Raw genomic sequence first — 72,089 nt, forward strand, 5'->3', positions numbered from 1 at the left:
ACAGAAATAAAACATGATAAATGAATGAGACCAAAACCAAGATGTAATTCAAGATGTATAAAGTCACTCCACAAAATTTCACATCCAACCAATTAATAACCAAAATTTCACAAATCAAATACAAACATGTCTCACAAAAAAGTCAACAAGTGACTAAACAGCAAATAAAATCCCAATCATATAGGAAATTGATCAACAAATCCTACAAAATATCATGGTGAAACTAGACATACACAAGTAATCACATGCAAAAATTGAGAGCAAATGGCAAAGCATAAGCATGGAGACAAAATTCAAGAACATGGCATAATATAGTGTGACACACATTGTCACACTCAACTTGAGCACATCATATCTCTCTAACTAGGAACTCAAAATTAGCAAACTATATACCAAAATCACCAGGAAAGAGTCAAGAACATGCATGTAAAATTTCACACATTTTGGATAAGGCATCATTATTTCATGAAGGAAATGGTAAAACATACACATGAAGCATACATGATCAAAGGCATTAGGCAAAGTCAAAAAATCAGCCAGGCACAACTTTGACTATCATACCTAAAAAAAACTAGAGAAAATTTAGAGATGAACACAAAAATCCTCACTCAAATTGGATCATCCATGAATATTCTATGAATTTTTGAAGATTAGTGATGAAATGAAATATTTATTTAACAATTTAAATGAAATAAATGGCGCCAGTGGCATTTTGGTAATTAAGCGAAGCCAGGGGCGAAACGCCCCGTTTCATTAACGGATGTGGCGTCGCGTGAGTGGTCAGCGGAGGCGGGAAACAGGAATTCGAAAATGAAACGAAAAAACACAGATCAAACAGCATTCTGGAGCTGTTCTTGAACATTCATCCACATTCATAATTTCCAGAAATCAACATGAACAAAATCTCAACCAAATTCAACAATCCTTATACCGTTGGAAAGATCTCACAAAGAACAACACGAATCCAGCCTTAACTAAACCTAATTCATGCTAACCAACTCGAATCGATCAAAAGAACATTTACACGTCAAACTTCAATTCCAGATTTCTCAACCAAAACCTAATGAAATTCAAAACCACAAGTTGCAGTGCATTCTAGGTTGCAAGATCTACCTAAACCACATGCCAATTTCAAGAATCGAAGGAGTCGAAATCTGACCTTATGAATGTGTAATCCTTGATGCAGCTAGTTTCGAGCCTCCAATTGCAAAAACAGATGATGATTGATGCAAGGGAAGATAAAAGGAATCAATGCTTTAGCTCAGAACCTCCTGGATCAGCTTGAATCTTCAAACGCCATGTGAGAACTCAAAATGCAACAACCACGATTTTCCAGTTTTTTCCAAGTTTTGGCTTCAACAGATCTTCTATAGCATCTGCAAATGATGATTAGTACGAAAGAAAGCAAAAAGAATGATGAATTCGAAGGAAAAAGTGAGAAAAAGTTTGAAGAATTTTGGATGAAAAGTTTGTTAGATCTGAGAAATGAAATGTGTTTTTGCAGTTTCTGTTATGATTAATGCTTTATACCATGTGTTAATCCATGTGTTAATCCAAATTAGCAAAATCCAAGTGAATTAGCAAAGTGCAATTTTCATGTGTTTTGGCCAAAATGTCCTTTTCACAATGTAGCCAATGCAACAGTACAAAACGAGTTCAAGCAAGTCATATTTGATGTTTATAATGTGTTGGAAAAGGTTTTGTATGCAAATGCCTTGTATTTTGAAAATTCACTATTTTTCCCACCAATTTTTAAAATGAACACTTGAAAAATGACCTTTTGCCATGATGATTTTTGATGAAATGTGATGATGCATCATGATAGTACACATCAAATGTGGTTTGCTCAAAGAAAAATCACCCAATTTGGCCTTTCCATTCAAAAGTTATGCCACTTTGAATTTCAACATTTTCTGAAAATGATTTGATCACAACTTGCCAACCACACATGAGAAATGAGTGTTATTGGACTTTTTGGAAAGGTGAGAGCAAGATCTACAACTTTCATGTTGAACAAAATTTCATTTGAAGCATTTTTGGACACGTAATTTTGAGGTGAAAAACTTTCCATTTTTGGCAGTTTCCAATTACAAGTCACTTTCTATTTTTGGAAAGTTTCCATCTGACTTTATTTTCTTCATTCTTGATCTTTGAAATGTCAAATGAAACTTGTTTAGACATGAATGAAGTGTATCTACCCTCTCCCACCTCCAAATCCATCAATTCAGGCACAATTGACTTTTCTGACTGATAGATGAATCTGGCTATGCACTGATCAAATTGAGCTTCAAACTCCTGATGCCATGGCTCAATGATGAAACCCTAGCTTCCATAAGCTCAAAATAATCATATGATGACCCCCATATCCATTGAAAACCCCATCTCCTTTCCAAGCCCTGATTGACACAATGCATATGATTCAACTGATTAGGATTGACCAGAGGTCAAAACCCTAATCTCAAGGTATCTGATCAATCTCTTGGTGATGACAAGACCATGATGATGATGATGTATCATTTCAACCAAGATGAAGCTCAAACTCCTTGACAACCAAGAAACCCTAATTTGAATCACACATCCTCAGATGATTAATGATCAATTTAATCAATGAAACCCTCACGCTTGCATACATCAACCTTTTATCTTCTGACCAAGACTTAGGAGGATGACCTGCTCAATGTAGCCACATGATATGCAAAGATGCAATGACTAATGACCTAAAAAATGATATGCAATATGTTAAGCTAATCCCAAGAGAGGAGGGCAAATTTTGAGGTGTTACAATAGAAAGTTATGCAAAGTGTCATAAGTTATTCTCATGGTGATAATGGTGTATACCACTCTTCGACCTGAAACCACTATGGACCCTAGATGTAGAGTCGAGTGCTTTATTGCTGATCCAACGTTGTCCGTAACTGGATAACCATAAAGACAGTTGATGGGTACTCCACGAAGCATGCTGAGGGACATGAGTGACCTAGATGGAATTTGCCCATCCTGCATAACAGGATAAATGTCTATGGGCCCAATATTGAACTGGACAAGGATGACACGGTCTATGCCTTGTGTTCAATATAGACATAAGGGCAAAAGGGTAATTATACACATAAGTATTATCACAGAAGGTTTTGTCAGATCACATGACATTTTCGTGTCTTGGGTAGCAGTGATGTGTTGCTAGATACCGCTCACTGTTTATTATGTTAAATGCGTGATTTAATATAATTGCCAACGTCACGAAAACCTACAGGGTCACACACAAAGGACGGATTGATGAGAGATAGAGTAACTAAGGAATACCGTAAGGTACGGTGCCCTTAAGTGAATTATAGAACATCGTAAGGTACGGTGTACTTGAGTAGAATACGAAATATGGTAAGGTACCATGGGCTTAAGTGATTTTGGGCATATTATAAGATATGGGCCAAAATACACTTAAGTGGGCCTTTTAGCTTGAAGCCCATACAAGTGGCTCTATAAATAGAACCCTTGTGCAGAAGCATTCATTGCGGTTGCATTATTTTCGTTTTCTCTCACTCTCTCTCTCTCTCTCTCTCTCACTCAAAGCCTTCATTCGTACCAGCTAGCACTGAGATTGAAGGAACCCGTTCGTGTGGACTGAGTAGAGACGTTGTCATCGTTCAACGTTCGTGATCGCTTCGTGGATCTGCATCAAAGTTTTGATCGTCACAAGAGATCTGCACCAAAGGTTTCAATCGTCATAAGAGGTAAATATTCTATCACTGATCATGACCATTCGTAAGGATCTCTAAAGGAGAAAATTTTAATTTCCGCTGCGTTTTGGACCGCAAATTCTCCTTCATCCCCAACCAGAGTTGAACGTTGCTTTGGATTATCATATCCCCAGTCTTCCTTGAGTGCATGATTGTGAGTTGTTCCCAGGGAATAGAATATTTGAAGTTAGGATTTATATCCTCAATGATTTATTTTCATCCCTAGCAGGTTCTCTAGTTGGTGTTCCCATCTTGTTGAGATTAACAAAGTATCTAGCTGTGATGATTGAATCTTCAGTTGCCTGTATCGTTTGTGCTCGTTTGTCAGCATAATCATCTACATACTCATTCATATATATATGCATAAACCTAACATCAGATATTTCATTGTGCATTTTACATATTGACCTTTTTTCTGATCCCCTGCTTTGAGGATATCATCTCCCCATGCAAATTTTGTGTGTTTGTCCTCCTTCAATGTAGAGTGTCACCCCCTTAAGCAGAAATAACTTATCCTTTCTTATTCCCCACTAAGTTATTTCCTCGTGGATGATTATTATTTTTGTTTCCTCACTAGTTCATTATCTGGATGGAACCACTCCCCTTGAGTTATATCCTCATTGAGCTGAGTCTTGTTTGACTGTTTCTTTCTAGTTCTTACCTAGATAGATCTTTTGGTCCCCAAGAATTTATTATCAAGTAACTGATAATATTCTTCTTGATGTTGAGTACTTTGCCTGGTTAATTTACCCTAACCGATAAAAGGTAATTTACTTCTTTAAATTTCTCCAGCAGATTCGTTTTCGCTTCCCTAACAAGTTTATCCTTTATATGTTCACCTTAACCAGTGACAAATATTCTTCCTTATGAGTCTATCCTTGATATGTTCACCTTAACCGGTGACAAATATTCTCTCTTTTGGTATTCTACCTAGTAACTGGTAGTTGTAAATCCTATTTCTTTTGGTAGTTTATTCTTGATATGTTCATCTTAATCGGTGACATATATTCGTCCATCTGAGTTTATCCTTGATATGTTTACCTTAACCGGTGACAGATACTCTTTTTTTGGTCTTCTTCCCAGTAATAGGTAGTTGCAAATCCTATTTTTTGGTGGTTTATCCTTGATATGTTCATCTTAACCGGTGACGAATATTCTTCCTTTTGAGGTTATCCTTGATATGTTCATCTTAACCGGTGACAGATACTCACTTTTTGGTCTTCTACCTAGTAACCAGTAGTTGTAAATCCCATTTCCCCTGGTAAGTTTATCCTTGATATGTTCATCTTAATCGGTGACGAATATTCTCTTTCTTTAGTCGTCTGCCCAATAACCGGAAGATGTAAACCCTATTTCTTTCCGAGTCTATCCTTGATATGTTTACCTTAATCAGTAACGAATATTCTCCCAACAGTCAATCCTTGATATGTTTACCTTAACCGGTAACAGATATTCTCCCCGACAGTCTATCCTTGATATGTTTACCTTAAACGGTAATAGATATTCTCCCTTCGGTCTTCTATCCCCGCAGATAGTCATAAATCCTATTTCTTCATTTTTTTCCTAGTAGGCTATTCTTACCGAGTAATCGGTATTGAATATTCCTCATTTTTCTCAGTGAGTCATCCTTGATATGTTTACCTTAACTTGTAATGGATGTTCGCCTGCCCGAGTGTATTATTTTCCTACCCAGTAACAGGTGGTAGATAATATATCTCTTTTACTCATGTGTTGAAGATCTTTCTTCCCCAATTGAGTTTGGATTCGTGTTTCTTTGTGAAATCGAATTTCCTTTTGTGTTTGGGTATTTCAGTTTTGTTCTGATTTACACTTTTCCCCGGTGGTTGTTTCTTATTGTGTTGGTTTTATTCCGATACATGCAGATTCTTTTCCCCAGTCCGAGTCTTTCTATTGATTTATTTTCATGGAATCCCCCGTGTCTCTAGTAGTTTTTAAGTCGTAGCCTGGACTACGCATAGCTTTTATCCCCCAGAGTCTTTGTCTCCTTCAGCGAGCTTTCCTTATGGAATGCATTCTGCTCCTGTTGGATTTTCAGTCTCTCTGGATTCTTTTCCTTTATGGCATATATCCCCCATAAAGATTTTTTTGCATTCATATGATATGCACCATGAGGTCTCTTAGGGACCAAAATTTGTTTCTTGATGTTGTTATTTAAGTCCATTTTATCGCGTTGATATGGAGATTTTAACCTTCACATCCCCAGATAGAATGACCTTAAATAGGGGCAGCTGTAAGACCCCAATTTTGACCCTAAGATTCCTCATGCCATCTCATCAATTTGGCATTAGCATTGGGATCACATCTTGGTATCCTCCTCACCCATCTTTCATTGGGTTTGCATGGGAGAGATTAATAAGCACATTTGGTTGTATCATACTTTATTTTCTTTGTTTACTAACTAAAATACCAAAAAATGTGTCTAGTGAAGCTTTGTTTCCTTTGTAGGTAGTGTCTATGTCCACTTGTGCCTCATCAAGCTCACAACTAGGGTTTGAGACCCTCAGTGCAAGGTACCAAGCAAGAAATGGTCCAACTGAGTTCTAAGCATCATATATGAATCTCCATTTTCTTTACTTGTCATTTTGATCAAGAATTCATCAAGAGTTTGAAGTTTGTTTGTCAAAGAAGCCCTAATTCATCTGAGTATCTTGTGTGAGTTCCACAACAGGTTTATTCAATAATTGTTCAAAAATATTATGGGAAACTTCATTGAACATCATATTAAGCATATATGATCCTCCATGATCCCCAAAGAGCAAAATAACTTCAAGTTTTCAAGTCGGTTCAAGGAGGTTGACCAGAAAAGTCAACTAGTCAAATCTAGGGTTCCCTAGATCCTATCTCCTACAATTTTTGTCATATGAAAATGATTCCAAGAGAAAAGTTACTCTTTATGACATTACAAACAACTTTCATGTTGGCATAAAGAGTTAAGTTTTCTTGGAAAGTCATTTGTTATGGTGATAGAATATATGTCATTTTGTCTGTGCCCTAGATGGAAGGTCAACTTCTAAGAACCATAACTTGCTCAATTTTTATGATATGAATATGATCACAGTTTCATTATAAATTTCAAGATGTTGTATCCAAATTTTCTTATTTTAGAAATGTCTAATTCTACTTGCAAGGGCATGTGCCATGAGGAAACATTATAGGTCCATTTTGACCATTATCATTGAATAAGAAATTTTCCTCAACTTCTAAAATCCATAACTCCATCATGAAATATCTAAATGGTGTAAAATTTGTGATCAAATTTAATATAATTGAAAGATCTACAACTTTGTAGTAGGAACCAAAGTCATTTGAAACTCATAGCAAACGTTATTCAAGGTGGAAAAAGGGTTCATTTGACTTTTAACTAAATTTTTTTTCAAGTATGTTTGATTCCTCCAACTTCAACACCAAAATTCATCATGATAAAAACTTCAAATGGAAAAAGTTCCAACATCAAAGTTGTTCCCTTCATGCTATTTTCCCAAAGAGTTCAAGATCATTGCATTTGGACAAATATCGAGGGACTTGCGCATGGTTCCTTTGTTTGATTTGTTCTGACAACTTTTGCACTCAAATGTTAATTCCTTTTGCATGCTTCCATGTTATGACTTCAACATCAATTGTACACGAATTGGAAGTGGATCACATCATTATTTGGGCCTAAATGCATGCCCATACACCCATGCACACAAGTTGTTATATTTGACTAATTTTTCAAATGGTATGGAAATGAATTCAAGAGCATATAAATACATTGTCATTGCCTCAGCATTAAAGGACCCTTGCCCAAGCTTTGCCCTGCAATTCCCATAACCTCCATAGAAAGAATAACCTTGGACATTTCTTTGAAATTGAGTTTTAGCTTAAATTATGTTTGTGAGCTAAAACTCCAAGGGTTTACTTCCATTTGTGTTCTAATCATCTTTTGCAAGCAAGAGGAAGCCAAGTCAAAAAGAACTGCATCGAGATCAAGCCAAATCACAGCAACCCGAAGGTGATTTTTCCAATTTTCAAGTCTTCGATTCTCTCTCATTTCACCATAATTTTGCTTAATTTGTGGTTAGATGAAGTCCTACGAATGTAGGCAACAAAATTGAGTTGCTTTGAGGTTGAATCGAAGCAACTCAGTTTGCATGCCTCATTTTTCAATTCCATATATCTTTCTATATAGCGAGAATTGGGGAAAACAGAGGTTAGATTCGAGATCCTGACATTTCTCTCTTCAAAATAGTGTATGGTTCTTTCATTTTCATGAACATTTAGGTTGGACCAGTCCGGTGAGGGTGACCATAGAAGATGACCGGAGCTACGACTCTAGTGGTGCACTAGCAGTGTCCAGGCCATCTGATCCTTGGTCCATGTTCTAATCGTGTCCCTTCATTTTGATTACCACATGTGTATGTGCGCTAACTTTGGAATACGATGGATAACGTGTGTTGGCCATCAGATATGTCACCTCAATTAATGAGGGAGATCAAATGGCTCTTGTTTTTTTGATTTAATTAGTTTTCTGTTTTAATATTTTAAATGCCATTTTTTTATTAAATTCATTATAAATCCAATTTTAATCCAAAAAATATGGGACTTTCACCAAAAAAATTCAAATAATTCCCTCTTCTATTTTCTGAATTAAAATCATTTTTTGGATTAGGTTTGATATTTTTAGTGAATTTAATGATTTTTGACTTGTTTTTAATTGATTTTAAATACTTCTGACTTTCAAAAAATGCTAAAAAAAATAGTCTAAGGTCTTTTGACCTTGTTTGACCTATGATAAACCCCTTGACCATTTATTTGGTGATTTGAAGGGATTTGAGGTTTTTCATCTTTTAATATGCATTTTTATCCATTTAAAAATTGAAATTAATTTGTTTAACTGTTTAAATATTTTGTTGAGCTATTTAATTGACTTTATGTTTACTCATCTTCTGTTTGGCCTTGATCTTGGTTGAATTAGTCAGTAGTTTGATCAAAACTATTGGATTTAGGGGGTTGATGAAGTTTGAAGTTCATCCCCAAAATGAATGATATTGATGAAATGAAGTTCATCCCTTGATCAATTTGGAATTTCTTTCACTTCATATTCTCATCTTCATCTCCTTCTTCCCCAATCCTTCATTGACCAATGACTTCTCAAATATCAAATGCTAGTTGATTGATTAATGACCTTGTGTCAGATGAATCAACATGAGCCTGATTTAGATAGGTCCATCCCATTTTATTTTTGTGTGTGGTATGCTTTAGGAGCTTGGTTCATTATACCTTGTCTCTAGCATGCATTAACACCAATATTATCATTGTCCGACCTCAGATAGTGGTGACTTCTATATAAGTCCAATTACAATTGCTTAACATAAAGCTAAATTTGCCCCCAAAGGCATAACATTTTTATAAGTGAGATTGTAAGTCTCTCATTCCTCAAGGTATTGTATGAAGATTTAACATTTATTTCATTTGTGATAGCTAGTGACATACTTGTGATTTATCCAAGTTGGAGCCCTTCTCATGATTGATGTTTAGGTTCATATCTTCATGCTTGTGAGTGGATGGTTGAGTGTTCTCCATAAAATGACTTAAATCATTCTCTTCTTCCACTAACATTAACTAACATATTTTGTATTAACTTTATTTTAATGTAGTTTATTTTAATGCAATTTAAATTTATGCACTTTATCATCCATTTGTCATTTACATTTCATTCAACTTATTTATGTTTCAGTCATTTTCACTTTGCTCACTTGAGCCATATCTTGTGTTTTGTATTATATTGTGCTTGTGATTTTGGCTTGTTTGTGGTCTTAGGACCTTAAAATACTTAATAAAAACAAAAACCCTAAAAAATAAATTAGTGGAGTGTTGAGTCTCTGTTTGTGACTTGATCTGAACTTTTGGACTTAGAGTAGACAACACTCTTATGCTTTGATGGAAACTTGGCCAGTGTCATTCATCTGATACAAGCCTAGAGCAACTCCTTTGGTTCATCTATTACACTTTGTCTCTGTGCTTAAGCTGTTGATTTGATCTTATTATTTATACCTGATGCTTGTCTTTGTGAGTTTGTGTCAAAGAATACTCATTTGATACATTGGAAGAACATTAAAGATTGCTTGCTTGGAGACTTGGATATCTTTATTTGATACCATTGGTCGCTTGGATGATTATGCTTGTTGCTGGCTTAAAGGTCCAAATAAAATGAGTTTCTATTTGACATTCTTGTCTTGTGGATTGCTTCCTATTGGTCAGATCTTTTCAACTCTAAACTTTTAAATCTTGTTTAGGACAGTCCCTTCATCTCCTCTCACTTCTTTAATTTCAAATCTCTCCCTCATTTTCAAAACCTTCTTTGTTTGTTGTTTTCAACTTAGACTTGTTTTAATGAGTAGAAACTTTGGCCTTATGCCATTGATTTTCAAGACATTTTCTTAAATCAAACTTGTAAATAAACTTAATCATATTGACTTTAATTTCAAAAGGACAAAGAGAACTAACCACCTCATCTAAACCTTTTGGCCATTTTTGTGCCTTTTTCTTTGAAACTTTTCAGAAAAAGAAGCATTTAGATTTGAGTTATCTTTGGTTGAGATATAATTCTCCCATTTCCATGATATTTTTTATTATAAGTCTTTCCATTTATTAGGGGTTGGTGACATACTTGTTGATTAAATCCAAGTTGGAACCCTCCCTCTTAAATGTTGTAAAACCTTCATTATCAGTGGATGTTAGGTTGAGTATTCTCCCTCTCGTAATAAAAGATCTTTAAGCTTTTGTTTAAACCAATCCACCCATTTTTAAATTTTTTAACACGAATTAATCCCTCATTTTTATGTTGATACGTAGGCATAAGACCGAAGGTCTTGTCAAACACAAAATTGTAAATAATAAATTATTTTTCTCATCCCCTCATTCCTTTTTTTTATCAAATATATTTTCAATTAAAATACTTACCCACAAAAAGGATTTCCCTAGGAGTACCTAGGACACACTGAGTGTTAATACATTCCGTCTGTGTAACCAATCCCCTTATCTATAATCTCTGACATTTTATTAGTTTTGATTTAAAAACTTCTTATCTTTGGATTTTATTCGTACTTTTTTCTTTTTATTTGAAAACAATAAAAATGCGATGACGATTCTAATATTATTGGCATCGAATTAATAAATAATTCGATGGTCATGAATTTACCATTACAAATATAGAACAAAACTTTCTACAATATCAAATCATTTATTATAAAATACTAAATAAACATAGTTAACATCAAATACTTTTAATTTTTTAACCGCTTAATCAACAATCAATGCATATTATGTTATGATTACTCAACATCGTAAGTTGGGTTGAGACATTAAATAAGTACAAAGACTTTTCCACAGATATTTCTAACTCCTGTAACGAATTTAATCACCGACATTTATGAATAAAATAATTTTAAAAAATAAACATAATAAGAATTTTTTTCTGTTCAAAGACAGTGATCATGCAACCCAAGAACAAATTTTCAACCACAGAATTCAATACTTTCTCTCTCTCTCTCAAATTAGGTACATAATATTCCATTTTGTTTGATCAGAATATGCATTTCTTGCTCTACTATCTTTCCTTTTTCATCCCATTTTCAATTTCTGAATTTCTCTCTCCCTGTTTCAATGAGGAGTAGTAGTGGTAGTAAGAAAATTCCCATTAATTTGGAAGAAGCTTCAGTGAACTTGTTAAAGTTGAAGGATAATAATTCAAGGATTTCATACTTTCTTATTCTCATTTTGATTGCTTGGTTTGTTCACAAATGGATCTTCTCTTTCTCCAATTGGTTTCCACTTGCACTTGCTCTTTGGGCTTCTTCACAAGTAAGCAATCTTTCTTTTTGTGGTAGTGTTTGGGAGACTTTATCATAACAGCTTATGACATTTTTTGAATTTAATTTTATAAATTCTTCATGATAGCTAGTGAAAGCAACTTATAATTTATATGAGAACAATTTAAATGTATTTTATCTTTTGCTATAAAAACAACTTATGTGAGCTTATTATAAGCGCTTATGTTGTTAAGCACTTCTAGTATAAGCTACAAATAAGTTGTTTATCCAAACATATCCATAGTCTTTGGCTCCTAACAGAACGCTTCCTCCTAAAAATTTCTATATTGTATATTGGGACTTTGTTGAAGAGTAATTGAGCAACAAGCAATTAGTCCTGGTTTTGTAGTTTTCATGAGAAAGAACATTGCTTGCACACCACGACCTATGTTGATCTTTGTTTTGCAGTATGGGAGTTACCAGAGGAAACTACTTGAGGAAGACTTGAACAAGAAATGGAATCGTATAATAGTCAATTCCTCGGTATCTTTTTCACTCCAATGCTCCCTTTGTCATTCTCGTGTGTGCGCTCTATGATGCTGATTTCATCTTCTTTTCTTTGCACATTATAGCCTGTCACAACATTGGAACAATGTGAGTGGTTGAATCAACTGTTGATGCAAATTTGGTCCAACTATTTTAATCCTAAGCTCTCAAATAGGTTATCAGCCATAGTAGAGGTGAAGTTTCCCTCTCTTTTCTTAATCACCGCATCAATTTATTTTTCAATTTTATTGCACATTTGAAGTTATGGCATCCATGAGAAAATTGCTTCAATGTGTATCGGAGTTTTACACGCCGAGTCAACGAGTGGGGAATTAACTCATCAGTTTTGTCTTTCTTGTGTCTCAGAAACGTTTAAAGCTGCGGAAACCAAGATTTATAGTAAGTAACAAAACACTCATTTTCATATGTGGAAGAGTTACACATTTGTTTAGCAAAAAAAGTTTGAACATTTATTTCAATATTTGCTGAACTGCACTAAAGAAATAATTTTTGCAGGAAAGAGTTGAAGTGCAGGAATTTTCACTTGGATCACGCCCTCCCAGTTTGGGCCTTCAAGGGGTTAGATGGTCAACCTCTGGTGATCAGGTTTTACTTTGCATCACATTTCAGATGTCATTCCTATACAACTTTATAGATACTTTGTTTATTCAAGGTCTATGACTAATATGTTTTTTTAATATAGAATTCTATTGGTATTAACAGCGAGTCCTGAAAATGGGTTTTGATTGGGACACAAGTGAGATGAGCATTTTGATGGTTGCTAAACTTTCTGTTGGTGCTGCCAGAATTGTGATTAACAGTCTTCATATTAAGGGTGATGTATGTGAAATAACACCCTTTGCTTTTATGAATCACTGACATGCATTAAAGCTATCTATATTATATGAAGTAGCAAAAATATGAACAAATTACAAGGTTAGGTTGAGTTTTAATATACATCTATAAGTGTGACTACCAGTACACTGCAGATTTTAAGGAAATTATTATTATGTTGATACATTCCTTATGTTCTGAGACACTGCTTGTCCTTTTTCATAATCTATCTGTTACCATTACATTTGCAGCTTCTTGTCACACCAATTTTAGATGGAAAAGCACTTTTGTACTCATTTGTATCAACACCTGAGGTTAGAATAGGAATTGCCTTTGGAAGCGGAGGCAGCCAATCAGCCACTGAGTTGCCTGGTGTTTCTCCTTGGCTGGTATGTTTGACGGAATCTAATTTTTCAAAATTGAGAAAAATTTGATGTCTATAAGTTTTGGTACCATATGAAAAAAGTGAATATGGAACTGTTGACTATAAAAATTGTGTCCATTTCATAGGCTCATTTATTCTGTGAACATTCCCTGGTGTTTCAAGTGTCTTTTGCTAGATTTCTCTCTGAAATTTCCCATGTTGTATCATATGATGTTTCATGCTAACAGTAGTTACCTTTCATTCAGGTTAAACTTTTTACCGACACTTTGGTAAAGACCATGGTGGAGCCTAGGCGCCGCTGTTTCAGTTTGCCTGTAGTTGATTTAAGGAAACATGTCGTTGGTGGCATGATATATGTTTCAGTGATTTCCGCAAACAGACTTTCTAGGAGTTCCTTTAAGGGGAGGCAACAAAATGGCACAAGCAATGGCTGTTTAGAAGACAACTTGAGTGACAAGGACTTACAAACATTTATAGAGGTAGAAGCAGAGGAGCTGACAAGGAGAACGGGTGTGAGCCCGGGTTCAACTCCAAGATGGGATACAACATTTAATATGGTTTTACATGATAATACAGGAATAGTTCGCTTCAATCTTTACGAGTGCCCTCCCAACAGTGTCAAATATGACTACCTAGCATGTTGCGAAGTTAAGGTACTGTCACCTCATCGATGTTTGTTTTTGTGTGCTACCAATAAGATTATTAATCGGCTGTCAGTAAGCATATGTTTTGTGAACAATAAATTTTGTTTTTAATGCCGTTGTGGTAAAGGTTGTCATATATAGTTATATACCATTTGAAACTAACTTATTTATTTATGTCTCTGTGAAGATGAGGCACGTGGAGGATGATTCAACAATAGTGTGGGCAATAGGGCCTGATTCTGGTGTAATAGCAAAACATGCAAAACTTTGTGGAGAGGAAGTTGAAATGGTTGTCCCATTTGAGGGGACCAACTCAGCAGAGGTACAATATTTGCCCAGCTGTCAAGCTTTCTTTGCTTTTAGGGTTGATACAAATACAACGTTGTTATCTTACATTAGTGTTTGATTTTCATCTAGCCAAAGCTTACAAGGTCGTTATTCTTTTCTGATTAGAACACATTGGCTCTTGAAGTATTATGAAACAAGAATTTGGCTACATGAATTAAGTATTCTATGTCTCTCTTGTATGGCCACAAAGGCTCTGATTTCATGCCTAGGACAAATTCTCCTAGAAGCTTAATTTGTTAGATGTAAAATCATATGGTTTTTTATATATTTAAAATGGAGTGGTAGAGCTTCATATTGATAGTTTTTCTGGAGTAATGCTTAAAACTGAAATAGCATTTTGATATCATATGCTTGTAAGTTGTATCAAATTGTCTGTATTCTGTGATTTCTAAGTCAAGCACTATTTTAATTTTCCAGATACTTGCGCGGCATAGTTTTCTATTCTTCTCTTAAGAATGTGTGGTTGGGCCTAATTCAACCCTACAAAATCGGCTAAAACCGGCTAATAGGGTGAAGATTGCCCCCACTTATAAACACATGTTCAGGTCATAGATTGCTCGATGTGGGGTTCTTAACACCCTTTCTAAGGCCCAGGATTTGTGTCTGAGGCGTGAAACTAAATGGTGGGTAGCCCAATGGATCTTGAACGAGACTCTGATACCGTCTTAAAAATGTGTGGTTGGGCATAACTCAACCCTAAAAACCCGGCTAAAACCGGCTAGTAGTGTGAGGATTGCCCCCACTTATAAACACAAGTTGAGGCCATAGATTGTCCGATGTGAGATTCTTAACACTTTCTGTTCTAAATTCTAACGCACTTTTCATGATCGAGTCACTGTGAAATTGTCCTCATAGAGCATTTTCCCTCTTGAAAATGAAAGTAGTTGTATCTTTTTCTAACGAAAATAAAATCGTTAGTAAATGGAATGTTCATCCTTCTTAACTCTTTTTATTCACTTTTTTAGTTAAAGGTGAGAATTGTAGTAAAAGAGTGGCAATTCTCTGATGGTTCTCATAGTTTGACCAACCTCGACGCCAATCCTCAGAAATCACTAAAGGGATCATCAAATCTTCTTTCAAAAACTGGAAGGAAACTTAAGATAATTGTCATGGAAGCAAAGGATCTAGCGGCGAGTGACAAATTTGGAAAGTTTGATCCTTACGTTAGGTTGCAGTATGGAAAGGTGAGAGGTACTGGTTGTCTGTTAATACTTTGCCATATATTTATATTGCAATGTACTTTGATGCAGTGTAAGTTCATAATAACACTTTACCTGATTCTATCATGATAATCTGTATAGGTTGTTATGAAAACAAATATTGCTCCTCCTCCTCCTACTTCAACTCCTGTCTGGAATGAAACTTTTGAAGTAGATGAGAAGAATGGCGATGAATACCTAATTGTGAAATGCTTTAGTGAAGAAATTTTTGGAGACGAAAACATTGGTAGTGCACATGTAAATTTGGAAGGACTCGTGGAAGGGTCAATCAGGGATGTATGGATCCCACTTGAAGGAGTGAGTTCTGGTGAATTAAGACTTAAAATTGAAGCAATTAGGGTGGACAGCAAAGAGGGATCAAAGGTATGTTTATTTAACAGGAAAACAATTATTCTTTTAATAATGTGAAAAGCTGAATTTTCAACTCTTGCATATTGATGTTAAGTCTTCTAAAAACCCCCACTCCCTTGAAATGAACACAGGGTCCAGCTTCGGGCATGGCCAATGGTTGGATTGAGCTTGTTCTTATTGAAGCAAGAGATCTTATTGCTGCTGATCTTAGAGGGACAAGTGATCCTTATGTGAGGGTAACCTATGGAAACTTGAAGAAAAGAACAAAGGTTAGAAAACTTCATCCGAAGTTCCTCTTGGATGAATCGTTGTCCTCAAGATTTTCAAGTTTTATTACTATGACATTGTATCTGCTTATTGTGTTATACTGGCACGACTCATTTGATTGATCACATAGCTGTTATCATTCATTTCGCACATGTAACATTATTATCTGGTAGGTTGTACACAAAACTCTCAACCCTCGTTGGGACCAGACCTTAGAGTTCCAAGACGATGGAAGTCCCCTGATACTGCATGTGAAAGACCATAATGATTTCCTACCCACATCAAGTATAGGTGAATGTGTTGTAGAATATCAAGGGCTTCCTCCGAACCAAATGTCTGACAAGTGGATACCTCTCCAAGGAGTGAAAAGCGGTGAAATCCACATCCGAATCACAAGAAAAGTTCCAGAGATGCAAACCAGACAATCTCTAGACTCTGAACATTCTTTGACTAAATTACACAAGATTCCTAGCCAGGTGAGATTTTCTTGAATTCAGAATTTTGAACTAGACTAACAAGTTTTATTGGTTGTTCCATATGCCATCCATCCACTGTGTTCTTTTATTGTGTGAATTATTAGAATTTAGAATTCTCATTTTCATTACACGGTTTTATCTTTATTCTCACGTATACAGTTGAAATTGAACAATATATATATCAGATAAAGGAGATGACGAAAAAGATCCGGTCTTTCATAGAGGAAGGGAATCTGGAAGAACTGTCTACAAGTTTGAGTGAGTTACAAACTCTAGAGGATACACAAGAAGGATATATAGCCCAGTTGGAGACTGAACAAATGCTTCTTATCAGCAAAATAAATGAACTGGGCCAAGAAATCATCAATTCTTCTTCTCTCAAAAGAAGTTGAAATTGATCCTTATCAGCATTGTACCACTATTTAACATTGTTATAATCTGACTCATTATGTTTTAAATGTAAAATACAGCTTGTAAGAATAGTGACGGACAGATTTTATACATGTTTACCCAAATCCTCTCGTGGCCACCCTCCACAATCCACAAAATGATAGTAGTAGTATATAAGAACTTGTATAATTGAAGCATTTATGATTGTAATAATTGCAAAGTTAATCATTTCAACGCAAAAGTCATTGAAGTAAGAGAGGATGAACTTGCAACTGTATAATGACCCTACATATGGCCCTCGTGTAGGTCAAGGTTTTGTTGCTTCCGCCTCGTTCCATGGCCCTCGTGTAGGTCAAGGTTTTGTTGCTTCCGCCTCGTTCCATGGCCCTCGTGTAGGTCAAGGTATTGTTGCTTCCGCCTGTTCCATGGCCCTCGTGTAGGTCAAGGTTTTGTTGCTTCCGCCTCGTTCCATGGCCCTCGTGTAGGTCAAGATTTTGTTGCCTCCGCCTCGTGCCGTAATATCTTGACATTGTTATTTTTCGGACGCTCGCAACAAATTCGCAAGTTACTAGTAATATTTAACATCTCTTATGTATTTGAACAAGTGTGATTGTGTTATCAAAATTATAAATGAAGATATCGACTATACTGAATCTGAAGCCACTCACTTTCCCATCCAAATTCAAATTCACACTTTTCATTCTCAAATCTTTCTCTTCTCTCTCAACTATATCCAATCACAACAACGATAAACCATCCAATGCAATCGATCGAATCCTTCTCCGCTTTCGCAATCTCTCTCATCATCACGATGTTGATGAACCGACCCAAACCCTACCGCCACATCAATTTTTGCACCGCCAATGGCTTCGCTCCGATGACGCGGTTTTTCCATCGGAGAACCAGGTTGATCAACACCAACAAGAGAAAGTATTCAAGAAGAAAAAGAAGAAGAACGAAGCAATGACACCTTGTTTGTCGGAAGAAGAACTGACTCGATTGCGAACAATCGGAATGCATCTCAAGGAGAAAATCAGTATCCCTAAATCCGGTCTCACGCGTCCTGTGCTCCACAAAATTCATCATCGGTGGAACAATAATGAGTTGGTGAAGCTCAAGTTTCATGAGTTTCTTTCTCAGAATATGAACCTTGCTCATAACATCGTTCTGGTACCTCACTTTCTCCCTTCCTTTTCATCATCATCATCATCACATATACTTGTTTAAACTAATATTCATGCTGTGCTGCACACCATGGTTTTAAATTGCGGTCGCCAATATCGATAGGGTTGCGATGTTGCGGTTGCTGTTATTGTGGTTGATGCAATGCACATGTGGCATGAATTTTAATATGGAGGTGTTGGAAATACATTGTTAAAAACACTTGATGTTAAGATTTTTCATTACATAGGAAGTAAATTAAGTTTTGGAGTTTTGAGATTTTGAGTTTTGATGTAAATATTGGAGTGAAGATCGGCGAAATTGTCTAATGCAGTTTCTAATGGCGGTCAGACACGTGATTTTAAAATCATGCTGCACACATAAACATTTATTATTGTATTGAATTACAGTGTTGGTACTACTAGTAAGATTATAGTTTTTTTTTGTGTTGAAGAATTTGTCAACTCAAATCTTGTAGATTTGTACAGCGTCGAACTGGAGGATTAGTTATATGGAGATCAGGAAGTGTTATGTGGGTGTACCGTGGCGACAACTATCAAGGGCCAACAACCAATGCCAAACATAATTCAAAGAGTGAGTCAGTTGTGTGTAAGCAACAACAGCATGATAACATGACGCCCAAGGAGATGGAGTTTGACCGGATGCTTGATGGATTTGGTCCTCGTTTTGCTGATTGGTGGGGTATGGGGATACTTCCTGTTGATGCTGATTTGCTTTCCCCTATAGTTCCTGGTTACAGAACACCTCTTAGGCTTCTTCCCACCAAAATGCATCCGCGACTCACCAACGATGAGCACGCAAAAATGCTGAAACTGGCCAAAGCTCTTCCTTGTCATTTTGCCTTGGGTAAGCAAGACTCAACTGCCAAACTATTTTATTAAATTTAACTTTTCTTTTGCTGATATGAATCATGTCTTGATTTTTATGAAGGGAGAAATAGAAATCTTCAAGGTCTGGCATGTGCTATTCTTAAGCTTTGGGAGAAAAGTTTGGTTGCAAAGATTGCCGTCAAGCTTGGTGTCCAGAATACAAACAATGAACTGATGGCTTTGGAGTTGAAGGTTTGTTATCCGTAATAACCTGTTTGGTGCCGATTGCTTGTGAAACTTTGAGTGTGTAAAGCTGAATGCATCAAATTATGGACAAGTACCGACTGTTGAATAAAAACTGTATAATAGACTGCAGAGCTTCATTTAAAAAATTGTGAAAGGGATTTTTAGAATGAATAGTACAATGACTATGTCTAAGGCCCCCGAGTATTCAATCAAATCATGGTGCATGCAAAATTTTGTATTGGTTACAATTAAGAGTCCTTCAAAGGTGTTGACTATGCTTTTATTTGGTAGTTAATACTTATGACATAAAAAACCAAAGAGATGATATTTACAAAACTAAACATAAACATGTTTTAACAATTAAAAAACCTAAAATAAAATAAAACTCAGCAGCTTTTCTGTTGTATCATATAAACAAGTTGGATTTGAGTCACCCTGGACTCAACTAACGGAAAATGCAGACAGAGCTAGCGCATTGGGCATCAGAAACAGCGAGATAGTCGTCCAGGTTTTCCCTATTTATTTGGATTTTCCTCCCCCCTCCTCTATCGCTTGCTAGGATTCGATTCTTGGAATACTTTTTTAATAAAGATGCATAGCTAGTTTTTGAAGTATGAAATGTTCATGTTTAGTGGCTGATCTGATTTTTAAATTACAGTGTTTTTTTAAGATTAAACAAATAAGTCCATATTTAGAGATGTTTAGAATTTTGTTTTAATGGGAATTGTGCGCCCTTCCAAACACTTACATAATCACTTATGACATAAGATAAGCCTAAATAAGTTCTTCCAATCACCCCCATGGTCCAATGGTGCATTCTTTTGCTCCCTTGTCATGATCTCACTATATTCTAAGAAAAGAAAATAATACAGCAGTTTTATTGAATTGAAAAGTTTTTTTCTTTGGTCCAGTAATTAACAGGAGAATCCGCCAAGGAATAAGTATCACATTGTAATATATCATGGGAAGGAGTGTAAACCTCACATAAGCTGAAAAACAACTTGCGGTCATATTGTGAGCTATTTATACAAGCCCTTCCAAACATTTGCCTAAGCATTTGTGACATAAGATAGGATAAGCCTAAATAAGTTCTTCCAAGCACCCCCTCAGTAACATGGTGCATTCTTTTGTTCCCAAGTCAATATTCTAAGAAAAAAGAATAATACAGTAATTCTATTAATTGATTTGAAAAGTATTTTCTCTGGTCCAGAAATTAACAGGAGGTACCTTACTGCTAAGGAATAAATATTACATCGTAATATATCGAGGGAAGGATTTCGTTCCAGCCAATGTGGCTGCCATTTTATCTGAAAGACAGCAATTGACGAAACAGGTGCAGGATGTTCAGAAGAAGGTGCGATGCAGAGCTGTTGATGTAACTGGCGAAGATGAAACAAATGCACAAACAGAACTGTTGTCTGAGTTCAATGAGGCTCAAGTATTCCGGGGAAGGGAAATATCTACTGTAGAATGTGAGAAGATGATGAAAGAGGCTCCTGAAGTGAGTAATGTTAGGATTATGAAAAAAATGGAAGGCAAACTAGTTGTTGTAAGTATCTATCTATTTGTCTTATGAAGTTTATCATGGTTGAGAAATAAGTTATGTTTTATTGAGAATAATAGTTGGAATATAAATCACAAATAGCTTTCTTTGGAGGCGAAAAAGTTTTTTTTATGTTCATATAATTAGTCTGCAAACTACCATCAGATTTTGTGTCATGCCAAGAAGAACTGTTGCGAAGTCATTATTGTCTTAAATTTCTATTTATATATCTGAACCTTGAAATTTAGGTTTCCAAATCAATTAGGATATCAAGGGTTTTTAAGTCTCACAAATATGGTAACTTCATTTTGCAAATGTAGCCTTAGAAGTTCACTTTGTGCAAAAAGCCTTATTAACACTTATCATCTTATACATCATTGGAGCATTAGTTTAAACCAATAGGGACTAATTTCACTGACCTTAAATGTCTAATAAGTGGAAAAATTAAGAAAAAAATAAAAACAAGCACTGGTAGGAATGTGGTACATGTGTGATTGTTTGCTGTTATCAACTTGCTGTATTTTATTTCAGCTCTATATACTTGTGTAAATTTATAATACGGCACATTCAAAGTATAGAAAGAAATATCTAAAGGTGTGTGATTTCTGTTTTCTTTTGATCATTTAATTTAATTTGTTTTATTCATATTTACACCACTAGATACATGAAGAGGCTGATGCCAAAAAGTCAAGAGCAGAAAAGCTATTAACTAAAATAGATGCATCTCCTGATAATAGGAGGGAAACAATCACAGATGAAGAACGCGTAATGTTCCGTATGATTGGTTTAAAAATGAAGGTGTACTTACAACTTGGTGGGTAATCTTCAGATGTACCAGAGTTGCTAGACTGCAATGATGCAAAACTGACTGCTGCTTATGATACTCTGTAGGTACACGCGGTGTTTTTGACGGCGTCATTGAGAATATGCATTTGCATTGGAGGCATCGAGAAGTTGTTAAATTAATAACAAGAGAAAAAACCGTTGCTATTGTTGAAGAAATAGCTGGTTTACTGGAATACAAAAGTGGTGGAATACTAGTAGCAATAGATAGAGTTCCCAAAGGATTTTCTCTTATTTACTATCGTGGAAAGAGTTATAGGTGGCCAATTGCTCTCCGACTTTGCGTTCAGCATCCATGCAACAACATGTGGAAAGAGTAATGAAATTGTTTTTGTTTGATGTTTCTAAGTAGTGTTATTTTGAGGCATAAATTAGCTTTTTCTGGTAAGGTTGATAACTTGTATTCATTTTTAGCTACTGTATTCACGATTAGGATGATAGGCTGTTTTCCTAGAGCAAGGTGTATTTATTAGAAGTTAAAAAAAATGCATTGTCTTTGTTTTGTTCACCTTTGATTTTTCTTCCAAGCAAATTATTGCTTCTGTTCTTAAAAGTCTAAACGTATGGCTTAATTTGTTTGATTATAAAAAATATATATAATTGATTCTGAATAAATTGGTTTTAAAATTTTGATTTTGGCTTAAAAAATATTAAAGATAAAGTGATTATGTTTGGATAAATTCTAATTAAAATAAATTAATTTTATAAACTTTAACCAAAATAAATTAAAGATTAAAAATTCTAAACTTTACCTTCAAGTAAAATTAATTTTAAAAAATAAAGTCAATTTTATTTGAGAGGAATCAAACTGTCAAAATCAATTATATATTTATAGAATCAATTCTAAATGCTCTAACCAAAAGAATTGATTCCAAAAGGTATTAGTGAATGAATTGAAATCCAACCTTTCTCTAATTTGTATTATTTCTACCTATCTATCCAACAAAAGTTGATGTGTTTGTTTTAGCAAAAGAAGAAAAACGAATCAATACCCTTTCTCAATCAATGATGGTGCAGATTGTAGGGTGAGTCATAGATCAGAGTGGTCCTATACAAAAGGTAGTAAGTCTCAGCTACATTATTTATTCAAATTCTACCAACTTTTCTTATTTAACTCCTTTGCTCAAAAAATAAAATAAAAGGCTTCATCTTCAAGTGATGCAGTGTTAAGAAGAATGGTGATTTTTATTTGAACAACCACAACTGTGATTTTCTTGATTAAGGTATAGCCTTTTGTTATTACCACTACTCTCATAACTCAACAATATTATTCATTTTCTTCTATGGTTATTACAAATGCAATTGCTATGGTTATATATAAATTAACCTTACTTATCTAGAAGTGAAACTTAATTGTAATAATCAAACTTCCTTCTATTTTGTAATATTCTTGCATTTGATTTTGTAATTTACATTGTGCAGGAACTCGGCAAATAATCCAAGAGAGAATCATGTGGTAGTATATAACTCACATGTCTCTCTTAAATATGTTCAAACGAATTGTATGATATATTTGTAAGATTTTACAAATTGATCTACGAATCAATTTAATATTTATCATATAAATATGATTTTCATTAGAATGTAGATTTACAACTTAGTGTGTTCATGGTTTCTGAGTATGTTTTAGTTGCCATGTATGCTCTGTATGTTGTTTTAGTCAGGTGTATTTCTTTCACTGTTTATTAGCACGACCAAGCACAACAAAACAAAAGAAAATTGATATTTTAGAAAAATGAAAATTGATTAATATATTTTGTAATTAATCCAATATAATCAAATCTTATTTTACTAAGTGGGGTTGACCACATAAATCAACTACTTCCATAATTAGCAAAATATTTATGATTATGCACATACATTTCTTTTCAAAATGCAATAAAAATAAAATAAAGATAAAATTGTTTAATCAAAAAGTTTATTACAATAAATCGGTGGTATGTTAACAGATTCTCCTTCCTTGTCTATAGTATTAGAAAATATCTTTTCTGGAGCTCACCCAAAACAGAATAGGGTGAGAATAAGGTGATGTCAATTGAAATCCTGATAGGCAGATAATAGATGTTGTATACAATGTCACAACACCAGGATCAAGACATTTTCACAACACAAATAATTACAGTGTTAAAGTAAATAGCAGGGAGTAAATAACACAAATCAATTGTTAATCCAGTTCGGTGCAACATCACCTATATCTGGGGGCATCCAAGCCTGGAAGGAAATCCACTATAATAGTATTAGTTTGAAGTTCTAAACGACATCTGATTTTACAAACTTCTCACTTAATCACTACTCTTGGAATTTTTATCTAAGACTCTACTAGATATGGGACTCTTCTCACTTCTCTTCAATCATACAACAATGATAAAATTTCTAACAATAAATAGAAGACACACTTTCTATGAAAGAGAATCCACTCTTGCTTAAAAGTTCATGAGTGATTGACAATTACTACTCAAAAATTCAGTCTAATTCAAGCATCTAAGTGATACGAGAACAACTCACAAATAACAATTAACAAACTAAACCCTAACAAAGACTATCACATACGCAACTTAGTTGTTTTCTTAAGTTTAGAATCATCCTTTAAATAGCCCCAAAATAGTATGGGTTTCGGGCTAAATAATCAGCAAATCCAAATCAGATTGCTGCACAATCTTCTGCACAATCAAATCAAATCAAATATGATGTCTCCTTAAACGTTTTGACATCCTTTTTTAGGAAATAAGGCAAAGCTTAAACCGACATTTGCTTCTAAAACAAACACTTCTTTAACCACAAAATACGTGAATCTAATCTTCAAAGAATCTTCACTAATATCATGTTAAAAAACAAATCTTCCAAGAAAGTAAAACCACATCATGCCACGATGTCGTACAAGCATGTCAAGGCATCTTGTTCAACATCTTACTATTTCACTTGTTTTAATAAAATATTGTCAATCACAATACAAACAATCTAACAGGATCACTTCGATACCTTTGTCACACAAGATCTGATCTAGCATACAATGTAGGTATGGTAAGCAGATTCATGCAGAAGTCAAAGGTATCACATCTAGCAGCGACAAAGAGAAATACTAAGATATTTGAAAGGAACTCTCAACTATGGAATTTGTTTCTTGCAACTGATGAAGGAAAAGAATGCAAGTTAGTGAGCTACACCAACTCAAGTTGGTGTAGTGATGTTGAAGATAGAAAATCCACAACTAGTTATGTATTTATATTAGGTGGTGCACCAGTTTCTTGGAGTTCAAGAAATGAACCCGTAGTGGCACTATCATCATGTGAAGTAGAATACATAGTTGTTTCTCTTTGTGCATGTCAAGCAACGTGGATGGTGATTCTGGTCAAAGAGATTACAGGGAAGAATTATAGAGCAATTACCATGAAGATCGACAACATGTCTGCTATCAATCTGGTGAAGAATCCGATATCACATGGACGAAGCAATCACATCAAAATGAGGTTCCATTATTTTCAAGAGCAAGTGGAAAAAGTGAAACTGAACTTGGAACACTGCAGAAATGAGAATCGGATTGCAAATATCATGATGAAAGGAGTGCAGGTCGAAGTGTTCAAGAAGTTAAGGTTTATGATGAATATAGATAGCTTAGACACAATGAATTATGTGGTGTATTGAATTGTAATTCTTTGTGTCAAAGTAGTATTTTCGGCAGAGTCTGTTGTCGTTGGAATATTGTGTGTAAAAATTATGTGAGTGTCAAAGTGTCGAGGAGTTAATCTTGACATGGATTTGGTTTTAAACCTAATTTTGTAATGTTGGCCAAATTAGGTATTTTAGACTTTTGTTTTTGGACTTTGCCTAGGGAGCAAACAAGTCAAATCTATAAATAGGGAGTTTTATTATTGTAAATACTTGATTTTGCAGTTACAAAAGAATAAAGAATCACAGTTTGTGAGCATAGACGAACTCCGCAGGAAATTCATCTTCTTCCTTCTCTCGATAAATCCTAACTCTTTTGTTTTCAAATCAATCTTATTTTCTTGTTTTTCATCAATATCAATATTGTGCAGCGATACAATCTTGCAACTAAGATTGGTTGATTCACTCAAGTGAAAAGTGAACCACAAGAGAGAATTCGATTGGTGCAATTGAATCTTGTTCATCAAGATTGATTCGGAATTATTCAAAATTTTGGGTTTAATTATCTAATGCATGAGAACATAATTGTAATAAAGAAACTTACTTTTATTTATTATTTTTCATTGGGAAATTGGAAACGGTTCCAATTTGATCATAATCGGTATAGACGAACAAACATCCGGGCACCAATTCGGATTTTTTAAACTTACGGGTAAAAATGCATCCTAATATTTCGTATATACTGGATATCCCTAAAAATTTGATATATCCTTTAAAATTTAATACTCCTTATTTGAAGAAAGAAAAACAGGTAAAAAAAATACATACTTTTATGAAAAATCTGGTATGAAGGCAAAATGTGCGGTAAAATTCATAAGTTTCAAGGAAAATGCTACATACTTGTAAAAGTCCGGTATTTTCCAAATTTTTGAGACAAAACGATGTATTTTTAATAATTTCAAAATATGTGGTTTTGTTTGTAAAAAATAAATTTAGAATTTAGACTATTATAGTCAATTGTTGAATTTGTGGGGTGTTTCGTTCACTAATAAAGTACTTGATAGATTCCTCCTCAAAAAATATAGGGAATCTTTTTTCATCTTTAGAACGTTGTTCCCACCATTGAAAATTCATATTTATTTTTAGTTATTTTTAGAGATATATCTCTGAAAATACCTTAAATTACTTCATCTTTCGTAAATCAATCTGTCACTTTATTATTTTTATAAATTTGTTCGGAGATGCATCGGTGAAATTTTTTAAGGTGTATTTGAAAATGCATCTCCAAAAATAACCTTGAACCCTATTTACTCGCTTTTTTTTAAGGTGTATTTGAAAATGCATCTCCAAAAATAACCTTGAACCCTATTTACTCGTATTTTTCATTGAACTGATTTATTTAACTATTTAGTGACATTTTCGGAAATGCATCTCCGAAAATATTAAACGGGAAATTTAATAATATCATATTGCATGATTATCTCTCTCATACTCCATATCACTTTCATAACCCAAAATCCTTAAAAAAATTATTCTCAATCAATTTTTTTACTTCAAATCATAATTCTTGTATTTTATCACATCAAAAGGAGTAAAAGAGGCTTCAGTTTAAGGTAAAGTCACTCATTTTATCCCTCATCGTTTGTATTAATCTTCTCTTTGAACAGAAAAATGAACGTTGAGTCCGGATGTGCATATCCGAATTTATCTGGTCATGTTTTGGATTGCATATCCGGATTTTTCTGCTATTGTGAGTTGTTTAAACTGTTTTTCTATTTTTGTTCGTATTTGATATGGTGCACTCGGATATATTTCCTAAAGATGTTGTAAGTAATGATGTAAAACTGAGTGTAGTGAAGGAAGATGTTAAACCAGACGAAGTGAAAAATGATATTAAACCGGTTTGTAGAGATAAATGTTGGTCAACATTTTAGAAATGAATAACTATTTACTACTCATGAAAAATATGCTTGAATGGGTCCGCATGGAGGTCAAAAAATTGAGTTTGACATTGTAATCGAAAGGTATGACAATGGTTTGAATAGAAGGGAAGCATTTGCAACCATGAGATATGAGAGAAGTGGCATGTATGTTCCACTGATTCGGAAGTTAAAATATGATGACACCAGATCGAGAAAATGTGATTGTATTGTACGGATATTGTAAGGTGAATGATACATGAAAATTTAATGTGACTTCTGGTATACATAATCATATTTTGCAAATCGAGCTAGTTAGTCATCTCATCGTATGTCGTCTTAAACCGACAATGAAAGGAAGATACAGTTCACAAACTTTGAACTAAACACTGATGAAGATTTAAAGATTATGTGGAATATATTTTACCGTTACGCATCAAAGAGTCGGATAGAAGTGGATACAGAGATTGCAATATCCATCGATGATATTATCAATATGTTGTAACGTCTTGAACTACCTGTTTATAACGATATATAATGTTAAATTTATGTTAACAACTATATATAACATTGAGTATTTTAATTTAATATCGAGTTATTTTTGTTTCTAAAACTTGTTCATATTATTTTTGTTTCTTCATATTATCTTTGTTTCTGATTTGAAGTATCATGATCATTTTCTAATATGCATCTCAAATATATCAAATAAACTTTCAGAGATGCAACTTCATCCTAAAATTAAATATAATATGGATGGATGTTTGGTTCACACTTAAAAAAAAGAAGTTTTATTTATATTTTTAAAATTGATTTTATAAAATCCTTTTAAAATAGTAAAAAGAAAATTATAACTCTTCTTTTATAAGCTAAAAGAATAATTTTAACATACAATAATATAAATATAAAATACAGTAATATAAATATATATTATTGAATACTAAAATTAATTAAAATTACATAATATTACACAGGTTAAAGGTAATGCATTTTTGGTTTAAAAAAATATTATACTGACATCCAATAAAAATATTTTATATTATCAAATCATAAAGTGGTCGGATATTTTATATTATCAAATCATAATGTGGTCGGATACACATCTCTCATTGTTTGACAGTATAAAGTATAAAAATATTTTACACCATCAAATATATTCCTTTTAAAATAATTTCAAATTCAAACAACTTTTTAAATTTTAATATTTAAAAAAAAGTTATAATAAAATATTATCATATTTAAAATGAAATTTTATGAAAAAAATATTTTAAACAATTTTTCATTTAAAGTTTTTTTTTTAATTCTTTATAAATGCATTCTTATAAGTTGTTTTTTGTCCGAAATACCTTGTAATATGAAAGGGTTAAAATTGGAAAGCTATTGAAAATGTAGGGGCAGAAAGAGAAATTTTCTTCACTTATTACTTGCTCTATTTAGGAGAGGGTAATAGAGCTTCATTTTCTTACTTTCAACAGCATTCTACAATAGCTTCATTTGAATTTTAACGAAAAACCATTTTTGGTATATGGCTAAATTCTGTTAAAAATCTTCAATGAGATTGGTGTTTATACTTGACCTTGTACGAAGGTGTCCTACCTCTAATCTACATTTTTTTTTAAATGACAACATCCAGAAAATAATTTAGTTATAATTTGTTACACAATTTTTGTATCACCTACAAAACCTCATCGCGAACAACCACTTCGAACATTGATAATAGAAGAATCTATGCTATATTAAGAAGATTGGGACTTCCAGTGTGTTTTCGCATTGCGTCATTTACGCAACATCAGCTGCAGTTGCAACACTTGATTTCTTTGTTCCGGGGGAAGAAGATTTATCTGCTCCGGGGTGAGACTCATGACCTGCTGAAGCAATGCCTTCTCCATATCTGGGGTCAACTGCATTTAACATAGGAGAGAACATCAATAGACTGCAGGACAATTTCATAGAATGATGCTAATTCACAATGATTACCGCAGGAGGCCGAAGAGACTGATTAGCAGCACCCATCTGACCAGAAACCATAGACGGTGGTCCCGGAGGACCAGAATGCTGTGCTAGGTTTTCTGAAGGACCAGGCATCCAAGAAGACCCTCTATCAATTTGCATTGCATTTCCAGCTTGACTGCCAAAATCAGACCCGAAAGGCATATTTCCAACCTAACATACAAGCATGACTTAGCACCTGAATAACCAATTACTATCAAGCACAAAGTATTGTTAAACATCATCATGACCGATATGGCTTTTCAAACCGTTTTACTAAGGTTTTCTTCTTTCAGTTGAATCACCAAAATCAATTTTGGGTTTAGGCAAATGCCAGCATACTAGTTAATTAAACAAAATAAATAAGCTCAATTTGTGAAAGGCAAATGGCTAAATGATACATTTGTCCGGGATAAATGGGGTACATTTTTCTCCTCCTTCTGTTATTAATTGGTTTCAACTTTCGGCATTCAGCCATGGTAATCATCTTTGCAATATGGCAGCAGAGCAGAGCCTGGCCGCTATAAGATTCCATTGTCTTACATTATTCAATCTCAGGAGCAATTGTGGCCCCTATCTCAGAAACTAGGGACTGATGCAGGTGGCATTCTTCACATGGAAAAAAAAGACATATTTACCCCCATTTTCTTTGGGGAAATTATCAGCTGCAGCAGTCCCTATTTTCCATGGACACCCTCCCACTGCGGTAGCGGCTATTTGACGGTTTAAAACAAAATAGATATATATAAACACAGTATAGATTTATTATCTTGTATATATATTTTTGACATAGCAGACACCCCACTATAGTGTTATTGGAATCAGCTACCAGGAGCTGTAACTCGGGATAGAACTATGGTTTCATGTTTCGACAAGCAACATTCAATAATTTAAATTTGAAAGGTACTTTCCATATAAACAAAGATCAATTTTTTGTTGTGAACACTGAAAGCTACAGTATAAGCTAACGTTGTTTAAATGCCAATGCCAATGCCAATGCCAATGCTATTAGGCATTGGCAGATAGCTTAGTGCCTAATAATTTAGTGTGGGGAAGGTAGGGTGGGGAATGCCAACATAAAGAACTTCACTGCTGCAAAATCACTAACTCGTGATACTAAAGCAGTTTTCAAATCTTAACTATCAGTTCAGTTGTATCTTCTATTTTGACATACCTGATAGGGTGACTGAGATGATTGTTGATTTTGTAGTGGTGTCTGCCCCAGTGGGAATGCAGATCCAACATTAGAAGGAGGTTTTGTACCAGGCTGAAAATTTCATCAACAAATACTGTTACAGTCCAACATGTCATTAGATCATAAACTGTAAACTGAGATATTTGGCTTACATGATACATGGGTTGTGGATGATTGTGAGAAGCACCACCAGCATGTTGAAAACCTAAGTTTGCACCCATTTGTGGGGGATACTGAGGGTGGAAGGTTTGCACTGAAGGTGGTCTGAGCTGTGGTGGCAGTGGTGGTTGCATAGGCATATGTGAAAATCCAGGTGTCTGCAATGGTTGCTGACTAGAGGCAGATGGCAGTTGTGTTGGATGATGTGGCTGTGAAGATGAATGAACAGAGGGTGGAGGTATCTTTGGAAGTTGTGATGATTGTGGAACAGCTGCCGGAGCCACTTGCGGAGTCAGGTGTCCTTTGGGCTGTTGTGGCATCTGCATAGAATGTGCAGCCATGGGCTGAGACTGATGACTCGTTGCAGGAATAGTAGCATACGAGACTGGAACTGAAGGCTGGTTTTGGTGTTTCCTTGGAGGAATATGAGTGTGAGACACACCTGCTTGATCCTGTGCGCCACCCTGCCCAGGCAATAATGGAGCAGGCTGAACGCTTGGCTGTTGTGTTGGCTGTATTGTCTGCTGACTATTCTGCGAAACCACTGGTTGAACTTTCGGAACCTAGAAACAAACATTTCTTAACATCTAAATTTCTACCAAAGGAAGGTTGTGAAAAATAACATCAAATTATTGAGAGAAATACCGCTTGTGGCGACTGCACCATTCCAAGCATGATTTGTGCCTGATTGACAAAACAAAATGAACAAAATCTCGAAGTTAAACAAATAACTATTAACTAATGAGACTGAAGCCCTTGAAATAGTATTTAAATGAGATTAATTTAAATTATAAAAAAAAAATACACATTGCTCTGTTTATTGAAGACTCAAAAAGTAAATGATTTTATTCGTATACAGTTGCACATATCAACGACAAACGGTAGTACAAAAGACAAGACTGCATACAGATTTGAAATCTTTTTTATTCCTATATAACTCATGATTTCTACTCTTCCAAACTGTGCAATTCACTTTAGGGGGTCAAGTAAAGAATCATAATCATTGATAAAAAAAATCAACTGTTGATATAACCAATTACAGATGTGTTCAGTTGAGATGTCATACTTTACCGTCTAAAGTAAAATCTAATTTCAGAGGGACCAAACCCAACCCAAAGAACATCAGTGAAATGGATAGAAACATCAGTGAAATGGATAGAAACATCAGGAAATGGGACAGCCTAAATAAATCTTCAAATGTAAAGAGGAAATGGGACAGCCTAAAGAAAATATTATTTTTTTCAAGTAGTGTTATGAGGTCTAAGCATAAAAGCAAATTTTCATCATCTAATAATTGAACTCAGCAAGTATATAGTCAATGGCATCAAGAAGTGAAACATTAGAGGTTTCAAATGATTTAAATTCTCACTGAAGAGTAAAGAGTGATTCCAATTTGTATAAACCACCACCATATAAGAAAATTGAATGTGGAAATTTTTCTTCAAAGGAAAAATGATTAATAAGCTCTGAGCTAGGCACAAAATGTGCAAAGAACAAACCTAGAAAACTACAAAGTTTAAAAATGAGCAAAGTATCACCCCGTATACAGGAAACCAAACCAACACCAAAGCTATTCAAAACTATAACAATGATACAACTAAATTGTAACAGAAGTGCCACGTGTGATGGGTGAGTCAGCAGCTAAGGTGGAGGAAAGGAAAGGAATGCGGGTCAGAATGGCCAACAAGTTACTCGTGGAATATATGACAGGGAATAAAATAGTGGAATGGGGGAATGTGTGAGAGCATGACTTGTCGGATGCAATATTTCTCGCTTGTTTTTCCACTTTCTTCTCTCTCCTCTGATTCTCTTTTCTGACATTCCTATCTCAATTCCTGGGTACTTTTTCCCTTGTTTTTTCACTGCTGCAAGTGAGGTTATTAATACCAAAGAACCCCCATACCATTTATATCAGTGTTTATCTGTTTACTACTATTATATTGTCAAGGTGGAGAACACGCGATTGAATGAGCTGAATGTAGAAGTAGGCAGAAACAATGGAGAGGAATTATGCAGATTTGCAAGCTCAAATTCGGCGACTGGAAGTTGACCACCAAGCTCGATCTTATCGCATAGAAACAGTGACCACAAGCACAGAAGCGAAGTTAGCTAAACTCGATGAAGCCATTCTGCTCCTGTTACAGAAATCCCCGAGCTCATCCACCTCCAAAATAGCTCTGTGAACTCAACTGAAGAGGCGTCATGCCCTGCTTTTCAGTTAAGGTACATTAAACTTGATTTTCCTCATTTTGATGGAAAGAATGTCATCGGATGGATTTTCAAGGCACAGCAATTTTTTGAGTATTATAACTCTCCCGATGTGGAGAGACTAACCGTTGCCTCGGCTCAATTGGATCAAGAGATTGTTCCTGGGTTCAAATTATGCAAAGGGTAAATCCGTTCCAAACATGGAGGCAATTTACTAGAGCTCTTGAATTGGATTTCGAACCATCACTGTATGACTGTCGTGCTGCACTGATTAAATTGGTCCAAACCGGAATGGTAGCAGAATACTAAGAATTCACATCCCTATTCAATCGCTCTGAGGGAGTGATCAACAAACCACTGCTGGATTGTTGCTTGAGGGGCTTACAAAAGGATATTCCTCATGATGTTAAGTCCCTCTCACTAAACACAATGGTACATGCAGTGGCTCTGGCCAATTTGTTAGAGGAAAAATACCCTGCCATAACCAAAATCAAACACCAAACAAACTTCACCAAAAGTACCACAGCAACAGACACAAACCCACGATACCAGAAATCCTCCAATAACCCATTCAAACCAGAACAAACGCCACACTTACAGAAATCCAATTTACCGCCATTATTGCCAACACCTACTAGCAAACTGCTGACCCAAAACTCACAAAACCAGACCATTAAAATGATGTCTGGAGCAGAAATTCAACTTAGGAGAGACAAAGGGCTATGTTATCTGTGATGCAAAGTTTTCTTACTCAACCAAGTGCCCAAACAAACACCAGATGATGAAGCTGCAATTGAGCGATGAGGAAGACACTGAGACAGACCCTGAACCAACTGACTCGGAAAAACATACCGAGAGTAACATTGCAAATGACCATCACCTATCCTTGAATGCCATAAAAGGAGGTGGTACAGTTGTGGGGGGACTATTCGATTTGCAGGACAAATTGGTCATATTCCAATTCAAATATTACTAGATGGTGGCAGATCTGAAAAAACTTTGCAGCCAAGAATTGCTAACTTTTTGAAACTACCGATTGAAAACTCGCCTAGTTTCAGGGTTTCAATAGGGTATGGTCAAACAATGCAAACTGAAGGACGAGTGGAGCAATTATCTTTGCAAGTGCAGAATCATGAGCTAGCAGGCTCCATAGCACTAGCAGTATTTGTGTCAATAACTGTAACTGAACATGCTGGATATGATGGGGTTGGACTGAACCCAGCAAGATTCTTAGGCCCAGCACTGCTTCATGGAGGATCTGTATGGAATGGACATTGGGTTTTTGGGGCTGGTCCTTTCATGGCTTGCTTAGTATACTACAGTGTCTCTATTAATCTACCAAAAGAGGGTTTGGATTGGATTGGGTTGATGGAGAATGATGTCTTAAGGTTGGCTATGGGTTCATGTGGGACTGTCTCTGCTAGTGCAGTCTGAAATGATATTGTGTTGTAAAACAACATAGGGTTCTAAGCGGAAGTATGAAAAGGAAAAGGCAGGTTGGTTTTTTTTGTTATCACTGTATTGGACAGCACATAAATGTTAGTTTGAGGAAAGGTAATTTTACTTTCTCGTCCCTTGAAAACATGAGAATGTTTTTTTCTTCTTTGCCCAAAAAATCATGTGGAGTTGTACTTTTTGCAGTACTTAAATAAAACATGTTGCATTATGTAGATCCATATTAAACTGAAGAGAAGATTGAAAGGGTAATGGGTATGAAATCCAGCATTTAGCCGGGAATTAAAGTTGTGACTTAAGACTGCCAAGTTACCACTAAGTAATACTGCATAATTATAAGTTATTACAAGCCAAAACTTCTAAACAGATCAACCATAATCCCAATTACAAGCCAAAACTTCTAAACAGATCAAACATAATCCCAATTACAAGCCAAAACTTAGTACAATGCAAATATTTCGTACGGCATATTTGAACATCCTCTTATCTTATGTTTTATTTTAGCCTCCAGCATCGCATTGGTGAAACACACTAGTTTATATTTAAACAAAAGCCACTCCAATGCTAATTGTTATGGGCGCCCTTACTACTACTCCAATGTAATGTAGAAATAACAATACCCTTAAAATGATACCACAATAGCACTCCTTGCTTCCAATTGAAGGAAAAAGTTACATAATTGTTGCTATCCATACTTTCACAAAATTCAAATTAGGGTTTTATCTTATGACCTAGGGAAAAATAACAGCTCTGCATCTAATCACTAGAAAATACATGTCAATTAACGTATGCAATGCAATGAATTGAGAACTAGTATAAGCAAAACCGGAGGAAGCAAACGGATATAGAAATTGGAAAAGCATAAAAACCTGAAAAAGTGATTTGGTCAACATAGGGTTTTGAATGAGGATCTGTCTTGCTTGTTGCTGGTTCTGTTCGATCAGATTCTGAATGAGAAACAAAATCGAAAGGGTTAGGTTAGCAATAGCACGTAGTAATTGGTTCGTGGAGAGTGAAAAAGAGTATGCAATGTTACCTTCATCTGAGACATGATGTCGTAAAGCTGATTCTTTGACATTCCGGCGAGGTTCACCGGTAAAACCTCGCCGCTGACTTGTTTTCCGGCCATTGCTCAACCCAGGAAAATGCTGCGAACTCGGCGCAGCGTTTGTATACAAAATACAGCGTTTCAATTCAACCCAAGACAAGTTTGTTATTTTTTATATTATTATTTATATTCATTATTATTTATTTATTTTTGCTATAACACCTTAATAATTTATTAGTTTCTACTTTGTAATTAATTAATTAATATTATATAAAAGAACAAAATTGGTTAATACCAAAATACCCTACTTTAAAGTATGTTTGGATTTGTGGTATGAAATGAGATGGAATAGAGTGGAATGGTAACTAATTAAATTCCATTGTTTGGATTTGCAAATAATAGATGGAATGGAATGGAACATGATGGAATCTATTCCATCCAATTTCATCCAAATCTCTATTTTTTTTCCATCCAATTTGGGGTGTATGCGATGGAATGAGACATTTTTAATAAAATAATCAAACAGTGGAATGTGATCTATATTCCATTCCGCTCCATCATGTTCCATTCTGCTCCGCTTCACTATGTTCCATCAATCCAAACATAGCCTTAAATTCTTACACTTCCTCGTTTTTCATTTTTGTGGTTTTCCTTTTTTTTCTAAGCTTAAAATATTTCTCACACGTTTTCTTCTTATTCCAATATCTCTTTATTTACAACTTAGTTTTTTCTTTTTTCCGCTTCTTCTTCTCTCGCCTTTCTTTCCTCTCCACTTCTTTCTCTTTCGCTATTTATGTATCACACTCCCTCTTTCACCACTCTCCCTCGTGCCATTCTAAAGAATTAGAAAAATAATCATTCGGCATTTTAGGGTTTATCAAAAAATGTTTTCCTTTTTTTCTTCTTACTAACTTTAATGTTTTTTTCAGGTTTTTTTTATCTGAAATCGAAATCATTAGAATCATCGGATCTGGAATCGAAACCACTAGATCTAAATCAAAACCATCGGATCTGATGTCAAAATCATCGGATTTGAAATCAACATTCGTCTTCTTCAAACTTACAAGGTTTGTCTATTCACTTTGTCATTGTTGTTTTACATGTCTTGTTGTGTTACAAGGTTATGCTTTCTATTTTCGATTTTATTGTGTTCAAGGTCAAACCGTGAGCAATATGTGTGTTGCAATGCTGAAACATTAATGTTGCGATTTCCAATTTTTTGCCTTTTGTGTTTTTCAGATTTCACTATCTTTTCTTTTAGATTCCACCTTGCTCAACTTTTGTGTTTTTTTGATGTTGCGGTTTTTCGCCTTTTGTGTTTATTCAACATTTTTGTTTTTCATATTTCATTATGTTATTCTAATCAACACTTTTCTTCCATACCATTTTTGGGGGGTTCGCTTTTGTTGTTAGAATTCCTATTAGTTTCGCTGTTGCATATACTCTTTTTGTTTACTTTGAACCTACAGATTTTAAAGTTTGTATTGTTGTAGCATTCAACATGAATAGGATCCTGAAATGGAACAGTGGAAAGAGGGTATCGAAATTCAACCGTACTAAAATGTAAGCAACTAATCATACCCTATTAATTTTATTTTATGTGTTTTTCTATTTGGGATCTTTGATTTTCAATCTTTTGATTTATTGTTTTTGAATATATTTGGATGGATCTGATATGTATATTATTTTTCTCAATCTGAAAAAGATTTACATTAGAATGGAGTAAATTGATGGATTTGATGTGTATATTATTTTTTCTTCTTTTATTTTATTTGGTGCAATTTTTTTTTCACGTGTCCTAGAGAGAATTGTTAAGAGGTCCTCTTTATTATGGTTGGATATTGATGTTATGTGTTGTTGTTTTCTGACGTGAATCTCCAATTAGGGTGTTTTCCTTGGCAATGATGTGAAGGGTATTTAACCAACATCAAATTGAAGGATGAAACCTTTTTGTGATTGTCTAGTTTTGAGGACGAAACTATTTTAAGGTGGTAAGTATTATAACACTCTATTTTTTATTATTTTTTTATTATTTAGTTAAAAACCTTAAGTTAAATATTTATCTATTTATTTTATTTAAAGTAATGAAATTTAGCTTGGTTGGTAATCAATTTATTGTTAATATTAATTACAGGAGTGAATAATAATATAGTGTGAGTTTGTGGTTTAAATGAAGGGAAAAACAATTAAATAATAAAATAAAAAAGAAACAACAACGTTGGTGTGTGTTGTGTGTAGTTAGTTAGTTAGTATGAGGGAGGAGAGATATAATTGGAGGGAAAAAAAGAAACAGTAAGTGGCTTTTTAGTCCCCAATTTCCTCCACTCTTCACTCAACTTCTCCACCTTTTAACGTAAAAAGAAGAAAAAATAAAAAGCATAACTTTATTCAGTTTATAAGAGAGTAAACTCTTCCAAAGTTACACAAAAATAAATTTTCACCCCATCACTAGATCACTAGAGGCGTCCTCTCATTCGCAGTGCAATTATGGAATTTTGATTATGCAAACAGGCATGACAATGAGCGGTTCCTATCAACTTTTAGGCAAAAATTGAATTTACATCAGAATGAGGGGGATCCTGAGACTGTGCAGGTATGTTACTGCATGGTTGAAGAAAGACTTATAAAGATTGATTGGTAATATACATACCAATAAGATGCATATTCTTTTCGATAGCCTAACAAATAAGAACTACATAGTTAAGTATGCTTGATTTGGAGTAATATTTGGATGAGTGACCTTCTGGAAAGTTTCTCGGAAAGCATTTGAGTGAGGACAAAGCATGCTAAAAAGACTCGTGTTGGTTTGTGGGGGTAATCCTAAAAAGTAGTATGGGGTGTTACAATTGGTATCAGAGTCAGACCTCTCCCAGTACGATGTGGTTCGGGAACCAACCAAGTGAAAATTGTTAGGTATGTAACACTTGAGGCTGATGGGGGAGGGGAGTGGTCTTCGATGCACATGGCATGACAATGAGCGGCTCCTAGTAGCTTCTAGGCAAAAACTGAATTCACATCGGAATGAGAGGGATCTTGAGGATGTGCATGTATAAAACTGCATGAAAGACTTATGAGGATCCATTAGTACTATTTATACCAACAAGATACATCTTCTTTTCGGTAGCCTAATAAATAAGAACTCCAGAGTTAAGTGTGCTTGACTTGGAGTAGTATTTGAATGGGTGACCATTTGGGAAGTTTCTTAGAAACCGTGTGAGTGAGGACAACGTATACTGAAAAGACTCGTGTTGATTTGGGGGGTCAGTCGATAATCCTAAAAAACACTCTGAGACGTTACACCAGGTGTATGTGATATCATTGGCAGAAGATATGGGTCCATCAAAATTCCTTATAACAAAAAAAGAATTAGTTGGGCTCATAGCATATCAATATGAAAATTTCACTTCATATCCATGCAGTTATACCAATATCCCCACATTTTTTAAAATACCAATTTTACCCTTGTTTGTTTTTAACCAATTTACCATTTCACTTTTAACCATTCAATTGAGCCTTCCGAAAATTATACTATTCACCCTCGTATCGGAACTCATTGGAAAAGACTTTTGGTATGTTTTTTTTTCCAAACCAAAAGACTTCGTGAAAGGCATCTGGTTTACTGCGTAACGTATTCTGGAAGAGTTTCGGTTCAGTTTTGAAAAAAGAACGTTCCGGAACACTTATCATATGCGTTATGGTTAACAGAGTAACATACACTGGAAGTCTTTCCCAAAGACTTCCGGTGTTTTATTTGTATGATTCGGAACTCTTCCTTGCAGATTTCTGGTTTGCATTTTTAAATTTTTTTTTTTTTTATTTTTATTATGCAGGTATGGAAATTCTTCCCCAAATATGTGTAGATACTTCTGATGCGTTTTAACCACTCAAAGATTTGGTACACGAGAAGAGATGATCAAATGAATTAAAGAGGTTAGAATCCATAATAAAGTAACTGTTATTATCACTCGTTCAGATATTGAAACAGGCAAGAGAGAGAGAAGTAATAAATTAATATTTGGTTGTGATAAAGGTGGAAAATACAAGGATACTGATAGTGGAACCCAAAGTGCATCCCAAAAATGTGGATGCCCATTTAAAATCAGGTCAATTCCGACGAAAGATGGGTCTGATTGGAAGATTGATGTAAAATATAGGGTCCATAATCATTGTTTGCCTGATAGATTATAAGGTCATTCGTTTGTTGGTAGGTTTACCACGGATGAGAAGCAACATGTCGCTGATTTGACAAAGAGACATGTACCACCTAGACAGGGACGGAGCCATAAATTTTGAGTAGTGGGGTCAATATAAATATAACATTTCATTTTCAAAAATATAAATATAAATTATAATTGTTCTCTACGATTTTTCATGTTCTGACAATGTTGAATGATTTTCTTATTTTCAACATCAACAAAAATATCTTTCTCAATGTAAGTAACTAAGCAATCATTTAACCAATCATCACCCATGCGATTTTGTATTCGATTCTTGATAATATTCATAGCAGAGAAAGCTCTTTCAACTGTTGCAGTTACCACCGGTAATGTCAGAGATAACTTTAAAAGCAAATATACCAACATGTACACAACATGTTTTTTGGTCTCTACGAGCTTGATAGAAAGATCACCAATCCCCTTTAATTCTGAAAATTCACTGTCAGAGCATACATCTAAGAAATAGTTTTCAAGCTGACAATTTAGTGTCAATAATTCAACTTGAGAAAACTCTGAAGGATAAAATTGAGCTAAACGAATCAATCTCTCCTTATCAAATGCAGAAAATGAATCTCTTGGACTTAAACAAGCTACACAAAGGAGCAACTCAGTATTCACTTCTGTAAAATGATTGTTCAACTCTTGAAGTTGTCGATCAATCCCTTTATAAAACAATCCAACTTGAAAATGGTGTAAATTAGATACTTTCTCCATTTTTCTCTTTGACTTTTTTTGTGTCGATCAATCACTTCATAAAATAATCCAACTTGAAAATGGTGTAAATTAGATACAACAATTTCAAACAAACACTACAAAACTCTAAAAATAAATTTTCTGCCATTAACACAATCTCAAGCTTAATAAAATAATAATATATTTTTTACTCTTACTACAATAATAAAAATAAATTATAAATTCATAAAAATTAAAATTAAAATTTTTACCTATTAAAAGATCAACAATGGAGAAGAAGTTAGAATCACAAACATACTTTGTAGTGAGAGAATAAAGAGTGGGAGAAAGAAGAATATGAAAAGTGGTTTGTTTCTATTTGGAAAGAGTAAACGAGAATTAATAGAAATATTAAAACAAATAGGAGTTAAATTTTTTAATTTTATTTAGAGAATTTAATTTATTTTAAATGCATATGGATGTGTGTGATACTCCAAATTATTTTATTAACTAGGGGCATTATTAACTTTTCTTCCTAATTTTTAGGATATTATATTATTAATATATTATTTATATTATTAAATATTAATCAAAGAAGAATGTGGTGGGGGCATGTGCCCACCCTTTCTTCTTAATACCTCCGTCCTTGCACCTAGACACATATTACTTTCCTTGAAAGACCGAGATCCAGAGAATGTCACTCAGATTACGCAAATATACAAGCATAAGAGTATGATATAAAAAGAGATAAGAGGTCCTAGAAATGAGATACAACATTTGTTTAAGCTTATTGAGGATGCATGCTATGTGTATTAGAGTAGAAAAAGGGATGATTCGGAAGTTGTGAGAGAGAGATTTTGGGCTCATCCTGATTCAGTTAAGTTGTTGAATATTTTTCCTATTGTGTTAGTTATGGATAGCACCTACAAGACAAACAAATATAGACAACCTTTGTTTGAAATTGTTGGCATGACATCATCCGAGTTGACTTTTGTTGTCGCATTTGTGTATATGGAGTCTAAGCAGACAGAGAATTTTTGTTGGGTATTGGAGAAAATTAAAGAATTGTTTGTGAAGAAAGATTTGTGTCCACAAGTGATTTTGACATATAGAGATATTGCTTTGATGAAAGCAATTGAAATTGTGTTTCCCAGGTCGATTAATTTACTATGTAGATTTCACATTAACAAAAACGTTGGTGCAAAATGCAAGCAATATGTGGTGAATGACATGCAAAAGACGGTAGACATATTATGGATGAAAGTTGTTTGGGCTAGTGATAAGGTTGAGTATGATCAACGGTTGCATCAACTTGAGCAGGCATGTGTTGATTATAGTGGATTTATTAATTATGTGAAAGACACATGGTTGATTCCATATAGACAGAGATCTGTTGGAGCATGGATTAATATAGTGCTACATTTAGGTAACACGACGACTAATTGGTATGTGTTATATTTTTTACTATGTATTTTTTTATATGTGATATTTTTAATATTTTCTATATGTTATTTTTAGGGTTGAATCTGCTCATTTGAAGTTAAAGCAGATATTGGGAAACCGTATAGGTGACATGGTCAAATGTTGGGAAGCTATGAATAACAACTTGAGGTTACAATTGGGCAATATTAGAGCTTTTTTTCAAAAATGTTTTTACGAAGTTGAGCACGCGCACATAAGTCCATTTTATGGTAATTGCGTGGTTTAGTGTCTCAAGCTGCTTTGAGATGTATTATTGAAGAGTTATTGAGAGTTGATTATGTTGAAACTAATAGGCAAATATGTGGTTGTACTCTTAGAATGTTATATTATGTCAGTTTTAAAACATTCAATTCTAAAAGTTAATACATAAATCATTGTGAACGAGAAATATGCAAAGCTTCAAATAAATCAGCAAACTGCGGATCTTCCTCTTCAGCATTAACTTATCTCAGATAACGATGAATCAATGTAGAAACACGAACCCAATTAGGATCAGATGGTCATGTTTCGTAAAAAGGAACTGACATCTCTCTTGGTTCATCATGATGAGGCAGGACCAAACGAGGATGTGAAACACAGTAATACCACTTCAGGTATCCATCTTCTATATCAGATGGAGTGGTGCCCAATATTGTTGGATGGATCACAACAAGAACGCTTTGATGGTAACCAATCTAATCAACATCAATGTCATTAGCCATCATACAATCAGGAGTGAAATTCTAGTAACAGACTATCGATGTCACACTGGATGTTATGACATCCAATTCTGCGCAGACAGGTAATGTATGCAGACAGTAAATGTAAAATGCAGTAAATGACACAGAGAATTGTTTACCCAGTTCGGTGACAAACACACCTACATCTGGGGGCTACTAAGCCAGGGAGGAAATCCACTATAAGAGGTATTAATTCAGGACTTAAACCACCAGTTTAATCCTATCACTTAAGACCTACCCAATGCAATTTCAATCTAAACTAAGACCTGAGTACCTACTCACTCCCCCTCAATCACAACAGTGATTACAACCTTTAATAATTTTAAAGTCAGTGGTGAAGATATACTTCAAACAACTCTTGATTGTGCTTAAAAGCTTTAATCAAGAAACACAACACTCACGCTTAAAAGCTTAGAGTGACACAGCAATTACAACTCAATAAACACCCTAGTCTAATGCAATCATCTAGGTGATAATTGCTTGGCTCACAAGTAAAACCTAATACCAGACACAATGAAAATACAGCAAGGATATATAATGATATATTTAATTCTTCACGCTTCGAACCCTTGAGTTGCTGAAAGTAGGATTGCCATCCTTTTATAATGCAGTACTTGGGCCTTGTACTTGAATTTCCTAAATTAAGGTTAAACAAGTTAACCTAATTTCCACACATTAGGGTGCTAACAAATAGGCTATATGTTAGGTCTCTTAAGTTTAGCTCAGCTGTTAGTTTCCTGAAAAACAGCCTGAGATAAATACTGAAACATAACAGAAAAACTAACTAGCCTATACTTTAGCATCTGCTGTCAAGGATGAATGTCATAACATTCAGTTTGACATCCAGAAAATAGGCTATATACTAGGTCTCTTAATTTTAGCATAGCTGTTAGTTTCTTGAAAATCAACCTGAGATAAATACTGAAACATAACAGAAAAACTAACTAGCCTATACTTTAGCATCTGCTGTCAGGGATGAATGTCATAACATTCAGTTTGACATCCAGTCAATCCTGTATTAGCTAATCCTGCAGCATACTACTTAAGCATGTCATGACATCAGTCAAGACATCTAAGTACAGTAAGTGTTTTAACACAAAATGCAGTCAATCAAAAACATCTACAAACTCCCCATTTGGATTTTTTTTGGCTAAAACAACTTGGCATCACAACAGAGTTCACAGCAGCAGAAAGCACACATCCAAGCAGAGAATCAAATTAGCTAATACACTTAGCAAAAATAGAGGTTAAACTTCAAACAACAGTAGCACAAGAGAGGATCAATCAGATAGCAAACAACAACATAACCTCTTGTCTAAGGGACCTTCAACTTCAAAGAAATCTGTTGTCCTGGGGTACAAGTGTTACTCCCCTTTTTTGTCAAAAATGTTGCCAAAGCAACACTTAATATTACATACCAAAACAAATAAACATACAACCAATTATCAGAAACACAGGAAATGTTCTAGTCATCTGACTCAGAGTCAGCATCATCATCTGTGCCATCATTAGGACTGGCATTTGCTTCTCCCTCTTCACCTTGTCTTTCAGCTTCTTCTGCAACAGCAGCAGCTTCACCAAGCACATCACCTTCAGTCATCTCCAAAGTGCTAATCAATTTTTCCAAGTTCAGCTTCCTTGCCTCTAACTCCCTGCAAGTTTCTTTGAGCATTGCAATGACAACAACTTTACCTGGTTGATTGCTTACACATGATGTCTCACCTGTTGTCATGACAATGTCATGGACATGTGTACCTAGGAACAACTTATGATCGAAGGACATAGGGCTGTCTCTTTTCTTCACAGAATCATTCTCTGTTAAGATGTTTGGAAACTGATTCAAAACAATACCACAGATGAGAGAAGGAAAGGCTATAAGACCCTTCACACTGAAGCTTCCTGCATGCTTCAAAGTTTGATCAAAAATATAGGAGCCATAGTCAAAATTGGCTTTGGTTCCAACAGCATATATAAACTTTCCAAGCATTATAGCAACTGTAGAATTATGATTGGTGGGCATCCAGTTAGCAACTCCAATCTTGTGTAGCATTGCATACTTGACACTCAGTTTACTAGCCACCAAATTTCCTTTGAGAGGCCACTTCCTTACTTGATTAGCAGTGATGACTTGACAGATTTTACTGTCAGTCACCTCAAGCTCAGGTTGAGCTACATCAGGCCTTCCCAAATACTTGTTGATCACTGAGGGAGAGAAATTTACACACTTGCCTCTCACATACACGTTCCTGAATTCCTTAGACTTGCCATCAACATATTCTTCAGACAAATTAACAATAAATTCCTTTACCAACATCTCATAGCACTTTGAGAACTGAGTCACAGTCTTTATTAAACCAGCCTCTTGAATAAGGTCCATAATATCCTTACAGTCTAGGACATTCTGAGCTAATTCCCTTTCCAAAGCCAGCCTCTTCTGATAAACATATTTCCACCTGTTTACACTTGAAGCAAAATGAAAAGATATGTTGTCAATTAGTACCTCAGGGACACTAGCTGCAAGCTTGCTAGTGGTTTGCTTCTTCTTTGACAAAGTGTCAGAGACATTACACGGAACATTCGAGTCAGACTCAACAACAACAGACTTGGTATTCTTTTTCTTGGGCACCCCTTTGCTCCAAGATTTGGTTGGACCATGAACTTTCCTCTTGAGGGAACTCTCGACTGCCATCGTTGTCTTGGAAGAGGTTGGAACATCAATCTTCTTTCTAGGGGACCTTTGAGCCACAATTTTCTTTTCTCTCCTAGTCCTAACCCTTTTGGCTATGCTAGGGAGGACAGAGGACAACAACTCATTATCAGAAAACTCCTCCAGGTCTACTGTTTCAGCCTCACAGTTAGGGTTGTCACTGACATCATGAGTGATATGAACTTCCTCACCAGCCACATTATCTAAGGGTTTGTCAACATTTGACTCCTTATGAGCATTAGTTTGCTCAACATCATCAGAGATATTCTTTCCTAAAGACTCAACATTTTCTTGATAATTAACACTATCAGGTTCAATAGTGTTTAAGGGAATAGAAACCCCAAGGACCTTATGATTACCAAACAGTATTCCAGTTACCATAGTGGCAATGGCATTGTGAACATACCTGGAACCTTCTTTGGTTCGTTCCTCAAGAGCGATGGCTGAGGAGAAGCCTGATACAGTTTCTTTAGGTCTTCTTGCATGTGGGGTATTCGCAGAGTCAGCAACAGGATCTTCTCTGTTAGGGTTGCTTGGTTCAGCGCTAGGAGAACCGGACATGTTCTTGGAAGAAGATGAGTTGGATTTTTGAGACATGATGAGTATCTTAGAGGCGAAATGAAAAGTTTCTCTGAGAGGATGCTTGCGTGAATGAAAGTTGAAACGATGGAAGAGGTACCGCTTGTTGCAAGAGTAATAGTTATTATCTGTTGACCAATCAGAGCATACTCTCAATTGTTTAATAATTTGAAATATTAAACAGTAAATTCCTAACATCATTAGTTGTTATAATTCCTCAGAAAGACATATTCCCAACTTGCCCCTTAAATTTTCAAACTGAGTAGCATCCAAATCCTTTGTAAATATGTCAGCAAGTTGTAGTTCAGTTGCCACATGTTCCAAGGTAATCACTTTGTCTTCTATCAGATCTCTTATGAAGTGATGTCTAATGTCAATATGTTTGGTCCTGCTGTGTTGGATAGGCTTCTTTGAAATGTTGATGGCACTGAGATTGTCACAGAACAATGTCATGACATTCTGAGTGACATTGTACTCAGTCAGCATCTGTTTCATCCATACCAGTTGGGAACAACTGCTTCCAGCTGCTATGTACTCAGCTTCTACAGTGGATAATGATACACAGTTTTGTTTCTTCCTTTCAACTACTCCATTTTGCTGAGGAGTAATAGGTGAGGACAACTCATGACTTATTCCTTCAGATGAGCAGAAATCATCAAACTTGGAATTTTTAAACTCCTTTCCATGGTCACTTCTTATTCTGACAACACTACTATCCTTTTCTCTTTGGAGTCTTATGCATAGATCTTTGAAGACATAAAATGCATTTGATTTTTCTCTGATGAAGCTTATCCATGTGTATCTGGAATATTCATCAACAACCATATAAGCATATCTCTTCCCACCAAGACTTTCAACCTGCATAGGCCCCATTAAGTCTATGTGCAAAAGTTCCAGAGTTTTGGATGTTGTAGGATGTCCAAGCTTAGGATGTGACATCTTGGTTTGCTTGCCAACCTGACATTCTCCACAGACTTTTCCTTCATCCATAAGCAGCTTTGGGATTCCTCTAACTGCTTCCTTGGATATGATCTTCTTCATTCCTCTTAAATGAAGATGTCCAAGTATTCTATGGCACGACTTCACTTCCTTTTCTTCCTTGGCTAAGAAGCACATTGAGGAGTAGTTTGAGACTTTAGGTTCCCATAGATAACAGTTATCTTTGGATCTGGATCCTCTCATAACTTCCTTATTTTCTCCATTTGTCACAACACACTTTTCCTTAGTGAACTGTACATTGAAGACTTGATCACATAGCTGGCTTATGCTGATGAGATTAGCAGTTAGTCCTTTTACTAAAAACACATTATTCAGTTCTGGAACTCCAGGACTGTCCAGCTTACCAACACCTTTGATTTTTCCTTTAGCTCCATCACCAAAGGTCACATAACTGGTAGTATGAGGTTGTATATCTACCAATAAGTTATTCATCCCAGTCATATGTCTTGAGCAACCACTATCAAATTACCAATCTTTTTTGGTAGATGCCCTTAGAGATGTGTGACCTATTCTAGCAACCCAGTGTTGTTTCTTGATAGGGGCATTATGCTTAGGTGCCTTCTGCTTTGGTCTGACTTGAGGGGTCTGGTTAGGATAACCATGCACCCTGTAACAGAAGGGTTTTATGTGAGAAAATCTTCCACAGTAGTGGCATCTCCATCTTTGAAATTTCTTCTTTTGATGGTTAGTCCTCCTGTTTCCATGATGTTGTGACATTGGTTGTGACTTCTGCTTGATTTTCTGAACTTCAGCCTTTGAGCTTTTGAATTCAGATGAGGATTCCTTAACAAAGCCTAAACCAGACATGGTTCCTGATTTCTGTCCCACCTTTAGAATTTCTTTCAAAGTGTCAGTTCCTTTATTCAGCATTCTGATGGATTTTGTCATTTGATCTAGCTTAGAGGTCAGCAAGGTTATCTCACCATTTATATCATCTATGACTGTCAGATGCTTCTTCTTCTCAGCTTCCAGTTCCTTAATAAGTTTCTTCTGCTTTTCTCCTTGTAGACACACTTTTGCACTTTTGACACATAACTCTTTATATGAAGCAGCAAGTTCATCAAATGTAAGTTCATCAAATGTAAGTTCATCTCCACTTGAGTCGTCATCAGAGGCACAGACACTAGTTAGTGCAGTGACATGTTTTGCAGATTCTCCTTCTGATTCTTTCTCAGAGTCTCCCTCAGACCAGGTGACAGATAGTCCCTTCTTTTGCATCTTGAGGGAGGTAGGACATTCAGCTCTAATGTGTCCAAAACCTTCACATCCATGACACTGGATTCCCTTGCCTTGGTTGGACTTTCCTTCCAATTTTGATCTTCTACTGATGTCAGATGAAGTGTTCTTGACATTTGGTCTACCTTTTTGATCAACCTTCTTTATGAACTTGTTGAATTGTCTTCCAAGCATGGCTATAGCTTCTGATATGCTTTCATCACCTCCAATATTTCCTTCTTCTGAATCCTCTTCAGTATTTGATACAAAAGCTATGCTTTTGTTTTTCTTTTCAACATTCTCACACAAGCCCATTTCAAAAGTTTGGAGAGACCCAATAAGCTCATCAACCTTCATATTGCAGATATCTTGAGCCTTTTCTATAGCAGTAACCTTCATGACAAATCTCTTGGGCAATGATCTGAGAATCTTTCTTACAAGTTTTTCTTCAGACATTTTCTCTCCTAAGCCTCCAGAAGTGTTGGTAATTTCAAGAATATTCATGTGGAAGTCATGAATAGTCTCATCCTCTTTCATCCTCAGATTTTCAAACTTAGTAGTCAGCATATGGAGTTTAGACATTTTTACCTTGGAGGTACCTTCATGAGTTGTTTTGAGAGTATCCCAAACTTCTTTAGCCAGTTCACAGTGATGCACCAGTCTGAAAATGTTCTTATTTATCCCATTGAACAGTGCATTCAAAGCCTTAGAGTTTCCAAGGGCTAATGCTTCTTGCTCTTTGTCCCACTCTTCTTCAGGAATTTGCATAATTATTCCATCTTTACCTGTCTTCGTTGGATGTTCCCATCCTTTGTTGACAACTCTTCAGACCTTGCTATCCAGAGACCTCAAGAAGGCTATCATACGAGGTTTCCAGTCATCATAGTTAGAACCATCCAGCATGGGTGGTCTATTTGAGAATCCTACATCCTTGTCCATGGTACTAGAAAGTAACGTCCCTAGATCTCACCCAGAAATTAACAGGAAGGGTGCCTGCTCTGATGCCAATTGAAATTCTAGTAACAGACTATCGATGTCACACTGGATGTTATGACATCCAATTCTGCGCAGACAGGTAATGTATGCAGACAGTAAATGTAAAATGCAGTAAATGACACAGATAATTGTTTACCCAGTTCGGTGACAAACACACCTACATCTGGGGGCTACCAAGCCAGGGAGGAAATCCACTATAAGAGGTATTAATTCAGGACTTAAACCACCAGTTTAATCCTATCACTTAAGACCTACCCAATGCAATTTCAATCTAAACTAAGACCTGAGTACCTACTCACCCCCTCAATCACAACAGTGATTACAACCTTTAATAATTTTAAAGTCAGTGGTGAAGATATACTTCAAACAACTCTTGATTGTGCTTAAAAGCTTTAATCAAGAAACACAGCACTCACGCTTAAAAGCTTAGAGTGACACATCAATTACAACTCAATAAACACCCTAGTCCAATGCAATCATCTAGGTGATAATTGCTTGGCTCACAAGTAAAACCTAATACTAGACACAACGAAAATACATCAAGGATATATAATGATATATTTAATTCTTCACGCTTCGAACCCTTGAGTTGCTGAAAGTAGGATTGCCATCCTTTTATAATGCAGTACTTGGGCCTTGTACTTGAATTTCCTAAAATTAAGGTTAAGCAAGTTAACCTAATTTCCACACATTAGGGTGCTAACAAATAGGCTATATGTTAGGTCTCTTAAGTTTAGCTCAGCTGTTAGTTTCCTGAAAAACAGCCTGAGATAAATACTGAAACATAACAGAAAAACTAACTAGCCTATACTTTAGCATCTGTTGTCAGGGATGAATGTCATAACATTCAGTTTGACATCCAGAAAATAGGCTATATACTAGGTCTCTTAATTTTAGCACAGCTGTTAGTTTTCTGAAAATCAGCCTGAGATAAATACTGAAACATAACAGAAAAACTAACTAGCCTATACTTTAGCATCTGTTGTCAGGGATGAATGTCATAACACTTAGTTTGACATCCAGTAAATCCTGTATTAGCTAATCCTGCAACATACTACTTAAGCATGTCATGACATCAGTCAAGACATCTAAGTACAGTAAGTGTTTTAACATAAAATGCAGTCAATCAAAAACATCTACAAGGAGGTGGGGATGGAACATACTGCCTGTATCCGACTAGACGTATACATTTGTCAGGCAATTATGGAACAACTGTGTCACCCACTTCAAACACCCATGTACAGACATAACTCATCAAATTGACGTCATCCTCTATGATTCTCAAATGGACGTCATATGACGTCAACAGGTGTCATCTCGACCAAAATAGGTCGCAAGTCATCCACCTTCAGGATTCCTTATTATAGGACCATCTTATTGCTCGAGGAAGACCAAAATTATCATCTAATTTCCAATTCTCTCCTCTTTTTCCAACAGTTGGAAAGTACTCGTGAATCCAACACTGTTACAATATAAAAACATAATAAACAAAATAAATTAAATTAACATATTTTATAAAATTAATTAACACATAATAAACAAAATTAAATTAAATACCTGTAGGAGAGTAGGATATCCATCGAGCTGCTTGCAACTGAACATGGACGCATCTCTAAGGTATCTGTATAGGGTAACCAATGCAGCTGCTCCTCAATTATATCCCGAACATCTATCTAAGACCGTAAATAGTAAGAGATATTGTGCCTCGACAAGCGTAAAAGTCTTGTCGGCAAAAATTGTGGAATCCACCAACATCAACAAATATGCTCTAGTCGCATATGCATAGCTAGAAGCAGCTTTATGTTGTACGAATAAATCGTATAACCATTCCAATTTATAATAAGAACCCATGCAGCTACAAACATGTACATGTGTCTCACTATGTGACACTCTTAAGTAGTCAACAACAAGTTCAACAACAACCTCTTTAGTGACATCTTGAGGACTCCAGAACCCACCTCTAATGGGCAGGTGAAGTAGACAAGAGACGTCATCCAAAGTAATGTTCATCTCACCAAACGACATTTGAAATGAAAATGTCTCTAGATGTCATCTCTCCACAAATGCGGATACCAGATTTATGTCTATCTTGTTCAAACTAGTTCTCTGAAGTGAAGATAACCCAGACCTAGAAACCCAACTCTCCGTCTGTTGTGGAAGAGCTAGTGGAACCCTCGATGTCAGCTTAAGTCTGTGTCCAGCAACTTTCAACTCTTTCTTCGGACCTCTTTCCTGAAAACAATTAAAACATAGTATAAAATATTCAAATATTATTCTATTTCAAATATACGCCGTTTATTTACCTCACCAAACCATAAATGTCGAGCAACATGATGCTCGTACTTTATCAAAAGAGACGTATCATACGATCCTCCTGGATAGCCAGTCGGTTCTGCTGCAGATGTAGATGCGCCCCATCTTAAACTACGGTTTGGAATCCTACCGTCGGCACCTCGTCTTCGAACCACTATAAAAAAACCGCACCAGAACACTTCTAAAAAGAGTTCCGGTGTGATGAAAATTGAGTATGACTTCCGGAACACTTTCCATAAGATTTTCGGTTAATTGAATAAAAACTGAAAGTCTTTTACGAATAGTTCTGGTAATCAATCTTCAAAACCGGAAGTCTTACGAAAAGTGTTCCGGTATGTTGTTTGTGAATCGGAAGACTTACTCTTTGTGTTCCGGTTTACAATGACAAAAACGTTGTTCCAAAAATCTTGAAGCGAAAATAAAGTAAAAGTCAATTTTTTCAGAAATATAATCTATTTATATAAGAGTATTTTGATAAAAAAAACTATTATAGAGATATAGGTATATTTGATGGAGTATAAGATAAATTTTTTTTAATGTTTATATTTGGATTCTTGATTTCAATTGGGTGTCATTGCAAAGTCAACAACTTTTTTTCAACAGTACTCTTTCTTTTACTAATTAAGAAATGAACGCAGCTTAGAGAAATAAATGTGAAAAGGGAGGAGTTGAACTGGGAGAACATTTTTCCAAGGAGGTTTTTAAAAGTTTATATCTCTTCCATTTCATTTTCAATTTTTCTCTAATTTAAACTATTTTGAGATTGTTTTTCCTTATATTACAGATTTTTATAACTAACTTTTTGATTCACAGGTTATAAATTATTGGTTTTGGTTTTTTATACCTTCTATCTTGAATAAAAGGTATATTAGAGGTTTTGATTTCGCCTTTACAATTTGAAATCTGAATTTGAAAATTATTATTGAAGATTAAAGATTATTTTATTGAATTTGAAGATTTTTATTGAAGATTAAAGATTATTTTATTGAATTTGAAGATTGTTATTGAAGATTAGGCTGTAATTTTGAGTTTCAGGTTTAGGAATGAGAAATTTTGCAGTTTCAAGTTATAATTTTAGGATTATTGGATTGAAGTTTTAAGATTTAATTCAATTTTGAAACTGAAATATGTGGAAGGGTTGATAATGAATTATTTTTATTCATTTGCATTGAATATGTACCACATAATGAAACCTCAAAATAAATTCGATACAATTAAATAAATAATGAATTAGCTTATTGGCGTTATACAAATAGCCAAGGCAGATTGGTCTAGATTCAACATTCTTCTTGAGTTGATTTTATTTGATCGTTTAACCGGTTTGATACAACTGTCCCCGAATATTTTCAATCAGGTGCAAAATTTGTTAGGTCAATAATTCTTGGGGGGTCAACATGAGAAAACATTCTTTCGTTTGGATCCTTTCTTTATGAGCAACACACCTTATGAGAGACACATCACATATTCACCCAAAACCTTAAGGTGATATGTGTGTGGGTTCTTTCATTTATAAAGTGAGATCTTCACTTTTCTAATCATTGTGGGACTTTTTCCTCACAATTTGTTTATCAACACTTCTAACTCATACTTATTTCACTCAACATTCATCCTCAAGCGTGAGTATATCGATAATGTTTGTTAGAACAACATTTGTTCAAGCCTCTAAAATATTTCCATGATAACAAAGTATTTAAAAAACAATAGGGTTTACTAATGGTTATTCTAATGTGCAGGATCAAAAGACATTAACTTTGGTATAAATTAAATTAATCACTCAGAAGAACCATTAAAGGGAAGCAAAATTGTTATGTATCTGGAGGATCAGAACCAAGCTTTCAGGCTATGATGAGTCTACTCAAGTCTTTTAGCTGCTGAACCTAAGCTTACTTGATATAAAAAGATCAACAAAGCTCCGAAGACTGGAATCGTTTGAAGCAAGCAAACTATACTATGAAGGAATGACTGTGCATCTTCTGAACAAGCTTCGTCAGCAATTCTAAAGACACTGCTTCAAAGGAATTTGTCTATATAAAGTCATCAACTCTGAAAGAGAACATCCATACTAGTTTTGATCAAGACTCTGTGAACTCTAGTCTCTGAAGTCTCATTTTAATTAGGTTTTGAAGACGTACTTTTTCTTTTGGTCATGCTTTAACTAATTCTATAAAAAAATCTCTGATCCAGGAAATAAAAGTATAAGGATAACAACGACTATGAGCAAGCTTCAACAAATGTCTACAAGAAGACCCGGGTTAGAAGTTATCCAAAGAAGATCATGTGACAACAATACACTACTTTTTGTCTAATCAGCATAAAGTTGTGTTGTCAGGATCTTATCTCTCTAACTACTCTGAACTCTGATGTGCTTCACCCAACATCTTTATGCTGGCTGCGTTTTTTCTCACTCTATTGTACATCAGCTAAAGACCTTCAATGGCTACTTGTACCTTTGGTAGTTTCAATCTTCAACAAATATATTCTCAGTATATATTTAAGAAGAAGATTGAAAATATCCAAACTGTCTGTTCTGGCCAAGAATGAATGTGAGTTGAAGAATATGTGATTGTGTTTAAAATATGTGATACAATTTCACTGTATTGGTTGAGAGAGAGAGAGAGAGAGAGAGAGAGAGAGAGAGAGAGAGAGATTGTGTTTATTTAGAAAACACAGATCTAAGAAACACACACTAAATAGAAAATATAACCACAAGGGTTAAGTGTGTGAGAGCCGAGTGAAAAGGATCATGGAGATCATCAGAATAAAAAGGCATAACAAGAAGAAAATTTGTGCAAAGAGAGAAGAAAAATGAACACTTCATTCTTCCACACTCAAGATCAAACAACTCATATTATGCTCAAGAGTGTAAAACTTTGTGTATCTTCTTAACTAAGAAACACTCACATAAACACAAGGTTAATACCAGACTCTTTTGTTAAGAGAGTCTGAAGACTCTAGCCTTTGTACTCATAGTAAGTCTTTTTCTAATTAGATTGAGCAAACAAGTCTCTTGTTGGGTGCTTGAGCAAAAAATTCTCTTGTTGGGTGTTTGAGAAATTTAAGTCTCATGCTTGTAGGCAGAGCAGGAAGTCTCGATCAGGGTGATTGAGCAATTGAAGTCTCATGCTTGCAGGAAGATCAGGAAGTCCTAAACGGGTTGTCTAGGCATTAAAGTCCCATGCTTGAGGGCAGAGCAGGAAGTCTCAATCAGGTGTGATTGAGGAAGAAGTCATAAGTTGGTGGCTTAAATAATTGTAATTAGTCTGGTTATAGTTAACACCTCTTGTGATGCAGGGGGACTAGACCACTCTTGATTTGAGAGGAACCATGATATATTGTATGTATATTTAATTACTTCTGCATTTATATTCCGTTGTGCAAACAAACTCTGAAGTCAAAATCTGATCTGATTTAGCCTATTACTTGTATCAGAAGTTGAGCTTGACACCTTAGGTTCTAAAACACAGTTGAAGGAAAGGAAGTAAACTTCTCACTGATGTTACTCACTATAGTATCAAACTCTAAACGTGATTCAGAATATGATGTTCCAGAATCATAAGTGAAAAGAAATTATTAGGCATACACAATTCAACCCCCCTCCATTATTGTTTATTTTTTTCATCTTCAGTTGGTATCAGAGTCCGGTTGTGCTTATATCACTTAATAATGAAACATAAAAGATCTGGTGAGAAAAAGTTACTCAAGAAGTGATTCAATTTTCTTTGAAGTTTCCTCAATTTGTTATAAAATAGAAACTACATAAGGAAAAGAAAGTTGAGCTGAAGTAGATCAAAAAACTTGTTTCTACGCTAAGTCACTTTTTTTATGAGTATGAAAGGATTTTTAATCTTTAAGATTGACTCGTGGGACAAGTGTGCTTGTTAAATAAATCTTGAAACCTTTTCTGCTTTGAGTCATTTTCTTTGTGAGTATGAAAGGATTTATTAATCCTTAAGACTGACTCATGGGGTAAATGTGCTTGCAGCAGGAATCAAGGTTTAATATTGATATGCTAATTTAAAAGGAAGACTGATCAGATTTCCAGATCCTAAAAAAAATCAGAAAAACCAAAAGAAGCTTATATTAGAGAAGATTATAATTGGGATTCTGACAATGAGGAAACGACCTTCCTTTTCAAGAGACTTCAACAGCTAACCAAGATTAATAAAAGACTCTCTGGTAGAAGCTATAACTTCAAAGGCTTATGTTCCAAGAACAAAGAAGTTGATCAGAAGATACGCTACAATTACAACAAATCTGATCACTTCTGAAATGATTGTCCTAATCTACTAATGACAAATCATTTAAGGAAAGCCTTGTGAAGGAAAGTTTCAGAGCAAGTTCAAGAAAGGTCTCATGGTAACATGGGATGAACTTGATGATGAACTCAATGTGAGAAAGCTACTACTTTACAATGGTGAAATTCTGCTTAACTAAAAACTCTGAACTTGCACAATACTATGATATAACTAGGATACTTTGATCAGACAATCTTGTCACCATTTGAAGTTTAATTCAATTAATTTACAGTTTTACGTTTCAGGTTCATTTAAATTACAATTGTTTTATTTTTCAACTTTTATTTTAAGTCTTCTACAATTTATGTCTTATTACTTTATTTCCATTGTTATTACCTGAATTATTATTTTACCCGTTTAATTTATCTGCAACCCTTGCTACCATTTGTTTTAAAGTATTTATCATGTCTTTGTTAGAGTTAAACATTTATAATTGCATGTCTATTTCCGTAACCATGTCCGCAAAAATTCATAGAGTTTAGATGTGAGGACCGTCGTTCCGAAGGGACTCGGTAAATTAGTTTGGCATACAATTTCAATATTAATTTGTTTTTCTAGTTTCAATTTTTAGTTATAAAATCAAAAAGGTTTTGCGTGAAAGCGAAAACACTCAGGTACTGGTCAACAGCGTGATGGAGTGAAACCCATGCCTGAACGTAAAAATTGGATTTAATTTTCTAAAAATAGCGACAACGCTTTAGTGATTAATTAGAATTTATTGGTTTTCAAAAATTGTTTCCAAATTGTAAATAGGGTGAGCGACAACAAAGCATTTACGGTTTCGAAATATAACACGGGTTGCATAAAAGTGAACAGTGTTTTTAAGTTGATATTTTCTTCCAAAAAATATTTTAAGAACCAAAATAAATGCCAAAGAATTTATTGGGTCCTAGAGGTGCGATTGAGATCACATTTCGATCTCGCTTTTATCATTATTCTTACTAGCCAACTTTTATTTTCTTATTTTAGATTTCCTTCTAAAAACAAAGAAATTAGATTAGCCTAAAATTTACATAGCAACAGTAGATAGTGGTTAAGTTGACTAAAAAGTCTATGTGGGTTTGATATCTTTTATGTTACTTTGATAAAGTTTGTGCACTTGCAGATAAGCTATCACACGAGAAGCACATCAAGTTTTTGGCGTCGTTGTCGGAGACTTTTATTTAGTCAACATTGTAGCATCAATCTTAATAGAGAGGAAACAAAGAAACTCTTGATGGTATTGAAGAAATATCCCACAACCTTAGGACACAACATTACTAATCTAAAAGGAATAAGCCCTTTTATGCGCATGCATAGAATTATGCTCGAGGAGGATTCAAAAACCTCTAGAGAACACCAGATGAGGATTAACCCTATTATAAGTGATGCGGTTAGGAAAGAAGTACTTAAATTACTCGATGCTGGAATAATCTATCTGATTATCGATAGTTAATGGGTTAGCCCAGTGCACTTCGTACCTAAAATGGGAGGGCTAACGGTTGTTAAGAATGAAAAAGGAGAGTCTGTAGCCAAACGAGTAGAGACTAAATGGCGTATGTGTATAGACTATAGGACTCTAAACAAAGCAATCTAGAAGGATAATTTTCCCCTTTCGTTCATTGATCAAATCCTTGAACATTTAGCTAGACACTCTTATTTTTGTTATTTAGACGATTATTCAGGATTTTTTCAAATGCCAATTCATCCAAATGACCAAGAGAAAACTACTTTCACATGTCCCTATGGAACTTTCGCCTACCGATGAATGCCATTTGGACTATGCATCGCTCCTACAACCTTCATGTGATGTATGATGGCAATATTTGCAGACTTCCTAGATGATATCATGGAAGTCTTTGTGGGAGATTTCTCCGTATGCGGATCCACTTTTGAAGGGTGCCTAGATAATCTCCTTAAGCAAGCATTAATCTTTGCACCTATCATGCAACCTCCTAATTGGAGTCAACCATTTGAGATTATGTGTGATGCTAGTGACTATGTCATAGGCACTGTTTTAGGATAACATAAAGATAAGAAACTTCACGTTATATATTATACGAGGAGAACTTTAGATGCTGCTCAAATGAATTATGCCACTACTGAGAAAGAACTTTTAGTTGTGGTGTTTGCAATAGATAAATTTCTTTCTTACTTGGTAGGAGCCAAGATCATTATATGCATAAATCACACTGCCATAAGATACCTGTTAACTAAGAAGGACGTGAAACCCAGATTACTTCGATGGATCATGTTGTTGCAAGAATTCCATATGGAAATCTGAGACAAAAATGGGACCGAGAATGTGGTAGCTGACCACCTCTCAAGACTAGAGAATTTATATCCAGAGCATGTACTTATAAATGATGACTTTACTAAAGATAGACTAGTCGCGTCAATAGACATTGAAGGATTGAGTTATAATTATTATCATGATTATCTCAAAGAAAAATACTCGAATGTCGATAACGAACCTAAAAACAAAGTTGCCTTAGTATACAAGAGTGTACCATAGTATGTTGACTATGTAAACTACCTAGAAGCTAAAGTTCTACCTCTTGATATGACCTACCAACAGAAGAAGAAATTTTTCCACGATCTAAAATATTTTTATTATGATGAACCCCTTCTCTTCAAGAGAGGATCCGATGGCCTTTTTCGTTGTTGTGTCTTTGAGGAGGAAATCGAGAGTATTATTAACCAATGTCATTGCTCTCCTTATGAAGGACACACAAGTACTTCTAAAACATGAGCTAAGATTCTTCAAGATGGCCTCTATTAGACTAGCATGTGGCGCGATGTTCATGCTATGATCATGAACTGTGATCGAATCTAACGCACTTGAAACATTTCCCGACGAGATGAAATATCTTTAAGAAATATATTAGAGGTAGAGGTCTTTGACGTGTGGGGAATCAATTTCACGGGTCTTTTCCATCCTCAATAGGAAATAAATACATACTCGTAGTTGTGGATTACATATCTAAATTTATAGAAGCCATTGCTTCTCCCACAAATGATGCACGAGTTGTAATAAAAATGTTCAAAAATTATATCTTCCCAAGGTTTGAAGTGCCGAGGTTAGTCATAACTGATGGAGGATCATATTTTATAACCAGGATATTTGAAAATCTCTTTAAAAAGTATAGGGTGCGACACCAAATTTCTACACCTTAACACCCCTAGACAAGTGGGCAGGTAGAGGTCTCCAATAGAGAAGTTAAACAAATTCTTGAAAAGACTATTGCAACCTCTAGGAAAGATTGGCCGTCTAAGCTAAATGAAGCACTGTGGGCATATAGGACAACCTATAAGACTCCCATAGGGACAACACCATTCAAACTCGTGTACGGAAAATCATTTCACCTACCGGTCAATCTAGAACATAAAGCGTATTGGGCCATAAAGACCCTAAACATGAATTATGAAGTTGCCGGAGGGAAGAGGATATTAGATATTCAAGAGTTAGACGAACTAAGGTTAGACGCTTATGAAAACCTCCAAATTTAGAAAGAGTGAATAAAAAGATGGCATGATAAGCGTATTACTATAACAAAATTTTATATAAGAGAACTAGTACTCCTTTTTAACTCCATATTAAGATTGTTCCAGGAAAACTTTGTTCTAGATGGTCGGGACCATTTGAAGTAATAAAGTTTATGCGGTCTAGAGCGGTAGAAATATGGGGTAAATCAACCGGGTCATTTATAGTAAATAGGCAAAGGCTCAAACACTATCACAATGATGAAATGATCGACAATTATCCTAGCTGGAACCTGAGTGAGCCACCTGCTAGTCCACCCGAAGAATGATTTCACCAAGTACGTCGAGATAACAACGTAAAACAAAAGCGATGTGTAGAAGGCATCCCACAAAATTTCTTTCCATTTTTCTTCATATCCAAATAAATAAATGGTGAAATTTAGAATTTATTAATAATTGACTAACTTTGTTCATGTGTTTTTCTTTGCAGGCCCACTACATTCTCCTTAGTGAATTTTTCACTAACATTATTTGAGAATGCAACACGTGGATAACATGAGGATCATTTTCAAGAGTTGTGTCCAAATAAGGAGTTATGAAGTCTTAGCTGAGAGGACCATATCACCTACCTGATATCCTGACTTCCCATGCCTAGTAGCCTTAGGACTTAGAGATAGTGTCTGATACATGTTTAGCCAGATCAGCTGGGATAGATTTACAGTTGCGAAACATTCAACTTACAAAAACCCGACCTTGGAGTTCCTAAGCTCTTTTCATTACCACCCTCACATAGGACTAGGAAAAGTTAGAGGCATAACTTCATTTAGACTTTTTGGCTGAGACTACTGAGATACCCATAGAGATTTGGCCCAACTTTTAGCATTTTAACATGGCCCTCATGTTCACTCAGAGGTACCCAATGATGATGACATGCAGGTTGAACTAGAATTTTTATGGGGTAGGATCACTATGTATTTTGCACCTGATTATAAGAGAATGAATATTGACCTAATCCACAACCCAACGATCAGGTATTTCTAGATAGTTGTAGCCCATACATTCTTTGGGAAAGCTGAGAACATTGGACCAGTCAGTAGAGAAGAATTATTCTTTATGTTCAGTGTCTTTCAATCTCGCCCTATAAATTTTGTTGCCTTCTTGATTGTCGGTCTAGATAAAGTTGCTCACCAGACAATTGAGAACATTTATGTAGGCGGCGCAGTTACCCATATAGCCTTAGCTTTAGGCCTACGCAACCAGGTATCTCACTTGACCTCTTTGTGTGGATTCGACTTGCTAGATATAAACCACTTCCTGACTAGAGGCTTAGTAAGGCGTGAGGGACCCAACGAGTTCAAGATAGTAATTCTAAGAGAAGTTGTTCACCAATTCACCCTTACCATTCCTGAAAAGACGAGTGTACATAATCAAGAAAATTGGCATTACTTACAAGAGGATCAGGACGAGACTCCAACCCCACTGAGACTCCTCTCTCTCCTGAATATCACCCTCCTCCTTCTTCATATGTATCTTATCCTCTTATATAGATCATACCGACAGGCGTAATATTGACTATGAGCTCAACACGCTACAAGAGAAGTTAGCACTCTTCGTCATACAATTCAAGATCAATCAGATAGATTGGCTGAGCAGATAAATCGTCTATTCCAAGAAATACATTCCTTGAGGAGAGCATTGGGGAATCTAGCCAGGCATACATACACATGAGTTACAACGTAATTTAGTCGGTTCTTCCTCCCGCTTCGATAGAAACATTGAGGCCAATGTTTATTTTTAATGTGGAGGAGGCGAAGAAACATTTCTCGTTTTGTTTAAATTTTGTTTTTGTTTCAATGATTGTTTATCTATTTCACTTTGTTCTCATTAGATTTTTAACTTTTTGGTTATTTAATTCTTATTGAATCAATATTTCTATTTCACTTGTCGAGCTATCGATGTTAAACAAAACGATGCATGGGAGGCAACCCACGAAATTTTTGTTTTTTATGCATTTCATTTATAATTCTCATTATCTAACGTTTTTTTTTTCATATTTGCCAAAAATTCTTGCACCACTAACCATGATGCAGACCCAAGAAGAAAGTTGAGAAGCCAAAAAGATCAAACCCAACACCAAAAATCACAAAAAAAAGTGTAAAAGCAGATTTTGCCTTCATGGCGCTCGCTACGAGTTGCATGGCGCCCGTCATATAGTTGAAAACCAGAAAAATAAGTTATGCATCCTTCAAAGCCCCCTATTTGCTCCATTATTTCATCTTCTCAACCTCTCACTACCTCATTTACTCCTTCATAATTGTAATACAACCACTCACTTTAACTTCTTCCACCTTCCCAATAATCTATCATTATTCCTTCAATTCTTTCACCTTCCACTTCCATTATATTCCTTACCATCCCCATCTTCACCATATTCAAACTTATCAAACCTTCATTCATACTAAACTTTCTTTACATTTCTAACAATGGCCCAAGGAGAAGGAACTAATTTTGATGGAGTGATCTTTTGGGAAGGCATAGTTGGTCAGAGGCAAAGGAATAAATATGAAGCCCTACAAAACCGAGAACAAGGTATGTTGATGAAACTTGTCTATGTGATTTAGGATTATTTGATTATGTTTATTGGATGCTAGACATGGTAGGTTTAACACGTTTTCTTGCATGTAGAGACCCTACATATGTTAGACTGACCTTATAATTCCCTAGTTCTCTGATTTGTAGCCCATCTCCTAACACTGCTAGCACCTCAGGCACAATTAATTTTCAAATGTTCAATCGTGAGTACCAATATAGTTTTAATCAGATTGCTAAATTATTGCACTTCCCTCATGGGGAAGGTGTAGTTTGTGAAACACCGTTAGAAGTTGATTGGTTGTGAGGTATTAGTCCGTTATGGGAGGCATTAACAGGGAAGACTGATGATAGTTTTGAAGGTAACCTCGCTTCTTTGATGCATAACCCGCCCATATGTTACTTTCGCCAATTGTTGGCATGCACTATTTTTGGCCAAGAAAATTTCAACAAGGGCAATGTTAGAGAGTTCTTTTACCTATTTGTTGTATTCGCACCTGAGCGAGTTAACTTAGCCCCATTCATGTTTTCCCATATGCACGAAGTTAACACCGCCAAGAGATGGCCCATTTCTTTTGGAGGATTAATAACCTCCATAGCTTATGCCATAGGACTCAATGTAGAGCTCGCCACACTAAAGCCTCTCCCACCATGATCCCTTGATCTCACCGCCGTTAGACATATGCAACAAACAAGGCTAAAATCTAAATTAATAACTCATCATCAGCATACCATTCATATACATACATGAAGTGCATCCATTTTTATAATTCTAAATATGTTCTAACACCACCTATTTTAACACATCAACATACATGCCTCAATAACATATCTAGATAAGTCTCCATAACATTGACAACAACAACAACAGTTACACTAACAAACAAACCATTATATTCTTAACATCCAAACCATTAAATTCCACTTCAACTTTCATTAACATAACTCCAAACCAGTGTCAATCAATTCCAATAAATCAAAGTTCAAAATACTTTTAATCCAATCTGAGACATGTATGGCATGTTTACATAATTTAAAACTAACTATCACATTCATGAACAATGCAAACCTTCATTTCAATAAACCAAGCCCGAAATATCTAATTGTTCTATTGCAACTAACAAGCTAAACCTGCCTTTTTTCTCATTTTGAAATCCCTAACAATTAACATATCCTTTGAATTTTAAATTAATATCATAAGGTCATTTAACTTCTTCACGACTAACTAAACAACATCACATTCCGTAAGATAACACCATAAAGGTCACACAATGCTTATTGTTATAGTCTTTTCTTTTAAAAGTATGACATAAATTAAACAAATCAACACAAGCTCATTTCCAGTTAGCATTAAACTAATTCAAGCCCAACTTTTCACAATTCGTTTGTGATAGGATATCTAACAGTTGCATCAAGCATAACTAAATCTACTGCATAAAACAACCAACTTCAATTAATCTTATTTCAAACCTTTTAGAAGTAAACATGGATTTCCAAACAAATTCACTTTTAATTCACCAATTTCCTTGGGAGTTTGTGATAACTTATTGACCATTCATAAACATTACACTAGTTTAATAACAATGCCAAATTGTCAAACTTCAAACTATTCTAACAAGTTCAATTCGTATACTAACAATCTAACATTCAATAACTATAACAACTAACTACATTCAAGTAGATATCTAACTTTTTTTCTAACTTCATTTACAGTTTAACTATCCAAATTAATAACTAACAACTCTCCATCGCTACCGGGATTTTATGATAACGAAACCGGAACTAAAGAGATGCCAAAGAGAGGCAAAATCAGAAGACTCATCATCTAACTTTATTTGTGTGCCTCTATCGGAGAGGTGGGGGGAAATAGTTGATAAAACCCTCAAAAGATACACGCACAGGAAGTGCTAAAAGGGAATAAGAAATCGGTCTCGTAACCGAGTTTTGGGTTCGAAAGTCGGTTATTCGAGGAGAAGGTATTACCACCGCTCACGTCCATGGTACTTCATGGGAACGATTTGGGTTATTTTACATACATGGGGTTTATCTATCATTATTTTATTTTCAAAAGATGTGTGTGAAAGAAAGGGTGTTTTAATATTATAGTGCTCACCAAGGATTGGGGTCCTCATGCCTACGTATCTCTCATTCGGGGTTGAGGAATCAGAGCTCCGTAGTTCGGAGTAGAAAATATTTATGGGTTGGTTGATTTTACCTTTAAGAAAATGGTTTTAAAGATGATACCCTAGGACACAAAAATGAGTTTGATGAGTTGTATTGTTTTTACCTTGAATAAGGGTTTTATGAAAAGAGTGTTTATGATTATGTTGTACTAAAGTCTATGGGCAGAAGTGATTATTCTAGACAACAAGTCAAACGTCCTGCATCCAAAATAATCAGAGTAAGGATATGAATGCTCCATTCTTACTCATTCTCCACCACTTAAGGCTCGTGGCGCACAATAATAATCGTAATTTATTGTATTTTTAAATTTGATTATGAAAATGACATTTGACGTTGAATCAAAAGCTTGTTTATTTAATTATGAAATTTGGGTAATGCAATATGCATGTAAAGTAACCAACAAGAAAATAAAGGGTCTCATTGTAAGATATCCTAAGAGAAAGCCTTGTGTGTGCAAAAGTGATCTAAGCTTAACAAAGGATAATGATCTTACAAACATGTCCCCCTAAGGTGGTGCCATGATGTCATTGTTACAACATGGATGTAAGTTACAGATGAAAATTCAAGTGTTTACAAAGTATCACAAAAGAGTAAAGGAAGACCTCCAATCAAAGGTCCTAAATGAAATCCTCTAAGTCCAAGTGATTAATGAATGGAGTGAATATTTTTGATCTTATCATTTTATCATGTTTTTGTTGTTTTTAATGTTTGATGATAATAAAATAATTAACAAGCAAATAAACATGCATGATGAGTTTATACAATGATGATGGTAATGAGTGCTTGAATGTAAATTACAAGATAATGACATAAAAGTAAATTAAAAGATAATAATGACAATATCACAATAATAATGGTTAGTAAATATAAATGTCACGAAATAAATAACAAGTTAGTAGTACCAAACTTACAATAACAAAGGTTAATGGTAAACAAAGTTAGTGAAGTATAATTAGTGGTTAGTAATATATGCAAAATGAACATTTTTAGGACTATCTATCCATATGTCAAAAACTCAAAATATGACACAATAAGGGATAACTTATCATTGATGCAAAGTATAGAAGATGATTAATAATCATCTAACAATATATTTGTAACAAAGAAAGTTATACAATCCTAAGTCCATATATCAACATTTTAACAAATTATGTCGCTCAAATAATTATGATTTACTTTCTTTCTTTTTGTTTTTACTCTTCTTTTTTTATTTAGCAAGATAGTAAAAGAGTAAATAATGAACATAAACATAAAGTACTTGAAAATAAGATGAGCAATAAAATAAAAATTGTGAGCAAAATAATAACAAAGGAAATAAAATGAAATAATGTAAATGTTAGGAGTTAGTAGTTAGTGGTTAGTGGAATAACAATCAACAAATGGATTAGCAAGTTAATGTAAAGAAAATGATTTCATCTATGCATCAAATGACTCAAATATGGTTGAAATAGAGACAATCTATCAATGCCTCAAAGTATCATGAATGATCTATTGATCAGTCATTAATAGGTTTGAAATATTGAAGATTTAATAAACTCTTAGCTACCATGGTCATAATCTAATAGACTTCATCAACTAAACCAATGTAATAACAAGTCAAAAATAAATGATAACAAACACAAAGTAAGACTAAAAGGTGAACAAAAAAGATAGTAAGAGAAAAAAATCTCAAAAAAAAAAAGTGTAAACTAAACTTAATCATTTTTTGCAAGCTTGACTTTAAACCCTCTCAAAAGACCAACCAAGAACAACCAACCATTTTTCAATATAAAACAGAAACAAAAAAGTTTAAAATTTTAAGTTACAATCATTACCCAAAAATGTGAAAAAGCTAGATTGGAATGGTGTTGAGCTTGAATATGAAGCAAGAGGTTTGAGATGAAAGTATTTATGGTGGAAACTTAATGAATGGGTTGAGTTGTGAGTGTTAGAGAGTGAGAAGTTTTGAGGGGGGAAAAAGTGAAGTGGGAAAAAGTTGGTGGGAGGTGACTTTTTGGGGAGAATGATTTTTTTGTTTTGACTTAAGTTTAGAGAATAGGATTTGAATGATGTTTGGAAATAACTTTGGGGGCTAGAAAGCATGGTAAATGAAGGGAAATAGTGTCCATATTTATAGGGGAAACAAGTGGATAAGTGGGTGAAAAAGAAATTACTTTGTGTCAAAAAAATAGAGTTACTACTGCTGTCTATACAAGTGTAATCAGTTAACATGATTTGGTTAACCGATTACACCAGCCAAAAAGGGTCTGGGAAGCCTGTGCAGTGTCCGTGTAATCGATTAATAAGATTTGGTTAATCGATTACACAAACCAAAAATTGCTTGAGGAGTCTAAATTATGTCTGTGTAATCGGTTAACATGATTTGGTTAACCGATTGCATAGACCAAAAATTGGTTTTTTCTTAATTTGCTGGTATTTTCTCTAGAGCTTTAACCGGAAAACTCCAGTTTTCTCTCAGGTGTAAATACCATGCCTTGTGTCCGTGCAATATGCTTTTGGTTGTGGATGTTAATGCGATTATGGTGATTGAATAATGAATGTATGTATATGCAAAAAGGCCATGGATCAGTTGAAAGTGTGTGTGTGTGGGGGGGGGGGGGGGATAAGGTGAATTTTGGGGTATGACACTCTCTAACTGAATCCAATAACTAACTTTAACCTAGTAGAACTTATAACAAAATTTGGATTCAACTAACCTCATCCTAACCAATAACTAACTGATTCGATCCCTAACCAATATTAGCATAATCGTTTTGATAAAGTTTATCATCTAACAAACTTAGACATGAGAGTTTAATAAAGTTTTAACCATCTGCAATAATCGTGCCCATGCTACCCGATTCAGTTATAAGTCAACCACTCTATAAAACCTCTAAATCATTGCTCAATCAGGGGGGTCTTCTGATCATTCTCTCATTTTTCAATATTCAATCATTGCATTCTCTTCACTCTTTACTCACGCTCTTATCTCTCAACTTCCATCTTCATATCCGTCACCCACAAAAAAGCTCTGAATCACCATTGCCTTTAGTGTTTGAATGTATGCAACTCTAAACAACCGAGTTCAGCCCCACTCCACCATTCACACCTTTAACCATTTGTTCTCCCTGCAATAGGATCACACATCTCTCCAAAGCTCTCAACACTGTCAGAGTCGTTTAAGACTCATTACCATAACAACAACATAGAAGTACACAAGAAAAATTAAACATAGAAGGAAAGGGAATAAGAGGATTGAGGAAGCATCGAGTCAGGTATCAATTTACCTGGTAGTTGGAGCATGCTCTTGGACTGCTTGTGTCATCTTCTTCACCTCACTCCGAAATTCGCCGGAACACTTATCGTCGCCGCAGGTAAGCCTCAACTGTTCACTATTTTTTCATTTTTCTCGTGTCATGTTTATAGACTGTGACTTGTAGAAGCGAAACCCCTTGAATGTGGCTCAAGGTAGGGGCAGTTAGTATTCATTTTCATTTTTTAGGAATTAGGTTCCTTAGCTGAGAAACCAGATTGGGATGTGTTTCATTCGCTGTTGAGTGAATCTGAGGTTATAACAATGTTTATATTAAGGAGAGGTTTATATCGATGTGGCTTAGATAGCATTTAGGACTCCATCGCCACCGGTGGTGATTTCCAGCACGGTGTAGGGCGGCGGCCGTAAATTACTTGAGTTAGAGAGGTTTGAGCGTGAGTTGATTGAAGTGTGAAATTGGAATTCTAATCTCTCCCCCCTTATCTTGGATTGAGGTGTAGGGGGCCTCCCAAGGAAGCCATTAATCCCATTTACTCGTTGCACCCTACAACAACAACAAACCCCTTTCTTTAGCTTGCACTATTTTTTTTTGTGCTTTCTGGATTTTGGATGCACATGGGCCTGCGCCCAAGTGCTAATTGCAACCTGTTTCATGTTATGCCACTTTTTTTTCTTTATTCTTAATTCTTATTTTTTTAGTTAATATTTTTTTAAACATTTTAATTCCTTAAAATGCATTTTAGTGCTTGAATGCATTTTTGGTCTTAATTGTCTTTTATACGATACTTTTGAAAAAAATAACAAATATCATACCATTAGTTAGAGAATTTATCATAGATCTTTTTGGATAATCTTCAATTAATCCTTAGAATTCATTTTAATGGTAGAAAATAATATGTTCATTAGATTTTAGTCACGTTCTTGATTGAAAATCCATGATCACGATAATCCCATATAGTCTTTAATTAGCATTTTAGTTAGGATTAATCTTAGAAATTTATTTATAATTAGAAAACATTAGAGTTAATTCTTTGCATCTATTCTTGATTGCACTTTTCATTTATTATGAATGTGCTTGATTTTCTTCTTGCCACTTGAATGATTTTTTATACATGGTTAATGATTAATGGTTATATGCTTGTATGGATTTAATTCGTGTATGGTTTATGATTCATTCCCCCATTGTGGGTAAAATGTTACCTTTATTTACCACTTTCCTTTGCATATTAATAAACAAGATAAAACCAAATCGATAAAAATAACTTTTTTTCAAAAGACAAAGATACACTTGATCATACATCAAGTGCTTTTCCAAATCAAATTCAATTAAATGTTATGCAAGTGCTTAATCCAACGTCAAGTATCTCTTCCATTCCATTTCATTCTCACACTTTCACACTTCAAACACTTGATCCAATATCAAGTCATTTTTAAAACATTTTCATAATAAACTGGCTGAAAAGGGTGGGATGTACATACTTGAACACGACATTTCTCAAGTATTTGGGTTGTCGGTCGTACCTAGCTTGTGGTCCAATGCTTGTCTTCTATTTAAAAACACTTAACAATAAACGAGTTTAATTCGGTCCTCTTAGGGCGAAAAAAAAGAGGTTAGGATGAATTGTCCTCTTAACTCCCGAGTATTCTGATTATCGGTCGTACTTAGCTTGTGGTTATATGCTTGTCTCCTTCTAAGTACCAATGATTAAACTCGCCTCACAAATTTCACAAATAAAACTTTTGGGATAAAAAAGAGGGGTTAGGATGCAACTGTCCTCTCAACTACCAAGTATTCGGATTGCCGCCCGTGCTTAGCTTGTGGTTTGATGCTTGTCTCCTACTTAAAATCAGTCACAACTAATCAAAAATAATTCTTCCGCCATAGTGCAACATCCAAACCTTTAATTATTCAAGTACAACAGCTCTTCTTTCAACACCCTTAACACTTCAAAAATTAACATCTACATTTCCTATTTGGATCCAACACAAGACTCTTTGATACACTTTCTTTCGTTGGGTTAATCACCTCTTATGGTTAACATACTCTTTTTCCTTGGTTAATCACCGTCTATCGATTAAAATACCACTTTCTCTCTTTCCTTGGTCAATCACTGATTCTCGATTAAAATACCATTTTCTCCTTCTCTTCTGGTTAATCACCGTTTATCGGTTAAAATACCACATTTTCTTTCTCCTTTGGTTAATCATCAATTCTCGGTTAGAATATCATTTTCTCCTTCACTTCTGGTTAATCACCGTCTATCGGTTAAAATACCATTTTCTCTTTCTCCTTTGGTTAATCATCGATTATCTATTAAAATACCATTTTCTCATTCTCTTCTAGTTAATCACCGTCTATCGGTTAAAATACCACTTTCTCTTTCTCCTTTGGTTAATCACCAATTCTCGGTTAAAATAGAATTTTTTTGGTTAAAACACCACTTCTATCATCCTTTTGATCTAAACACTTTACTAATTGTCCAGTTTAAACACCACTTCCACCACTTCTATCACTTTATTTTTTCATTTTTTATCCTTGGTTCCATGATCTATGGAGCTCTGATATCCTCATTGCACTATGAGGATATGTAGGCACAAGGGTACAAATCCTTGGAGAGCACACTAATTATAAACCTTTTTTCCCTTTCGTAAGTAACCTTTAGGTAATAACACTCATTCAAGCAAAGAACAACCAAATTGGTTCTTGTTGAGTACAACGGATATGAGGGATACTAATACCTTCCCCTCGAATAACCGACTTCCTTACCCATTTCTCTTCCCCTTGGGTTTTATTGATATTTTTCCTTTCCTTTTGGAATAAATAAAGTTCGTTGGTGACTCTATTGTATCTTTGAGTGTGCGATGTGCTCATATGTTTTTCGTGGTGTGATAGTTATGAAATTGGAGATTGAAACATGCTTTTGACGACACAAATGGAGATTTTTAGAGCATTTGAAGCCATTGTAGGCCATCACTTCAAGGAACTTCTCATGTTATTTTTATCTATCAAATATTGTATTGTTGATTCCAATATGAGCAGCTAAGCTCCTATAGGTTAGGTTGTGTTATGATGAACCTATTTCTATATTGTTGGATTCTATGTTGATTTGACTATTGTATGAACTTATTGATCTATAATCTTATTCAGTTGCTTCTTGTTCGTAATGCTTTTTATGTGAGATACTCTTTTAATCTGATTTTGGGATCATAGGAAATACTGTCCATTAGTCCATATGTTGGACCTAGGGCAATTATTGTACTTATGTTGGTTGAATAAGGATAGGATACCCTGGGTAGTAGCATAAAGAATTAATGTTTTATACATCGCTTAACCATGCTTACGCTGGCAGACTAGGGATAATAAGCTTTGAGTAGTGGTTAGTGAGTTATTTCGTGAGGGATCGGCTATAACGGTTATGTTATTTTGTTGTGAGGTTATAATGAGTAGGTCATTCATATAGGGCATCAAACATTAACAATAGAGGAATAGGGGATTCTAGAACACAACCTGACCGCTTTCGTGATATTGTTTACTCATTTATTTACTTTTCACACTAAAACTCGAAAACCCCCTTTTTAATAGTTTTTCTATATTGCAACATTTTATCTTGCTTGGAGGGAGTCCTTGTGGATTCGATCTTTTCATTACTTCGACATCATTGGTACATTTGCCGAGAAGTCATAAAGTTTTTGGCGTCGTTGTCGGGGACTGTTGAGCTTTGAACAAGGTGACGTTTGTGCAAATTTTTTATTTTTATTTTTCTTGTTCATCATAATGCTACTGAGGTATTTTTGTTATTCGTGAGGTGCATGACATAGGTGTTGACAAGTTATTATGGCAGAGCCAAGAGCCCAAACTATGGGGGACTACTGCAGGCCTACAAACACATCACATGTTTCTATGAGATTTCTTCCAGCTAATCTTACAAATTTCAACATCAAATACGTTATGCTTTCAGATTTAAGGGATAAGCCATTTGACGGGAACACAACTAGTGACCCATGGGAACATATGGCTAGGTTTCATGAGACAACATCAATGTGCCAACCAGAGGGTATCATAGAAGACTAGGTAAAACTAAAATTGTTCAGCTTCTTGTTAGTTGGTAGAGAAAATGATTGGTTATTATGTCTTCCAAATGGGGTAATAAAAACTTGGAAAGAATTGGAAGAAAAATTTCTAGAAAGATTCTTCACTACAGTTCACAAAAAGAAAAGCTGAAATCACGCAATTCGAGCAACAAGAGATTGGATCTCTTTACGATGCTTAGAAGAGCTTTAAATTATTGATATGCAAATGCCATAATCATAATATGAGTAATATGGAGCAAATGCATAATTTTATAAAGGGTCTTCAAGCACAAGTTCGAATTCTTTTAGATGCATTTGCGGGTGGTACAATAAAAACACCCACTGAACCGCATGTTAAAAAGCTGATAGAAAAGATGAGTCTAAATAAGTACAACTTTGCAAATACTAGAGGGTTGAACACGCTAGAAACAAAGAACAAATTTCATAGTGAATTGACTTTAGGAGGATACGAGTAACTTCTCATAAAGCTAGAAGTATCAAACAAAAATTTGGATAAGGCAAGCACCACGCAGGAATTTTTAAACGAGGTAATATTTTTATCATGTACTATTTGTGGGAAAGATCACTTCACAGGTGATTGTACTGAAGAACTACTTAGGGGAGAAGTACAAGATGTCACTATGAGTTCCAATCTAAGAACAACACAAACAGAGACATAATTCAAAATTTCATCGTTGGAAGAGACCTTGACGCAATTTATGTTGACAACACAAAACATATTCTTGGATATAAATAGGTTGCGTGACTCGTTTAAACAAAAGCATGATAAGTCAATGATCTGTCACAACCGAACTTATTAGTGACATAGGAAATGGGAAATTGTGACGCGATAAAATTAAGGAACCACACAATTCCCTCCACTCCCAACAAATAGAAACCAATAGTTGAACAAAGCAAGGATCAAGTTGAGGAACCAAAATCCACACTAATAAAAGATGAGGTTTTTGATAAGACGCTTGAAAAGGGGGAAACACTTGAGAAATTCATTGATAAAGATTCACACTTTCGGAGAATAAAAAATTAAATCATCAATGAACCGAACCCTCATCTACCGGATAACATCAAACCAATGTATATGTTAAATAAGAAGAAGCCAAAAAGATAAATGGA

At 35.0% G+C, this 72,089-nt stretch overlaps 6 protein-coding genes and 2 long non-coding RNA genes across 8 annotated transcripts in view; 4 read left to right on the forward strand and 4 right to left on the reverse strand.

The window, feature by feature from the left end:
- Positions 1-11,221: 11,221 nt before the first annotated feature.
- On the forward strand, positions 11,222-17,262 carry LOC127105793 (synaptotagmin-5). The gene is made up of 14 exons (XM_051042999.1): positions 11,222-11,597; positions 12,014-12,088; positions 12,178-12,285; positions 12,458-12,490; positions 12,608-12,697; positions 12,815-12,931; positions 13,177-13,314; positions 13,556-13,963; positions 14,142-14,276; positions 15,268-15,486; positions 15,604-15,885; positions 16,005-16,142; positions 16,314-16,616; positions 16,802-17,262. The coding sequence occupies exons 1-14, from the start codon at positions 11,400-11,402 to the stop codon at positions 17,006-17,008; spliced, it is 2,451 nt and encodes an 816-aa protein (XP_050898956.1). The 5' UTR covers positions 11,222-11,399; the 3' UTR covers positions 17,009-17,262.
- LOC127105794 (CRM-domain containing factor CFM2, chloroplastic) lies at positions 17,150-22,137 on the forward strand. The gene is made up of 7 exons (XM_051043000.1): positions 17,150-17,312; positions 17,492-18,176; positions 18,656-19,034; positions 19,119-19,249; positions 20,454-20,792; positions 21,447-21,600; positions 21,678-22,137. Exons 2-7 carry the CDS (start codon positions 17,637-17,639, stop codon positions 21,947-21,949), a joined length of 1,815 nt encoding a protein of 604 aa, XP_050898957.1. The 5' UTR covers positions 17,150-17,312; positions 17,492-17,636; the 3' UTR covers positions 21,950-22,137.
- LOC127105797 (uncharacterized) lies at positions 20,098-21,743 on the reverse strand. The gene is made up of 2 exons (XR_007795130.1): positions 21,595-21,743; positions 20,098-20,739 (listed from the first exon to the last, which is right to left on the reverse strand). It is a non-coding gene; the product is annotated as an uncharacterized LOC127105797 (long non-coding RNA).
- Positions 22,138-22,366: 229 nt separating the features above from the next.
- On the forward strand, positions 22,367-23,314 carry LOC127105796 (uncharacterized). Its single transcript, XR_007795129.1, has 2 exons — positions 22,367-22,852; positions 23,052-23,314. It is a non-coding gene; the product is annotated as an uncharacterized LOC127105796 (long non-coding RNA).
- A 5,352-nt stretch (positions 23,315-28,666) lies between these two features.
- Positions 28,667-35,399, reverse strand: LOC127105795 (cleavage stimulating factor 64). The gene is made up of 7 exons (XM_051043002.1): positions 35,194-35,399; positions 35,027-35,104; positions 31,140-31,178; positions 30,488-31,057; positions 30,315-30,407; positions 29,129-29,314; positions 28,667-29,052 (listed from the first exon to the last, which is right to left on the reverse strand). Exons 1-7 carry the CDS (start codon positions 35,284-35,286, stop codon positions 28,927-28,929), a joined length of 1,185 nt encoding a protein of 394 aa, XP_050898959.1. The 5' UTR covers positions 35,287-35,399; the 3' UTR covers positions 28,667-28,926.
- A 4,152-nt stretch (positions 35,400-39,551) lies between these two features.
- Positions 39,552-40,136, reverse strand: LOC127101779 (uncharacterized). The gene has a single exon (XM_051039223.1). The coding sequence runs from the start codon at positions 40,134-40,136 to the stop codon at positions 39,552-39,554; it is 585 nt and encodes a 194-aa protein (XP_050895180.1).
- A 3,624-nt stretch (positions 40,137-43,760) lies between these two features.
- LOC127101781 (uncharacterized) lies at positions 43,761-45,563 on the reverse strand. The gene is made up of 2 exons (XM_051039224.1): positions 44,448-45,563; positions 43,761-44,333 (listed from the first exon to the last, which is right to left on the reverse strand). The coding sequence occupies exons 1-2, from the start codon at positions 45,561-45,563 to the stop codon at positions 43,761-43,763; spliced, it is 1,689 nt and encodes a 562-aa protein (XP_050895181.1).
- A 26,521-nt stretch (positions 45,564-72,084) lies between these two features.
- The window catches only part of LOC127101782 (uncharacterized), a 531-nt gene continuing 526 nt past the window's right edge, over positions 72,085-72,089 (forward strand). The window contains exon 1 of the mRNA XM_051039225.1: positions 72,085-72,089. This exon is cut by the window's right edge and continues 526 nt beyond it. Coding sequence (XP_050895182.1) covers positions 72,085-72,089 — 5 coding nt within the window.

This window comes from Lathyrus oleraceus, chromosome 7, assembly GCF_024323335.1.
Source record: "Lathyrus oleraceus cultivar Zhongwan6 chromosome 7, CAAS_Psat_ZW6_1.0, whole genome shotgun sequence".
Taxonomy (NCBI): domain Eukaryota; kingdom Viridiplantae; phylum Streptophyta; class Magnoliopsida; order Fabales; family Fabaceae; genus Lathyrus; species Lathyrus oleraceus.

Coding starts and splice junctions, on each gene's coding strand:
- LOC127101779 (XM_051039223.1), bottom strand. CDS start 40,136: ATGGAGAAAGTATCTAATTTACACCATTTTCAAGTTGGATTGTTTTAT.
- LOC127105794 (XM_051043000.1), top strand. CDS start 17,637: ATGAAGATATCGACTATACTGAATCTGAAGCCACTCACTTTCCCATCC. Junction 18,177..18,655: donor TTGCTCATAACATCGTTCTG/GTACCTCACTTT, acceptor AGATTTGTACAG/CGTCGAACTGGAGGATTAGT. Junction 19,250..20,453: donor TGATGGCTTTGGAGTTGAAG/GTTTGTTATCCG, acceptor TCTCTGGTCCAG/AAATTAACAGGAGGTACCTT.
- LOC127105793 (XM_051042999.1), top strand. CDS start 11,400: ATGAGGAGTAGTAGTGGTAGTAAGAAAATTCCCATTAATTTGGAAGAA. Junction 12,286..12,457: donor GGTTATCAGCCATAGTAGAG/GTGAAGTTTCCC, acceptor CTTGTGTCTCAG/AAACGTTTAAAGCTGCGGAA. Junction 14,277..15,267: donor AGGGGACCAACTCAGCAGAG/GTACAATATTTG, acceptor TCACTTTTTTAG/TTAAAGGTGAGAATTGTAGT.
- LOC127105795 (XM_051043002.1), bottom strand. CDS start 35,286: ATGGCCGGAAAACAAGTCAGCGGCGAGGTTTTACCGGTGAACCTCGCC. Junction 29,315..30,314: donor CATCTCAGTCACCCTATCAG/GTATGTCAAAAT, acceptor CTTGTATGTTAG/GTTGGAAATATGCCTTTCGG. Junction 29,053..29,128: donor AGTCTCTTCGGCCTCCTGCG/GTAATCATTGTG, acceptor TGTTAAATGCAG/TTGACCCCAGATATGGAGAA.
- LOC127101781 (XM_051039224.1), bottom strand. CDS start 45,563: ATGTCCGGTTCTCCTAGCGCTGAACCAAGCAACCCTAACAGAGAAGAT. Junction 44,334..44,447: donor TAGCTCAACCTGAGCTTGAG/GTGACTGACAGT, acceptor ATGCTACACAAG/ATTGGAGTTGCTAACTGGAT.